The sequence below is a fragment of the Quercus robur genome, chromosome 7 (genome assembly GCF_932294415.1).
Source record: "Quercus robur chromosome 7, dhQueRobu3.1, whole genome shotgun sequence".
In the NCBI taxonomy this organism is placed as follows: domain Eukaryota; kingdom Viridiplantae; phylum Streptophyta; class Magnoliopsida; order Fagales; family Fagaceae; genus Quercus; species Quercus robur.
The window spans coordinates 32,166,236-32,238,324 of NC_065540.1; the positions used below are offsets into that span (position 1 = coordinate 32,166,236).

The window sequence follows — 72,089 nt, forward strand, 5'->3', positions numbered from 1 at the left end:
ATCAATCATTCTTATGAGACATATCTATATTGTGCTTTACTTGAGATTTAAAAACCATTTAAGAGAGATAGATAGAAAATCCTTGAAAATAAAATAAAGGGCAGAGGGATGGAGCAAGAAATTAAAGTGATGAAATAAAATAAAAGGGAAGGGATTACTTGAAAATAAAATGAATGGCATAAATGTAAAGGGAAGGGGATTACTTGAAAATAAAATGGTTGACATAAATGTAAAGCAAGAACAAAAGAAAACCCTATATGCCTAGATGGAATGAGATTTCTTCCCCTAAGGGTACTTCCCACATAGAGTATAGAAGATGGTCCAATACCCATCTAGGGAAACACAATACCATAAACAAGCAATAACAATATAAAGATGAAGAGATATATATACACAACAATATAGCAAGGAAAATATGTGGGCTTGTTCTTGTAGAAACTTCTTCTTTGTATGAACCCTAGTACGTGACTAACTCTTTTGCATGAATCCCTAACTTGTTTGCATGAATCCCACTACTTAGCTAACTCCACACCTACCATTTTGATTGTTGTAGTTGATTTGTAGTAGTTTCACACAAAACACCAATAAGATTTTTAATCGTTTGTGCTAGAGATTTTGCTTGGTACAAAACCCAAAGGCACACAAACGTCCCAGCAAGATCTCTTTCTTGTTTTTTTTGAACTCATAGGTTCAAAATGTGGAGGTTAGGGTTTCAATATGAAAACCTTATGAAGTATTAGGATTTTTTGTCTCTACCACCTCATTTAAATAGGAACTTAATATACCTTTTAAATAGACTCTCCTATTAGGTTACACAAACCGATAAACATATAGCCACTTAGAATAAAATGTTGTAGGCAATATCAGAAATCCCATATCTTGATAGATTGAGAGGTATTGAGACAAGTATCAAGTTTCATTAAATCTTGATAGATCGACTAGTATCAAGGAGGTACCGGGACCGGCAAATTCAACTTTTCTTTAGCAGTATCTTTAGTATTCTTCATGTCTTTAATAACTCCACTAGTAAAAATACTTTATGATATTCTTAAACACACTAAAACTTAGACCCAAATACAATTAAATTACGTTTTGTCATTAGATATACCAATTAAATAAAAATATGACCCTAACAAACATTACATTGATTTGCTTGAAACAAATCTCACTAAACAGTCATTTAATATATTTTCTGCCTTTATCAGACTTCCATTATTGGATTGGCCCAAGAGTAAACTTAAATATCTTTAGAAACTTTTTGATCAAGTGAGATACATAGTCATGACTCACAAGTGCATGTAAGATATATTTTAAAGTGACTTGAATTAGAGGGGGCTGCACCAACTACCCCAACACTTCACCACATCGAAAAAAATCCCAATATAACTCCAAGACTACTGCATCAAGCTAATGTTGTGGTGAATGATCTCCTACAATTAAGATCCTATGCATAGTCAACATCCACAAAACCCAAAATATCTTTAGCAACTTTTTGATCAAGTAAGATACCATAGTCATGACTCACGAGTGCGTGTAAGATATCTGTTAAAGTGGTTTGAATTAGAGGGAGCTGCACCAACTACACCAACATGCACTTTCACCACATTGGAAAAAAATCCCAATATAACTCCAAGACTACTACAGATTGGTATTCGTGCACCAAAGGAATTCAAAATAGAGTCTGACTAGGTTAGAGATGCGTGTAGTCACATGAGTGAGTTATTACTGTAGGTAGAAATATTAGGATCAGATATATTTTTGTATTGTAATAACTTCTATTCTACATTGTGAATTCTTGAAGTTGGTGCTAAAATTCAAACCACCTATTAGGTTTTTTAGGTCATGGTTTTCCCATCACAGCCATATCACTATATTAAATTTATTTTCCACTATACTTTAGTTTTGCAATATGGTTGTGCCCACTATAAACTGATTTACATCATTGCATAATTTGACAAATTAATCAATTTGGATAATTGGTAAAATATAATTGTTGTCTAAATTTTTCGTTGGATAATAAGATTTTTTTTTTCTCTCATTGTTTTAGTCTTTCCTAAATTTTATTCTTTATCTCTCTCCCTCTCTCTATCATCCCTCACAGTGGGCAGTGGATATCGACATGGATAGTGAGATCTCGGACACAGTGAATTGATGAGGACTCATGTGGAAGAACACGAGCTCGTGTAAAGGGATTATGGAGTGGTTGGTGGTTGTCGAGAGAAAGGAAGAAAAGGAGGGAGTGAGACCATACTCTATCCACTAGGACCACTACATATACAATTTTAGAGCCAATATCTGAGGTTCTCACTTTGCCACTGATACAGTTTTAGAGCCAAAATTTGAGGCTCTCACTTTAATAACTGTTATCAAAAGGAATTCCTAGGGTTGTTGAGATTTTTCTTGGAGATTGGGTTTGTTTTTTTATTTTTATTTTTTATTTAGAAGAGAAATTTTATTTTGGGATTATGTTAATTATTTTTGTACATGTGATTTAAAACAAATGGTGATGTAGGATTGAATCTAAAGCAAAAAAAGAAAAAAAGAAGAAGAAGAAGAAGAAGAAGAAGAGAAATAGAGATAAATTTTCTAAACAGATTATGTTCTTGTTACAATAACATATATTGTAAAAAATATTTTCACAAACCTGTTTTTAACAATTTTGAAAACATATTTTAAAATTGGTGAACTAATCAGGATTATAATATATTATATGTATGAATATTCTTTACTTGCAGGAGAAGCTGAATACGGGCCCCGTGTTTTTGTATATCTATTATAAAGTGAGGGGCCAGTGCGACGCTGAAATGACAAATAACCTAAGAGACAAATGAGCCTTGTCCTGACTCACGACAATATTGAGTTAATACGTCAAATGAGAATGTCAAATATTTATATGGGCCACCGCCCAAACCCTCAGTTGTCCCACTCCCACCCACCGATCTATGGCCCGTGGATTGGAAGCAAAACTAATTTATCAGTATGAGATTTTCAACCATGAATACTGCCAAACTTGCTCTGCTCCATCCTAATCGTATGGCTTTCACCTTGAAAGAGATAAGCAATATATAACTTAATTATTTCTTAAAGAATTACTTAAACCTAATCCCTCTTGATAAAAGAAAAAAAAAAGAAAAAAAGAAAAAACCTAACCCTCTTTGATCAAATATCTTGACTTCGACATACGAAATAGAAATGAAAAGACGTATAGGTAAATATTAGTATATCACAAATTTGAATCAATAATTCAGGAATAAAAGAAAATTTATATGTGTTATATTATTTCTGTATTATTACCATACAATTTAGTGTTGCCTGGTCTAGCTTAATTTTCACATTTTCAAAAATACAGTATTAGATTGTACTTAAAAAAAAAAAAACGGTGGCCTAAAAAAATGTACTTCTGAAATTTTCTGATTCTAAATCATGCTCCCAAATGAGCACTTAATTACCAGCAAACTTATGTCATTATAATAAAAAATCAACTAAGGATACTAATTAAGCCAATTGATATATTTAATATATTTTTAAATTTTGGCCGTGCTTTCAAGCTAAGTGACAAACTAAATTACTTATTTTCTAATATTATTATAGTTCAAATATCTGAATAGGACAAATTGCTATGTGAATATCCTTGCTTCAAAAAAAAGAAAAAAAAAGAAAAAAGAAAAATGAAAAAAGAATTAGGCTTGCGATCATTTCATATTTCTTGACTACTAAAGAATAAGTATTTTAACACAAATGCACATCACAATTTTACTCAAAAGTTATGGTAACTTTTAAGGGATGGTGTGACAAGTTATACTATATGCAACATACTCTCTTAGGCAATGTGAGACAATTACCCATTTCTCTCTCCCTTATGTGTGTGTGTTTGTTTCTCCAAAAAAGAAAAAAAAAAAAAAGAATAAGTATTGAACCACTATAGTGGTTGAGGTGCCAAGAAGTCCTCTCATATGGGGAGGGGAGAAAAATTTTTATTTCAGCAATAATGTTTTTTACAAAATGAGTTATTTTTCAAAAAACATTTTATTTTTTAATAAAATATCTCATTTTCCTATATTTGATTGTAATTTTAAATGAGTTGAAAAACAATCTCAAAACTTTCGTTATTTAGCTTCTTGTGAGATTAAGTTATTTTCCACCAAAAAAAAAAAAAAAAAAATGGAAAACAATATCTAAAAATAAGTCATACTTTTTATGTTGACAAATGATAGTTTTCATTTGACTTATTTATCTGATGCTACCAAACACTAGAAACCACGGAAAATTATCTTTACATAAGATTTTCTATCGAAACAAACGGAGTGTTAGAATAATTTAAAGTAAGTTTCTTTGAATTGTAATTTGGTATTTCTTCTAGAGTTGAAAGATGCCAAGTGTGTTAGTTCATCTATTTATTAAGTGAGAGAGCACCATTGGGTATATTAGCGGGTTGCGCTTAAGAGACTGTCAAGTTTGTAAGGCAATATACAATCAAAAGTTTGTAAGCCAGTACAATCAAAATTATTTTTGTTGTATTTGCATGTACATGATTTTTTATTTGTTAGAGGTTTTTAATTTGCTCATGTTTGTGAGAGTATATTAGTTCGTTTTAGAGGGGTTTGGTTGAATATGGTTGTATGATATTGTTAATAGTACATTTTGATTAGAGTTTGCCGTGGATGTAGGCATGAAGTTAGCAAAACTACATTAAATATATATATATATATATATATATATTTTCTGTGGATGTCCTTATTTCTTATTTGAGTGAATGTATCTTTTCTAGCTCCAAATTCGAATATATTTAACATAATAGTTTTATTATCGAAGACTCTTAATAGACAATTGAAAATTCAAGATTATAAATAAAAAAATAAATTATTGATGTTTAATAAAAGTAGTACTCAAATTTGTATTTAGGGTAAAAATTATGTTGGTAATCATAGTGCCATGTATAAAAACATAACTTGGTATAATAAGCAATTATAATGCTGGCAAGATTACTTACTTATATTGAATTATTTTCGTGTATAGATAGGATATAGAAAAATTTAGTACATCTTTTATATATATTTTTCTAAATATTATTGTGTAGTATAGCAAAGAAGATTTTTTTTTTTTTTTTTAATTTTAAAATTTTATAATATAGATGTGTGTACATGTATTCTACTGATCATGTCTCTATCTCATTACTACCGTGTTCTGGGATACATAGCTATTGATTCTCGGTAGATTTTATATATCAACTTCCTATTTAGTTCTTCTTAAGCCAAAAAAAAAAAAAAAAAAAACCCTGTGTAATTATATGCATATTTTACTTGTTTGGGCTCGTGTAAACATTTTATGGATTGTTTTTTGGATCTTATATCGATCATAGGACGTTTTTCTTTTTACAAAGATATGCCCATCGGGAATTCGTTGACTTAGAATAAAAGATTGAGAATTTACTGTTCTATCTGTAAAGATCGGAGGTGGCTAGCTAGCTACCGCTAATTATATAACCTAAAGGCTCAGATAGAGAAAATATGCGAGGACAAAAAAAGTGATATCATATAATGGAAGTCAATTTGTTTGTCCTATTGAACTGTTCATGCAGATTTTAAAATATAATGAAAACTGCAATTAGGAAATTTCGATATTAATATGGAATTAGAAGTTTTTAACAATCAAATAATGAAGATATTGGATGTCAAAAAGATAATAATAATAATGTTGAAGATTTCATAAAACTGAATAAAAGAGAATAAGTAACGACATTAATTCTAGAATACAATCGATTTAGTGTTGGAATAATAAGGAGGGAGCAGCACATTGGAAGCAATGCGTAAACGAGGAACATCTGTGCAGGAAAATTAGTGGAGAAAAATATGGGTTTCGTTTATTTCCAGTATTTTTTTAATTGATTTTTTTTAATGAGAAATTGTCACATCATTAATTAATTAAATAAAATGTGGAAATTAAAACTCAATGTTATTTATCATTGCATATTTAAAATAAAAAGACATATTCAATTAAAAAAGTACTAAAGATAAGTCAAATCGAAAAAATATATACACGATAGATTCTCACTTTTTATATATATATATATATTCAACTATACCAAATGCCACGTGTTAAACCTTCACTGAGTGCCTCAACGCTATCAGTGAAGGTTTAACTCGTGGCATATGGTATAGTTGAATATATATAAATACGAATGCATTAATTAATGTACATACAAATAAATTTGCGACAGTATCTTTGGAGAAAATGGCGTTAATTAGATATATGAAAAAAAAAAAAAAGAAGAAGAGAAAAAGAGATGATGAAGTTAGGCAAGTGGGAACTCACACAAATGGGTAAAAACAGGAAGTTGACTAATTGCACTAGTACTTCCATTCATATTCTATTTTCAAACCAATAATAAATTCTACTGCTACTCTATAAAAGCTATATATCCCACATGCCCTGTCTTGCCAGCCATCCACCAAAGTTTCAATTTGTGTTTGATAGCATGGCGCATAAAGCTTTTCTTACATTTTTTGTGCTCTTCTTCTCTTTCTCCTATGTTCTCTCCATTTCTGCTGATCCTACAACAAGTAAGGCTTTATTTATTTATTTATTTTTATATTAAATTTCTGGGTCTAGTAGTTAACCTTAACTGTCATAAATCTTTTTCATTTATTTGTAACGTTGAGTTGAGAGTTATTTTTTATTTTTTATTTTTAATTTCCTGGTTAAATAGGAAGCCTCAAGTCAAAGAAGGAAGACCAATCAGTTCAACATCTACTGGCTCAGGTCTCTCTCTCTCTCTCTCTCTCAGTCACTTGATTGTCATGTCTGAATTAAATTTCATGTCTTCTTCTTTTTTTTTTTTTGTTTTTTTTTTTTTTTTTTTTTTTTTACTTTAATGCATTTTAAGTGAATTTGAACCTAACATGTAATCATGATGTGTAATAATTTGCAGGAAGCAATGGATTTGAGGGATGGCGATGAAGTTTTTGATGTAGGGGAAAGATTTATAGAGGGGAGAATATTAATGGATTTTGAAACTTCGGACTACAGGGGCACAGGAGCAAATCCAGGTCATGACCCAAAACCTCCTGGGAAAGCTTAAAGTCCAGATTTTAGCCATTTGTGTGTGTAGATGTAGATCTAAACAAACATATTGCACTTTGGATCTTGAAATAGTTTGGCTTTTCCTGTTACTCATCAGTGTACTTCTTATCCATACTCTTGAGTTGTCCTTGTCTTCTCTTGTACACTGAATCTTGGAAAGTGTGTGTGACCTAACTTGTGTATGGTGTTTTTCTTCAAGAAATATATATTAATGTTATAGATGGTTTGGCTTTTAATTTCCTTTATTTTGTTATTATTATTATTATTATTACATTTTGGAATTTATTGTATGTTCAGCCAATCCTATCTAGCCAGCTCCAAAATAAAAAAATAAAAAAAATCCTAGTTTTACGAAGAGTATAAAAATTTATTTGGTTGAAGGCATAATCATCATCATCATTGGATTTCTGGAGAATGTTTTACATCTAAACAATATAATGATTTGTAGATCGTGACCTAATAATTATTTTCGTAAAAAGATATTGAAAATTATTTACTAAACCTATATCACCACACTAGTTTTATATAAATTTCAAAACATGTTGGATATTAGTAAATAATAATTTGCTATAGATTATATAGTTATTAAAGTTCAAAATATTCTTGCTTAGAAAGCCATATGAACGAGCCAGGCATTTGAAGAAATAATGAAAATAAACACAACTCTATGGATAGGCCAGGCACTGAAAATAAACACAACTGTTGGGCTCTTTGCGATCTACTTTGCTGATCTTTATGATGCGTGGATTTTTGAAATATATTTTCTTTACTTTATTATTATTTTTTTGAGAAAAATTTCTTTACTTTATTAATATTAAATAATATCTTATTTCTGTATAAACTAAATAAAAGTTGGAACCAACGTTCTTTAATAGTATTTTTTCTAGGATTTTATCTTATAAGTCGTTAAAAAAAAAAAAAAAATACTGACAGTACTAGGTAAGAAGTAGGTATAAATAAATAAAAATTAAAAAAAATGGGAGATCTTCACATTATAAAGAAAGACTGTGATCCTTATCTACTTGTTCTCTTTTACTTGAACTACGCAGACCTATTTTTATGATTATGAGAAAACTAGTATATTATTATATTTTAAAGTTAAATTCTCATTTTCTTTCATGCATGATCCAAAAGCTAAGATACACAGCCAAGGGATATTCCTCCCCTGACCGTAACTCTACAAACCAGTTGGGTTAGCGACACGATATTTTAGCCCATGTGGTACCGTATATTGCAAGTGTTGACAATCAAGCTTGGGCCGATATAGAAATGACGCCAAGCTAAGAGGTTGTAAATTACATTTTGCTTAATATTTTGTTATACAATACTAAAGATGTTATGCTTAATACTACAAAAAAAAAGGTTTTATGGCCACGTTTTTAAAATACGGCTATATGTCAAAAAAACGTGGCTATAGCCTATAGTTGCGTTTTTTTAGGCCGCATTTTTTCATGTGGCGTAAAACTTGTGACTATAGGATTGATGGGCCTATGGCCGCACTTTTTTAAACGCGGTCCAAGACCAGGCTTATAGCCCCGTTTAAAACGTGGCCTAAAGTGAAAGCTGTAGCCGCATTTAAAACGCGGCCTAAGACCAGAGCCTTAGGCCGCGTTTTAAACGTGGCTATAGCTTTCACCTTATGTCACGTTTTAATCGTGGCCATAGGTCCTGGTCTTGGGCTGCGTTTGAAAAGTGTGGCCATAGGACCCTTGTTGACAACTATAGGTGAAAGCTATAGCCGCATTTAAAACGTGGCTATAAGTGACAACTATAGTCGCATTTTTCAAATGTGGCTGTAGGACATATTTTAGCCGCATTTAAAAATGCAGCTATAGCCGCCCCCCCCCCCCCCCCCCCCCGCCTTTTTTTTTTTTTTTTTTCCCCTAGGCCAGATGGCTTAAAAAGGACCTCCACACCTGTTTTCATAATAGACTATTATGTGGAAAATCCATTATACTAGTACAATCACCACAAACCAAGCCCTCATTATACAATACTAGTTTTAATCTTGCATTAGTCTCACATTTACTATAAAAACTCTAAAAGTACATACATAGTAATATCTCTTGCAAAGATAAAATGCAAGAGAGGAGGGCAATTAACTCACAGTGCACTTTACATAAAATTTGTGGTGAGGACTATAAAATTTGACGTGCCAAGTTTCTTAATTCAAGTTTCTTCATTAGTATCTAATCCATCCTACATGGTAGGTACATACATAGTAATATCTCTTGCAAAGATAAAATGCAAGTGGAGGGCAAACTCACAGTGCACTTTAGATAAAATTTGTTGTGAGGACTATAAAATTTGACGTGCCAAGTTTCTTAATTCAAGTTTCTTGATTAGTATCTAATCCATCCTACATGGCAGATGTTAGGCATATATTTTGCTACAACATAGTGTACAAATGCATAATTAAGATTTTGGCAAATAGGTTGAAATAGGTTGAAGGGTATAGTTGTAGACTTAAACTTTTAATGAGAAATTGAGCATTACCTTCTAAAGACAGAATCCTCCCAATGTTTCTATTGACGTATCTACACCATTAAAACATATTATATGAAAAATTGAATCCAAGGTTAAAGAAAAAAAATTCTTGGTTATAAATAAAAAAAGGAAACAATAGACGGATAATTATAAGAATAGGGGCAACTAACCTTTGTCACATGCACAACAGCTAAGACAAAGATAAATATGTGAAGATGATGCAAATTCATCTATTCCTAGGCTGTAATGACAATGTGAGCTTTGTACACTGTAGGAGGTTTTCCCTTGGATTCATGCTGCATATTAGTGTCATTTGAGCCACAATCAACAGTTTTTGTTGGCTACTTCTAGGTTGAAATTTAAGATACAATCTGAACACCCCCCCCCCCCCCCCCAAAAAAAAGAAAAAGAAAAAGAAAGTATAAGCAAGAAGGCTCACTTGTATGGCAGAAAGAAGGCTCACAGTAACCATAAATCATTACTAAGACTAATACCCTTTTTTTTAGGATTCTTAAGTTACACAGTGGATCTAGAATTCATGATATCACCTTCCAACAAATTATTATGGGAGAAAGAAGTGCTAATTGGCAAGACTTACCAACCCATCCAGTCCATGATGCAACAAAGAAGCTACCAATTAGCTCCACCAAATACCTCCAACAATAGAGTAAACATGGAATATGTTATATTTAACGCAATACCAGCACTTTAATAAGTTATTAGAGACAAAAAACAAAAACAAAAACAAGAGGGGCATTAAGACACTAATTTACAATGAATGGGTTCTTTACTAATGAGAACATCATAGGTCCCTTTCAAAGATTTCACATGATCACGGATTCTATCATATTCTCCTACAGAGCTCTGGGCTATTAATCTTATATATCAACTAAGAATGATAGCGATGCTCTGGTGCAAGCTGACTTTCATAGTCTCCAAATAAAATTAAACTTAAACACACTTTTTGGATGGTTTTGAATTATAAAATAGCACTTACCCCACGATGGATTCGACTTAGAGTCTTGCTGATATCTAGATACCCTTCTGGAGTAAATGCAGCCTGCCATTTCCCCGTTTACCCTCTTGCACTTGCTCTTATGCTATCAATTTACGTCAAAATGATATGTGATATGTCTTGGCGTGTGGTGCTGATTAGGCGTGCGTGTGGTGCTGATGAAGCATGCATATTTGCATTTTTGAAAATCAAATTTGAGAGGTTTTATATATACCATCATTGAAGCAACCAAAGTCCAAAATAGCTTCCATATATACAAAAGACCAAATTAGAATAATTTCTTTATATAATTGTTGTTTTCTAAAAAAAACTATAATTTTGTTCAGTATAACTCAAGTTTCACTTTATTCCTTGAATATTAAAAGGAAAATGTCAAAATTACTACCAATTTTATTATGAAAAAACATTAAAAATTCACATGATAATAAATGTGATTGGTATCACATCAACAACACAATAAATAAAATTCTTAAAATATATTTTTGTATTATGTTTAAAAGTTTAAAAAATTAGTTTATAAGGCTTATATAGTAAAATTTGTAACATTCCCAGTTAAAATATGAATTTTTTAATGTGGTTCATTTGGATGTTAATCACATCATCAATTTATGTTAAGACTTTATTGCTCAAAATCAATATTATGAACAATCAAGTGCTTTGTCTTTTAATAACATTAATTTGTTTTTTTATGAAAAGAACCAAGATTCAAATCATTCTTTTATATTTTTAATATGAAAAAAAACTCAGTTTTTCCATTTTTATTAAAAAAAAAAAAAAAACTCTGGGGATGTAAACACGGCAATGTGAGAGAGAGAGAGATCACCAGCAATTTCTAGATTTTATTTGTATAATAGAATTAAAAAATAATGTATGGAATATTCCAAACGGAAAGATTTGACTCTTTGGTATATCATTTTGAATAGAAAATATACCTAAGAAAATAAGGAATGAAATTTTACCTAATCTTCCAGTGTTTGGTCGGAAAGTTAAAAAAAAAAAAAAGGAAGAAAAATATCTTTTAGTATATTTCAATTTGTATACCTAACTTCATTCCAAATCACAGCTATTTTGAGTAGTAAATTTGGTGAAATAGAGAAGAAAATAACTTTCCACACAATTTTTTTGTCAATTCTCAATCAAAGATGTAAGATGATTAAAATCCTTTGATCCTATTTTTATTATTTTATAGGGTAAATTCTATTAACATATCCTGAAGTTTGGGCTAATGCCAATTAGGTCTAAGACTTTTCAAAAATAGTTTTGGTCCCTAAAGCCAACTTAGTCCCTAAATAATTAGTTATTTTTTCTCATCTATTTTAAAGACTAAATTAGCTTTAGAGACCAAATTGGTTAGTTTTGAAAAGTCTTGAACTTGGTTAACATTAGCCCAAACTTCAAGGAGTGTGAATGAGATTTAACCTATTTTATATTATACACTATCAATCACAACTTGTCATATTTCATATTGTTTTCTTATAAAAAGATCAAAATTTGTAAAGTCCATTGGCAGAATTTTGAATAAAACATTTGGGTGGACTATTGAAGAAAAATATAGCCAATTGATACTTTTACTTTTTGGTCTATAAAATTGTTAAAAATTTACTTAAAGAGGAAGATTCTTTTTATGCAGAAAAAAAATGTTGTATCTAATTTATAATTTCTAAAAAAAGTCTTTCTCAAAAAAAAAAAATTGGGGCACTTCTTATCTTTCTTGCCAGTTGCGTAATAAAAGTTTCAGATCATCACAGACCATTACTAAAAGTCTCTCTACCCTAAAACTGAGGACATAATGCAATCTGCCCGAACGTGTGAAAACAATAAAGAAAAAGTGTTTGGAACGCATTTTGTGGAATTGTGGCTTGTGAGATATGGACTATTTTTATCATCTTATTTGAAACGCAAAAATTGTGGTTGTGCCTCACTTAAATGTATGGAAAAATCCTAGTGTTAGCAATAAATTCTCTTGTGAATGATTTTAGCCAATTGATACTTTTACTTTCTGGTCTATAAAATTGTTAAAAATTTACTTATAGAGTAAGATTCTTTTTATGCAGAAAAAAAAAAATGTTGTATCTAATTTATAATTTCTAAAAAAAGTCTTTCTCAAAAAAAAAAAAAAAAAAAAAAAAAAAAATTTGGGGCACTTCTTAGCTTTCTTGCCAGTTGCGTAATAAAAGTATCAGATCATCACAGACCATTCCTAAAAGTCTCTCTACCCTAAAACTGAGGACATAATGCAATCTGCCCGAACGTGTGAAAACAATAAAGAAAAAGTGTTTGGAACGCATTTTGTGGAATTGTGGCTTGTGAGATATGGGCTATTTTTATCATCTTATTTGGAAACCACTATAAATTGGACATGAACATTCAAATTTGTTAGTTGACAGACAAATAAAACTTAAAATTCTGCTTAAATCTTTATGCAAAAACAGCTAATTAAGTTAGGCACCTCACACTTGGCCGACAGGGAAGTTCTATTTGCATACACTAAGCTTTGATTATACGTTATTTGGAATATGATCTTTCTACAAAGCGAAAATCAGTCACGTCTAATTAGGAGTGACAATTTGTGTTTGCACGTCAAGTTTGTGTCGTGTCTACTCATGATTATTCGGCTATATGGGTAGTAAATGTGTCAAGAATTCTCAACCCTAACCTGACCTATTTATTAAATAAGTTTACTCGACCTGACATGACATGTTTAACCCATTTAAATTAATAAGTTATGTAAAGGTCAATACAAATGACCTGTTTAGCCTTAACCCATGACTTGTTTATAAACGATTTAGTCGTATCAAGTTTGCGAGTTGTGTCAAATTTTGCCACCCTTACTTTTAATCACTATGGATCCGTTTGGATTGAACTTATTGTTATTGAAACTGAAAATACTGTAGCAAAATAATTTTTAAATGTGTGAATAGTGCCGTGAGACCCATTTTTAATATTTTTTAATGCATGAATAGTGCTGCTACAGTTGTGAACAGTGTGTGAATAGTGATTTTTGTTTCTTGCACAATGAACCCATGTGATGTTACTGTTTACGCGCAGGGGAAAAAAAAAATCTGAAAACGGAAACCGAAAAAACGCAGACACCAACCCAAACGCTCACTATAACTATATTTATTTAGAAGATTCCCATAGCATCATTGTAGTTGCATCAATAATACTAGTTTATTACACATATTTGAAAAGTTATTCTTTCCAGCATTCACCAAACAAAAGCTTATGATTCCAACATAGTACAAGATTGTTTTTGATATGAGTGACAGTTTGCGAAACGCTTCCTCAGTGGGCTACAGTACCTGCTTCTGCTTCAAGTTGATGACACACTAAAGCTTGCTGGAAAACCCACCCACCAACCCCAGTGGTTACTTTTATGTTAATATATCAAGTTCAGATAGATCAGCACAAACTGTTTGTTTATTTCATTGCTTATAATTAAATGTACAATGGCCTTAATCTGCACTAATTATCGAAGCCTCAGAAGTTTATAAATTATCAATTGCCCCACGTTACCAAATTAACTAGTACATAGGCAGAAATAATTTTTAGCTTTTTAAATTTATTGATGGAATACTAAAGAACAGATTAGATAGCAGAAAGAATATTTATGGAAAAGGGTAAGACATAATGCTTCAAGAGTGATTGTGAATCAATTATGCAATACAGTAGGAAATTATTGTCAATGTCAAAAGATCGATAAATGTATAATCATAGGAAAATGGTTTTTGATATTCGCATGAGACTCAGCTCAAATCCCATGGTCTGTGACAATGGAGTACTTAAGAATTGGGTGAAATGATCTATCATTTATATAACCTACAACCCTAGTTATCAATTTATGTAAAATCTAACAAAGGTCATATATTTCCTGCCTTAATCATTCTTCTTTTTTTCATTTTTACTGTCTTTTTATTACCGTTTGAGCTATATAAGATGTACTATTATATTTTGGCATATTGCATGTGTGGATGGAGGGAAAGTTCAGCTATGGACCCCCAGTGGCGGAGCCAGAAAATTTCTTTAGGGGACCAAGTTAAATATATATAAAATTAAATCCAAAGAATAAGCTATATGTGTGGGTGTGTGTATACATAAAATATGTTTGTAACATGATTTAACATATGTTATTTTTTTACATTTAACAACGTATTTACATCAAGTATATATATATATATATATATATATATAACATTAATAAAAATTAAAGGATTCTTAACTCCTAATCATGATTCTCAAAAAAAAAAAAAAAAAAAACCATGAAATCCACAACAATGCTTTCTTCTAAAAGGGAAATTTTTTTTTTTCTATATTTCTAATTTTCTAATAACATTAAAATAAAATAAAGATGGTTTTTATTCAAAATATTTACTTATATATTTCTAGGATGTCTCCTAATTAAAAATTATTTGGTTTAATGAGCTATTATGGTATAAGATATTATGAGTGTCTAACACTTTCTCATTCTCACAATTATCTTTTATAATTTATACAAAGAGATTCATATCAATTTTAATGTACTTTTAAAAAACTCTAATGTTGGAATACTATCAAACAAAGTCACCTTTAGTTTGATATATATATATATATATATATATTTTTTTTTTTTCGTTGTAACGTTAAATATCTCCTATTAATCTATCCCTTTAGGTAATAAAATGAATTTAATATTTTTAAGTTTCAATCAAGTGTTACAAATAATTGCAAACTATAAAGAAAATTCATTACTCACAAGAAAGTAAAAAAAGATAGATTAATTGTTGAGTTTTTATTTTTATTTTTATTTTTTTTAATTATTAGGTTTAATAAAAAAAAGGGAGCAAAAGAAATTTCTATTTTTAAGGGGCCACCTAAGCCAATTATCTTTTAGGGACTACCAGGTTAGTGACTTAATATTAATTTTTAAGAAGTTAATGATTTAAGCATGGACAAAGTTTAGATATAAAATTGGTTGTAGCCTAAGGCTATAACTTTACTCGATATCTTTTTGTGGGGTTAGAGAATTTGTGGTCTCGACCCACTTTCCATTAGGGCCCAAGGCCCGCGCCGAGGAGAGTAGTTGCCGAGGACAAGTAGCGAAAGTTCAAATGGCCTAGAGATGCAGCCGAGGATGACCTTGTGCTCATGCTTCTGTCGCCTCATGAGGCTCTTCTCCCTCAGTCGACTTGCCCGAAACGACAATGAGCTGAGCAGCTTCTGACTGAGCAGCCTCAGCCTCCTGGGGAACGCTCATAGCCTCGGAGCTGGTGGAGGCAGTCTCACGGATGGCTGGAGGATAAAATACACTCTCCGCTTTCCACAAGTCTGACGAAGCCTCCACCTAGCTCGTTTGAGGGCCTCATCCCAAACCTGGGAGCAGTATAGCCTGCATACACTAGGGATTTGAGCCTTAAGGAGGGCCTAGGTTTCAGCCACCCCTGCTTTGTAAGCCTCCTCCTCGGCCTTGTCCTTGGCAGTTTCGGCCTCAGTCTTGGCAAACTCAGCCTTTGTCTTGGCCCTCACGGTTTTATCACTGGCCCATTCCGCCACGCCCTTAGCATTGTCTGCCTTGATCAGTTTCTTCTTTAAATCACTGATCTGCTCCTTAGCAATCTCCAATTGTTCCTCGGCAGCAAGTAGGCGTCTCGTCTGTTCCTCGGCTTGTTTTTGGGCACCAGTCAAACCTGCCTTAGCACTATCCCTGGCTCTGGTTGCCTCCTTTAAGTCCTCCCTGGCCTTCGCGAGGTCAGCCTCAGAAGTTTTGAGGGTTCGCGCAGCATCTATACGTTTATTGCGCTCAATCTCTACGGTCTTACTCTGCGCCTTAACTTCTTCCTCCATCCTATAGGTGGCCTGGATAGCCTGCCAATTGAGACAAACACATTATGAATGAGAATCTAGGAGCAAGAATTGATGGAGTCTTAGGTTTTAAGAGCCTTACCATACCCAGGTACCTCTTCACACTGAGGAAAACCTCTTACATCCTCATGTTCTTCAACTCTTCCATATCGGTAGGAAGCAACAGGGCCCTCTCTAACGCGTCGGCTACATAAGCGCCTTCGCCGTCCCCAAGGTTCCTCAGGGATGCATCTTCCATCAATGGCTCCCTGTGGAGCATTGGGGCAGGAAGCCAAGAACTCGGTGCGGGTTGGGCATCGATTCCTTTCCCCTGGCCTTGATGCCCAATCTTTAACTGTTTTTGAGCTCGCGGGGCTTCGTCCTCCTCTCGAGAGGATTGAGATTTCTCCCCATCCATAATGTTCCTTACCCTTGGGACTCCTCTTTCTCTTTGGGCTGGTGGGCTCAGGCCGAAGAGACAGAGCTGATTGGGGAGGAGCAGGAAGTTTGGGGCGAGGAGATTGTGGCTGCGACCTAGAAGGAGAAGACCTATTCTGGACAGGCTGGGGCTGGGGTGGGGGAGTTGGAACATTGGATTGTGACTTTCCTAGTGCACCCTTCCCCGGCTGACCCTCAATGAGGTCGAATAAGCTGGTCGGGGGCTTTCTCTTAAGACCCATCTCCGTCCGAGAGGATGTTCCCACTGACAACAGTTCCGCTTCGGACAAGTCAGGGTCACCCAGGTCACCGGAAGGATCCTCGGATGGGTCAGTTCGGTCAAATACCCCGAATCCCTCCTCGGATAGACCCAAATCACCTTTGTCCTCCGCTGCTTGGTGAGACGGGGAAGAGCCCACCAACGGGATGCCCTCCGGGACAGGAGATCTTTCAGAGATCAAAAACCCATTCTCAACTACAGTGATTTTCTGAAGCTGAGGATCGTTAACTCTGATCACGTGTTTTGGGGCGGCAAATGACTTCTGGATGGGATCGTACCCTAAGATTTTGTGAGCGGCTCTAACTTGACCATCCTCGTCATTTACAAAAACCGCCGCCGGGAGAACAGTTTCCAAATCCACCCGGTTGACCAGATGAAAGTGTCAGTGAAAGGCATGTGGATCTGTAAAATAAAAAAAAATAAAAAAAAAAACCATGTTCATAGTTATTAACCGAACTACACAAAATTAAGACGACGCAAAAAACTGGTTCCCTCCTACTCTCTACACCCTACCTGGTTCTCCCTTCACGATTGGGCAAGGAAGGCCATCGTGCTATTCCCCAGATACAATTAGAAAGTCCTTGTTCAACCATTTGTTGGACTCGGGGAGGCACTAGATTAGCCAAACCCTATCGTCTCTCGTCTTCATGTAGTAGGATTTGCCCCTCAAATTTTGGAGATTGTAGCACCAATTTACGTCATGATGGGTTAGTCTTAGCCCCATTTTTTCGTTTAAGGCATCCACACAACCCAGAATCCTAAACATATTAGCAGTACACTGGGTGGGAGCTAATCAGAAATACCTAAGGTAACTCCTCATTACCGGCCCTATGGGGATTCTCATACCCCTCTCTATGAAGGCGAGAAGGGGAATTACCACCTCGCCCGTCCTTCTCTTAAGATGCCACTCCCCCTCCTTGCAGTACCTCAAACTTACGTTGGGGGGTATCCTATAATTGGTGATGAACTTTTCCATCGCCTCTTCGGTCTCAACCAACCTTTTCAATTTGGCTATCTCTAGGAACTACTAAACAGACTCAGAGGGTGACGGGAGAAGGATAAGAACAAGAGAAAAATGAACCCAGAAGAGAAAAAACACGAGTTAGTGAGAGTAGAGAACTTACAGAAAGGAGGAAGGGTTCCTCGGACAGGTTTTTTATGTTGGAGATAGACTTGAATTTGGATGAAAGTTTAACTGAACCCAGGATATGTGCGCTAGAACTCTTAAGTGTGAAAGTGAAGAAACAAATCAGTTCTAAAAATTATTTATACCTCCCATCGAAAGTAACTGCATGAATTTTCCCGCCCATAAAGGTAAGGAAATCTCCACCATTAGATTATCATCGCGCCGTTGAACGTGGGAAGCACAGAGCCGCCTGCATTTAATGAAGACACGTTTCACCTTCCAAGGCTCCAAGAACATGTCTCGGGCAGACGAAGAGTCTCTGGAACTAATAGATGACAATGATTGACAAGCTATGACAGAGGCTTGATGTCATCAAAACCCTCCTCTCCGTCCGAGGATCCGGACAGCAGGATTTTGAGGGGCTATTGTGGGGCCAGAGAATTTGTGGTTCCGGCCCACTTTCCATTAGGGCCCAAGGCCCGCGCCGAGGAGAGTAGTTGCCGAGGATAAGTAGTGAAAGTCCAAATGGCCTAGAGATGCAGCCGAGGATGACCCTGTCCTCGGCATCCCAAGGCCTAAAAGGGAAGAACGACACGTCATCAAAGGTAGCCTCCAAAACGCTTCTAGAAGAAAAGGCGAGTAGAATGAGACTCGCATGGGGGTACAGTGTGGGAATGGTTCAAGGAAAAGTCGTCACCTCCACATTAAATGCGCCAACAAACGTCCTAGTCACATTGATGGGAAAATATCCCTGAATAGTATGGCTTTGGCTATTGCAACTAACAGAAAATGGGGGGAGACGGCTGATGGGACAAGCACTCGAGTAGTTACCTGCCTGATCAACAGATGGAATGTCAGGATTAACTGAGAAGGGCTATATAATGTAAGAACTCATGCGCCAAAAGGGGGGGTTGGGGGAATGGAAACAGAAAGTGAAAGGAATAATAAGAACATTAAGCTCATCAGACGAAGGCCAAGAACTAGAGCCTCCCAGGCCGTGCCAAGGAGAAAACCTTTTTGGGCAAGCACGGTTCACCCTTGTGCGATTACCATGAGCACCATGACTAACCACTGTCCGGTGACCAAGGCCTAGCCTTTTAGCCTACTCTCTACCAATTTATTGTTTGGGCCTTTATCGTTCGAACCCAATAAACCAATTTGGGGTCACTACAAATTGAGTCCTTACACTTTTTATTGGAGGTGAGTTTTGACAAATCCACCATTAGATCATATATTCCTCTTATATTTTCCATGTTTGCAAAATTTTTAGAAAATTAAAGATTAATAACTATGTTATTAATAAATTATTTAAATTGCAAGTTTTTGTAATTTAAAATTATGCATAAAATATAAACTTATAAATCATATAGTAAATAATATCCAATTGACAGAAAATTTAAAATGTGTATTAAAAACATAAAAAACATATAATTCAACAGTTAAATTTTCAAAATATACAGTAATATTTATTTTATTGAGTAAAGTTATAACATTAAGTTACAACTAGTTTTGTAGTTAAACATTTTCCTTTAAGCATTTGGTTCAAATTTCAAAATTTTGGGAGGTGCAAATCCACGCTTTGTTTTTGTATCAACATTTATTTATTTATTTATTTTTTTTTCAGAACTTTTATGCGGTCCCACAACAAGTACCTAAGCATGCATACTGTGACAACTTATACACTAATCGTGAGTTGACATTTACTTAAGGTGTGAATTTAGGTGTGGGAATGGGTTATGTACCATAGTATTATTCCTCTACAAATATACTTGAAACTGACCCTTCCGGGTGACTTTGCAATTATTTGTAGAGTGGGGGATTCTGTCTAACATGCCATAGCACGTTTGGCAAAGGATTTAACGGTTCCAAGCTTTTGGTTTGGTCAATTTTTCCCTGTAATTCAACACATTGTAATGACTGATCAATGAAAAAGATTATCTTTTCTCTATAAAAAAGAAAAAAGAAAAAAGAAAAAAGAAAAAAGAAAACAAAAACGAAACGAATAAACCTAGCTCTTATTTAAAATGATTTTTTGGTAAACAATATAAGTGACTTATGGAGGTAAAGTTTTTGTTCAAAAATTACTTTTTCATTCCATGCATAAATCATGTCAGAAAAATCTAGAATTGAGTTTCAAGTAAAAGAATATTACCATAGTCCATTACGATTTCTAGGGTTATGAATATTTTTGTTGAGACTATTAAAGAACCTCCAATTGATTAGTTAATATTAACTATTCACTCTTAGTATTATTATTCAATATGGGGACTTCAGTCACTGTGCATACTCACCACTTATAGCTCATAAGCTTAAGTTTTTTGTGTTTAGACTTAATTGTGTTATATTAAACACTCACACTTCTCATTATTATTTAATGTAGAGCTTCACTTACACATGCATACAACATACCCAACATTAACACTATAAACTGAAGAGCAAAAGCCGACAGTAAAATCAAAGCAGAATATAATATAGCAAACCGATTTTAGCATACAGCAGAAATATTCAAACTCTGAATTAAAACCACGCAATTCTGAGATCGTACAACAATGTTTACATTATGTACTAATAATGTGCTCTCTTCAGGATTAAAATGTTTTACTTTCTTGGTTTGAAGGTCCCTCATACATCTTGTATCGCTAGAACTGTAACAAAAAAAGAAGAATTAGGAGAGAATGATTAGGGAGTAGCAATATATTAACATAAAACTAACCATGGGCTCCCGAACACTGGGTGGGTGGGTGGGCATCCCAGCAAGCTTTAGTGTGTCATAAACTTGAAGCAGAAGCAGGTACTGTAGCCCACAGAGGAAGCATTTCAAAAATTGTCATTCATATAAAAAACAATCCCGTACCATGTTGGAATCATAAGGTTTTGTTTGGTGAATGCTGGAAGAATAACTTTTCAAATATATGTACGTACTTAACTAGTACTATTTATAACTACAATGATATGCTATGGGAATCTTCTAGATAAATGCAATTATAGTGATTACAAGTGACTAATTTTCTCTTTGTAGAAAGATGTATCATATTCCAAATACCGTATATCAAATCTTTGTGTTACGAATATGTCCTATATGTTTTAGTGGTTGCATTAAAATCAAACTTCCCTGTCTGTCAAGCAGCATTTTAAGTTGATTAGTTGTTGTTGCATAAAGATTTAAGCAGCATTTTAAGTTTTTATTTGGCTGGAAAACAAAAAATTTGAATGTTCATGTTCAATTTGTAGTGGTTTGCAAATTCCCAAGGGAAAGACACCTTTGTAATATATATACAAGTCCTAACTCAATGGTTTTTGGGAGAGATTGATTTGGACAACATTATGGTGAATGGTCTTTGTAATCGCATACAAGACACCTGTTGAACATAACTTTACTATTTGAGCTAACTGGAACCCACTTATTATAAAAGAGACTAGAAAATCATTGAATTGAAAGATTATGGGCATCTATACAATTCTTTAAATTAAAATGGGTTTTCTCAAGGTTAATTACACAATCCTTTGGAATCCTTTTATTTTAATTTTTTTTTTAATTTTGCAATAAAGGTTAACACTAAACACTAACTAAGATTAGTTAACTAGAAAAAAAAAAAGATAAAATAAACTAAGAATAGTTCGAATAATACATGCTTTAAAATAATCAAACTAGAGCTTAAGAACTAAACAATCGAAGACTCTTCAAAAATTACAAGAGTCTAAAGAAGATTACAACTCACTTTGTCAACATGTTTGTGTATTTATTGACTTCTTGGTGCGAGTGGTTAGCACTAAAAATAAAAATAAAAGAGAGACAGACTGGAAAAAAAAAAAAAAAGATTATCCAAGCACTCATCAAAAATTACTATTGAAGCAAAAAGAATACCACTCATTTTTGTCTGTTAGTGCATCTATTAGCTTCCCGGTATGAGTGGTTGGTTTGCACCGGAAACTATTCAACAAAGACCTAAAATCATTCATAAGAATTTAAGCTTATGCCATTTATTAAGTAAACGCAACCACAATTTTTACGTCTAACTCAATCTCCAAATTATAGTTTAGCATTACATCTTTTGGTATTGTATAAAAAATTTAAGCTAAAATGTAATTTACAGGTTCTGAGCTTGGCATCACTAGTAAAATAGTCCCTTGACATTTAAAATTTATGTTTCTAACCATTAATTATTACATTTTGCCGTTAACTCACTCACAAATAATATCATTTTTGAAGAAAATTGATATCGCTATAATAGTCAAGTGTGCAATTTGCAAGTTCTGTATGTCAAATGGTGGATTTAAAAGCGATATATTCCAAACTTAAGTGGTATAAAATGTATTTTAACCAATTCTTAATATCGAAACTTAGCTCCGACTGATTTGTGAAAGTTACGGTTAGGAGAGGACTATCCCTTGTTGTGTAGCCTAGCTTTAAAAGAAAATGAGAAATTAACTTTTAAAACATAATATCATACTGTGAAGATTTCCCATCATTTTTAATTATGAACATAGGTCTGCATAATTTCAAACTAAGAACAGGTATGGATCTTGACATTCTAAGGATAACATACATTTATTATAATGTGAAGATTTGCCATCATTTTTAATTTATAATTATAATTATATATATATATATATAGTACTGACAGTATCAAGAAGAAAAATTCATAAGATAAAATCCTAGAAAAAAAAAATGCTAAAGAACGTTGGTTCCAAGTTTCATTTAGTTTTATACAGAAATTAGATATTATTTTATAGGTACAGTAGAGAAATATATTTCAACAATCACATAATAAAGATCGGCATAGTACATTAGTACATCACAACGAGCCAAATGTTGTGTAATTTTCAGTGCTGCTGGAGGTTCTTCTAAGTTAACAGTTCGCCATCTAGATCTTTTCTCATATGCCTTGCTCATCCATAGGGTTGCAATCTTTCATTCTTTTTCTTTTTCCTTCTCAAGTATTTGGCATGCATTCTAGGCAAAGAATATTTTGAACTTTCCTTGTTTCTACACGTACTGTTTGTATTTTTCCTTGTTTTTTTACAGCTAGGAATTTTTTTTTTCTCTATTTTGATTTTGGGGCTGGCTAGCTAGGATTGGCTGAACATACAATAAATTCCAAAATATAAGGGGAAAAAAAAGAACAAAAAAGAAAATACAAACCAAACCATCCTTAACCATTTTATTTCTTGAAGGAAAACACTATACACAAGCTAGGTCACACAATATATATGCACAAACCTAAAACCACACACACTTTCCAAGATTCAGTAAACAAGAGAAGACAAACAACGCTCAAGATTATGGATAACAAGCATACTCAGTAGCAAGGAAATCCAACCCATTTCTAGATCCAAACCCTCGAAACTTCGATCTATACACAAAAATAACTAAAATTCGGACTTAAGGCTTTCCAGGAGTTTTTGGGTCGTGGCCTGGATTCGCTCTTGGGCCCTTGTAGTCTGCGGTTTCAAACTCCAATATTCTGCCCTCTACATCAAAAAGTTCCTCGCCATCCCTCAGATCCTGCAAATTATATATAGCACTTCGTGATTACATGTCAATTATATGGGATTTTTAATTAGGTTATCGACTTCTAGATCCACTGATACTTTTTAGTGGTTCCACCAAACTCGTTTAGGGTTTGGATCTACCGCCTTACTTAACTATCAAATGAGAAAGATAAACCTGAGCCTGTAGATCTTGAACTGCATGTGCAGATGGATCTTCCTTGTTTGTCTTTATGCTTCCTATTAACAAGGAAAATTAAACAAATTGCTCAACAAATAAATGAAAAAGATTACATCATAGTTAAGATTAGAGACCCCCCAAAAAAAGAGCCTTACGAGCAACAGTTGAGACAACGAAAGTGAAAGCCAAGAAGAGCACCAAAAACCTGAGAAATATTTTCAGCGTCATGTTATCAAACAAATTGAAATAGGTGAAGCAAACTTTGGTGATGGAACACAGGGCATGTGGCATAGCATTTAAATAGAGGAGCAGTGGAATTATTGGTTTGAACCCAGAAGGAATGGAATTAGTAGTCAAGTGCAATGAGTTAACTTCCTGTTTTTACTTTATTGTACTCATTTGTGTGAGTTCCCACTTGCCTAACTTGGTCATCTCTTTTGCTCATTTTCATATATCTAACGTAGTTTTTTTTTTTTTTTTTTTTTTTTTCAAGATACTGTCTCGTACTTATTTGTATCTACATTAAAGCATTCGTAGTTACATACAATAATAACACCAAATTACACGAGTTAAACTTTCACTGGGTGCATCAATTCTTTGGATATATATATATATATATATATATACACCACCTGGTGTAATTCTTATAAACTTATATATTTTTTACACCGTAGATTTCTAAGAGATCTAATGGTTAAAAAAAAGAGGGATGTTACGTCTACAACATTTTTACAACAAATTACAGGTAGTTAGTTATTATTGGTTCAAATTTGAACTTAATACTAAGATTACTTTTTTGCCCCAACAATAACAACTAGTAATAACCTGTCACTTAGGATTTGTTATAAAAATGTTGTAGACATATCATTTTTCTAAAAAAAATCATTAAATCCTATTGTTTTCCACCTTACTACCTAATTAATACTAGCACTCTCTCTCTCTCTCTCTCTCTCTCTCTCTCTCTCTCTCTCTCTCTCTCTCTCTCTCTCTCTCTCTCTCTCTCTCTCTCTCTCTCTCTCTCTCTCTCTCCTTATTTATTGCTTTCCACTATTATCATTATCTAATGGGCAATCCTTAATATATCTAATAAAAAAAAAACTACGATTTAAAATATTTAAATAATATTACTTTAGTTGTCATCCTACTGTAGTGTGCATATATACATACACACCTATTGACATCACTAATTAATCCCATAATGTTGATAACTTAGCTCTATCTTCTTATATGCACATAAGGTTCTCTTTCTTATACACACATATATTATCCAATTAGTGACATTAACTTTGATCTTTGGCACCTGATTTAGATTTCTAAAACTTGTCTCTACAAATGTACTTTAATTAGTTGGATAACATATTTAAGCATATTCAAGCATAAGAATGGAATTTAATTAGTTGGATAACATATTTAAGCATATTCAAGCATAAGCATGGAAGAAATATGAGCAAATTGGAAACTAGAAAGACAGACAAAATAGTTGCTCATAGTCTTGACACTCATATATATATATATATCTTTTTTTTTTTTTTCAAGCTATGTAACAATCCAAATATTAAAATTAGATAAAACTGATTTTGTAACTCACCTTTCCTATGAGTGTAATTCTTGCACAACTGGGGTTCTCAGGGTCTATCTTTCCGCAAGTTTCAAGAGGATACTCGCTGACAGTGAATGAAGACCTCTCATCTTTCATTGCATCTTTGGCAGATGGATCAAAAGTTGTCAAGTAGAAATACGGGATGCCACTACCTTTGTGAGGTAGTCCATCACTGAATGAAACCACATTCCTTCATTGTATTTGAACAATAATGCAAAATTAATATTCATCTCAAAGAGAACTAAGATCATTTTCATTCATTTGGAAGAATTAACATATTTCAGGCAATATTATATTATGCAAGTCCAAAGAAGTTAAGTTGATTTTTATAAGCCTGTAGATTGTTGAAAAAAGGAGAAAAAAATAAGTATCCTTAGCCTCGACAAAGTATATTGAATAATTATTTACAAACTATAAATAAGTTCCTTTATATATTTGTTTTAAGGAGCAAATTGAAAGTCATTTGACTCTTGTTATGGGTAGTTTTGTGAAATCAATGATTATGAGATTTAAATTTTTTTTTTGTTAGATTGTGTTGAAGAAAATATTATATAGTGGAAAACAATAAATAAGGGGAGAGAGAAAGAGAGAGAGAGAGAATGCTAGTATCAATTAGGTAGTAAGGTGGAAAACAATAGCATTTAATGATATTTTTTTAACCGTTAGATTTCTTAGAAATTTACAATGTAAAAAAGGTGTAAGTTTATAAGAGTTACACCAGATGTAATTTGAATCCATCTATATATATATATATATATATGAGAGGAGTTCAAATTACATCTGATGTAACTTTTGTAAAGTTACACATTTTTTATACCTTAGATTTATATATATATATATATATATAGATGAGTTCAAATTACATCTGGTATAACTTTTGTAAAGTTACACTTTTTTTATACCGTAGATTTCTATAAGATCTAACTGTTTAAAAAACCATTACTAAATGTTATTGCTTTTTACTTTATTATCTAATTAATACTAGCATTCTCTCTTTCCTTATTTACTATTGCTTTTCACTTGATCCAAAACTTCAAATTTGTGGCTATCATACGGTAAAGAAAAATATACCCCCCCAACCCCCCCTCTTTTTTTTTTTTTTGATTGCATGCTAAACTATTAGCATTTTAACTTTTAACAAAGACATATAAACAAAAAAACGATATATGAATAAAATATCAATACAGCTTTCCCAAAAAAAATTTATTTGATGGTAGAAGAAGCAATTCAAATCTAAAAAACATAAGTAAAGTTACACATTTTTATACCATAGATTTCTATGAGATCTAACTGTTAAAAAAAACATTATTAAATGTTATTGCTTTTTACTTTATTACCTAATTAATACTAGCATTCTTTCTTTCCTTATTTATTATTGCTTTCCACTTGATCCAAAACTTCAAATTTGTGGCTATCATACGCTAAAGCAAAATATCCCTTTTTTTTTTTTATTGCATGCTAAACTTAACTATCAGCGTTTTAACTTTTAACAAAGACATATAAACGAAAAAAAAAAAAATTTTGATATATGAATAAAATATCAATACAGCTTTCCCAAAATGTTTTTATTTGACGGTAGAAGAAGCAATTCAAATCTAAAAACATATGTTAAGCTTGAAATTTTACCATAAATTATAAATTATTCGAAATAATGTCTTCTATTAATCTTTGTTTATCCTTCATAAGAAAATATTTTTATATTATATGGAGGACCAAAGCATGATCAGGGATAATAATTTTTCACTATTGTTGCATTTGTAATGCGAAAACTTTTAAATTATCAGTTCTTCTTTCTTGTTGAAATAAAAAGCAATAGATTACTTTTAAATTTGATTGTGTATATATATATATATATATATATATTAATTTCAAATAATTTAATTTTATCATCAAATATCTATTTAATTTCTCTTTTAGGATGAATCATTTGAAAAGTAGGTTGTTGAAAATGGCAAATGCCCTTTAATCAAGTGAAAAACAATAAATAAGGAGAGAGACAAAGGTGGAAAGCAATAATATTTAATGATATTTTTTTTAACTGTTAGATCACTTAAAAATCTATAGTATATAAAAGGTGTAATTTTACAAGAGTTACACTAGGTGTAACTTAAACCCATCTCTCTCTCTCTCTTTCTATATATATATATATATTTTGGGAAAATGCTAAAGGTGTTAAAAGTTTTATAACTTTTATTATATAAAACTTACAAAATGATGTAACAATGAATATGATTGGTGAGTTTCAACAACCTCATAAATGAATGTATGAATTTACTCTTTGTGATTGATGACACATCAATTTGTAGGTCCATTGTAGTAAAATTTGTAGTATCCTTGCATAGCTTATTTATTTACTCTTTAGTAATTCACGCAATACACCACTGTTAGTTTCTTTAAAACCTTCTCTTCTCTCCTCTTGTGTGTGTGTGTTAAAATACTTAGTATTCTAAAAAAAAAAAAAAAAAAGTTTAACATAATATAATTTTTTTTCTATCATTTACACTTCTTAAATAAAAAATTTGATAATTATGGTTACTAATAACATATATTTAATATGATTGTGATTTTGTATGGAATTATATTCTAGCATTAGACATTTAATATGATGCATTAAGATTTTAATGAATGGTTTATATATGAGGTGGTTGAGTACATTAATCATATTCATTGTCACATTAGTTTGTAAGTTTTATGTAGTAAAACTTAATACCTTTAGCATTTTCTTACACACACAGAGACACAGATATATAGTATTATGATCTTCACCAATGTTTTCTTTTTGGATGAAATGACCTTCATTATTTACATCAACAGAAAAATTGGTGAGCATTTAAGAGGATTCATAGTTGTTAACAAAACTAGTTGCTAACCCGTGCGATGCACGGGAATAGCTACTGGATGAGTTTCAGGAAAACAAATTCCTAAAAAAGAAACGAAAATGCTAAATTACAACCATTTTCCATTTATGACTTGAATGAAACTTACAAAATACACACTGTATTTGAACATTATGTATGAAGATGTAAACAATTTTTTGTCTCTTCATCTTTGATTGTACATTAAGCTTCCAGTCTCAAAGTTTCCTATCCTTGACATGAAAAATTAAATTACATAATCAAAAATAGAAATCAAACTTAAATTAAAATTAAAATTAGGCTTCCTATCCTTAACATCATCAATTATCCATTAAATGTATGAAACACAAATTTAAAGAACTACTTAATCAATATTTCAAATAAATTGAAAGACAACTTTAAATTAATCTTTATATCTTCTTCCTTTGTTGCTTCATAGAAGTCACTGAACAACTCCTTTTGCTTTCCTTGATTACAAATGTTGGTGTGAGTTGTCCATTGCTTTCAACTTCAACTTTTTGAAGTTTTGTAGAATCACCACCTTCTTCACTTGATAAGTTGCTATTACAATATATACAAGTTAAATATCAAATTTGTACATAAAAATGAGTTTGAGATAACCAAGAAACTTAAATATGCAATCACATTCCAATTTCAAATTCTTTCTAGAAACATATTACCAATAAATATGCAAGAAACAATACAGAATAAAGGAGAAGACTGGTAAATACTTGACTGTTCTCATCTTGCAGTAGTATTAAGATTCTTACACAGATAAAGATCCGTAGTTCTAAATAACCTAGATAACAAAATGCCAAATCCTTACCTGCAAAACAATAAGTATCCAATTTCCAGCCAACATTCAAGAAACATGAATAACATTAATAGAAGAGAAATAGTGCAGTGCAGAAAGTTTGAAACAGTGCAATGTAGTGTAGATTTTGGTTGTAAAAAAGTTCATATTTTAGATGTAAAATGTAGATTTTATGCATAACAAATTCTATTCACTAAGAAATTTAAACAAACACAAAGAACAAAAACAAAGATAACCAACACAACAAAAGTCCTCAAGTAAAGCCTAAAGCCTCTTGGTTGGGGATTTCTAACAAAATGGAACAACCTCAATATGCATAAAAAAATTCAACACCTAAAATAACAAAGCAACCATTAGTCAACTCAAATAAGCCTTAATCATAATTGTAGTATGAATTCATAGATGTAAAGATTACATAAAAAATACAAATTCTTCAAACATATTGAGGTTCTACTGAAATTTTTACTCTTTATTATTATCATTATTATTAGTAAGGTTTAGACCCAAGTAAGGGGAAGGGGAGATTCAAATTTCTGACCTCACTTCAAGAGGGTTCCCAACATACTGTGGTATCCCTTGGGGTTTACTCATTATCAAAGATCTGATTATAAACTCATCAAATAATTACTTACTTGAAGGTGTTTACAATCACTACAATTATCTCAAACAATCAAAATCAGCATGAGAACAAAAGCATTCAAATTTTCAAACTGGGCTTTTATGTTAAAGTAGATTACAATTCTTAAATAGCCACAATTTTCATGAATCAAATATTTTCAAAAGCATAAATAGATAACAAACCAAATCCAGTTTATCAAATTGTTTGAAGCTGTAGGCAATAAGAATGCAGCCCTATAATTGTTAAGTTTTAGGTAAGAATCAATTCATGGACAACAAATATTTTGTCATTTGATGGGAGACTTCAACTAATCCAAACTTCCCGTAAATGTTGTATTTCTTTTTGGTATTCATGTCTATTGGACCAGCATTTTTGTTCTACCTACAAAGAAAATCAAGTCGATTGAGAGCTAGTTCAATAGGTTTCTATGAAAACGTACTGATTCCTCTGCTTCAGGTGTTAAGGTTGTTTTATTTTTTATATTTTTTATTGGTGGGGAATTGCCTAATTAGTTTAATCAATAATTTTACCAGGGTACATAAAAACAAATGATCCCCATTAGCCTTTACTGGCTGCCAAACAATCATTATTTCTCATAAAATATGATAGGGCTGCACAACAACAACAATGCATATATAGTAATATAGACATTAAAATTGTCTTTAATCTAAGTATTATACTGATGTCAAGATGGCCTACAATTACATATAATAGATAAAGGTCTTTTTAGAGTTATTTTATTCCAAAAACCATAGATGCTAACCTTGAGATCAACATAGACAACATATATTGAAAGAGACATATATTGAGGAATGGAACATCAATCTAAATGTAGAAAGAAGCATTATCAATTCGCCCACCAATTCCTTGCAATAGAAGTCTCATCTTCTAAACTTTGGTTGCTTCAAGAGGATTTATTTTGAAACTAAGCAGTGTGAGAGTTGTTGCCAACTATAATCAAACACATAGTAGGTAATCCATTAATAAACAATCAACACTCTTAGACGACTACTAGAGACTTTCTGTGGGTATTTTAATTTAACACTGTGGGCTTTTGGGGCTTAGTGGTCGAATCTCTAATACTCATACTATCTATTTCCTTGTATATTTTTTTTTCCTGGAACCTAAGCCACTGTGTTGGCTTGGATCATTCCCATGTTATACTTTTCATACTTTCTTTCTGGTAGTAATATAATTTCTGCCTTTTCAATCAAATAATAATAATAATAAACAATTGAAACTGAAACAAATCCATTATAAGAGAATTGAAGCTTTTACAATCAGATTTAACCCTAAATCTATTGCTACCTCAAGTAGTAACTTATTGACATGATCATGTGCAAGTTCCGAATCCACGGACTCATTTTCTCTTCTTAGACTTACAACAACATAAGCACCCATGCTTGTGACTTTGAGATCCCACTCAAAAGTTTCAAATCAGCTTCACTTGTTGATCTCTGTAGTGGCAACTAGGTTCTACCAATGCTTGATTGTAGATCTTGCTCCGGTAGATGTTTGCGAAGTTAGAAGGTACAATACCTCTCAAATCTCACAAAGATTAACACACAAGTTTTCTAAAGGTCTCCAAAATGTAGATAGAATTTCCTTTTATATGTGGACAAGTTAGATTGAAACCCTAAATGTTTTTGCGAGTTGTTTAAAAATTTTGCAGGATTTGATTTTTGCAATTCTCGATCAGTCGAATCTAATTTTCGATCGATCGAGCTTGGCAGATTCTAACTCTTCTTTTCTATAGTCAGCTTGAACTTGAACCTTGAAACATACACCTTTGAGCAATGCCTTACACGTAGACTAGACATGTTTTATTCTCGGTTTGCCAACACAAACAAAATAGAATTCTAAACATTTTGTTGGGTTAAAATGAATTGACCCCTTACAATTAATTAATTAATTAATTACCCAAGTTAATTAATTAGATCAAATTTCATGCAATAGTGTGGCAGCACAAACAAATCACAAAATTATCTAAATGCAGCGGAAAATAAATTTGATATAGGTGATTTGTTTATGAATGGGGAAAACCACCAAGGAAAAATCTCGCCAGGTGATTTTAAGGTCACCACTCCCAAGAATTAACTATTATCAATCACAAGCGGTTACAAGTATAAGGAATCTTACCAACCCTTTGGCCTATTCTGAAATACCAACCTACAGTTGAATCCTTACCCCAATACCTAATTAGACTTGTATTGTAGTGGCAATCTTTCCATTCAATGCACGAATCCTAGTACATGACTAACCAATGATGCATGGATCTCAATACGTGACTAACTCCTTTACACGAATCTCAGTATGTGATTTGCAATAGTTTCACATAGAAACACCAATAAAATCTTCAATGATGGTGTGAGAGACTTTGCTTGGTTACAGAACCCAAACGCGTACAAGAAATGCAGCAAGAACTCTTTCTTCTGTAGGAGGAGGCTAGGGTTTCAAAAAGAGAACCTTATGAAACTCTCTAGGATTACTTTTTTTTTTCTACCTCCTTGTTTAAATAGGAGCTCAATGGGCTCTCCTATTCCAAATAGGTATACACAAACCTTGGGCTTTCCTAGTCCAATAAGGATTATACAAACCCATAAACAAATAGCTTTTTAGAATAAAAACATTGCTAGCTATAGTTTGAATCTTGTAAGCTTAATAGATCGAAACATGTGTCGAGCTTTAATGAATCTTGACAGATCGAGCTTCTATCGAGGAGGTATCGAGACCTACAAATTGCACTTTTCTTGAGCAATTCTTGAGTAATCTTCATGTCTTCAATGTAATCACTTGTAATGATCATCTTGAACCTACTTAGATTTACCTAAATATAAGTAACGTGCGTTTTATCAAAGAATATGCCAATTACATATGTCCCTTACACATTTAATCCTAAATATTTAGAACCTAACAATGTATGTTTTCTTCTCTTCTCTTCTCTCTCTTTTTTTTTTTTTTTTTACATGTGTTGTTTCTTTTCTCACCTTTTACACATGTTTCTTGTTTAAATAACTTATCTATATTTCACACATGATGACACATAATGCCTTGATGGATCTTGTTTAGTGTTTCAGTTTAAGACAGGTTGCAAGTATTTCATAAACTGATCTTGCAAAGTTTTTCAAGAGCTTAAGTATTAGATAGACTTATCTTTCTGTGAAAATCATGAGTAGAATGTATTCTAGGATATCATTGTGTTCTCATAGTTTTGTCACGGATTGCCAAAGAGAGAGATTGTTAGCGTCATAGTTTTCATGTGTTGGCATATCCTTTGACAAAACGCACTTTACTTGTAATTAGGTAGTTCTAAGTGGTTTCTAGAATATTATAAAGTATGTTTGACAAACAAGACAAGTGGTGTTATTGAAGACATGAAGACTACACCAAGAAATAGGTGAAGAAAAATTGAAAAAATGAACTTCGACACTAGTCTTGATTCTAGCATCTATCTCGAATAAATGAAGAATCTCAATACTAGTTAATTTCAACACCTCTCGATCTATCAAGTTTCACAGATCTAGAAATCTCAATTCTATTTTTTGGTCCATGATAACTTGGATTATTGGGGTTTCATTTATTAAACCTTTGAGGGATATAAAAAACTTTATTTTAAAGTTGTCACAAGACACTGAGACTCAATTAGAGAACTCATACACTATTGGTGAAGCTATTGCGTTCTTATGCGCCTTAGGATTTTGTAACCAAGTGCTTCCAAATCTTCAAAGTGTATTGAAGTGAAGACTTTCGCATCCAACAACAAACATTAGTTGCTGGGAGTTAGTCACATATTAGGATCAACGCAAAGGAAGAAGTCCCTACAAGATCAAGTCTAATTGGGGATTGATGTAAAGGTTCAATGGTAAGTTAGTATTTTGGGATAGTCTAGGGTAGATGTAAGATTCATTATATTTGTAACCACTTAATTCTTGATTAATGATTCTTGGAAGTGGTGATCTAAAAATCACCCAGTAGAGTTTTTATCTTGTAAGAGGTTTTCCTCATTAGTCAACAAGTTACCGTATCAAATTTATTTTCCGTTGCACTTTAGTTTATTTGGTGATTTGTTTGTACCTCCATGATTTGCATGTAATTTGATCTAATTAATCAACTTGAGTAATTGAATTAATTAACTGGGTCAATCTATAACCCAACAAATGTAATTAAGGCACCTCACGCTTGACAGACAGGGAAGTTTGATTTTAATGCAATCGCTATGACATGCAGAACATATTTGTAACTAGAAGCTTTGATATACGGTATTTGGAATATGATATATCTTTGTACAAAGAGAAAATCAGTCACTTCTAATCGCTATAATTTTATTTATTTAGAAGATTCCCATAGCATCATTGTAGTTTTTATAAATAGTACTAGTTTAGTACGTACATATATTTGAAAAGTTATTCTTCTAGCATTCACCAAACAAAAAACCTTATGATTCCAACTTGGTACGGGATTGTTTTTGATATGAGTCACAGTGCCTGCTCCTGCTTCAAGTTTATGACACACTAGAGCGTGCTAGAAGCCCACCCACCAACCCACTGTTTGGGATGGAGCACAAGGAGAATGCTCTCGTACATGATTACTTTTATGTTAATATTTCGAGTTCAGCTAGATCAGTACAAACTGTTTGTTTATTTCATTCCCTATGATTGAATGTACAATTGAGCCTTAATCTACACTAATTATCTAAGCCTCTGATGTTTATAAATTATCAAGTGCCCCCACAGCACCAACTACCAAACCAATAACTAGTACATAGCAGAAAGTGTTTTTTATTTTTATTTTTTTATTTTTTATTTTTATTTATTTATTTTTTTAATTATTGATGGAAAACTAAAGAAGACTAGAAGAGACGAGATAACAGAAAGAATATTTCAGCAAAAGTAAAATGTAAAAAAAAGATAGCATAAAAATATTTATGTATTTCTCAACATCAGAAGATATGACATGTGCTTCAAAAGTGAATGTGAATCAATTATACAACACAGTAGGAAATTATCAATGTCAAAACATTTATATTTGGATAGTACTAGGAAAATGGCTCTTGGTATTGACAAGAGACTCAGGTCAAGTCCCAAGGTCTAAGAACTGGGTTTTATCTAACCTAAAAAAATGATTCGTAGTTGCTCTGTTGCTGCCCTAATCATTCTTCTTTCTTTCCTTATTGTTCTTTTTGGTTACCGTTCTAGCGATATACAAGATGTATGAATGAGCAACCAACCAAGTAAATTAATTTAATCCTAAAGAAAGGACATTATAAGTACATAAGAGGTAGACGTTGTAAGATCACTGTATGCATGGTTTAAAGAGTTTGAAATGTATCAGCACCACGATAAAATTAGTTTGCTATATTATATTCTGCTTTGATTTTATTGTCCGCTTTTGTTCTTTTTCTGCAAAAAAAAATTAATGTTTTCGTAACCTAGATGCCTAAATGGACGATGTTAAGTACTTGTTTTACTGAAAATTCAATTTTAAGGATTTAGACGTCATTTCCTAATCAAATCTATAAATAACTTTTTTTTTTAAAGAAACAAAATCTATATTATATTATATCATATACTATATAATAAAAGTTTAGTTTAAAAGCCATGGTTGCACTAAGTGGCTTCACCAAAATGCAGAATTTTTTTTTATTTTATATATTTTTAGAAAATAAATATAATTTTTTTTGTTCTTATCTTTTTCTTATATTCTAAGTTAATAAAATCTTAATTTGATTACAATCCAAATTCTTCATCTAATATTTTTCTTATTATAATTTATAAGTTGAGAAAAAAAATCAATTTGATTACAATCTAAAATCTTCAACTAATCCTTATTTTTTATTTAAATTATATTACTACACATAAAAAAAAAGTAACTTTGTACACGTTAAAAAAAAAAAAAAATTAATGTCCAAATGTTCCTATTCAAACCTAAGTGCAATGTGCTGCTTAACTTGGTTGGCTTGCATTACTGCATACATTGGCTTGGAGTGCCAGTATTTACTGCCTGGCCTTTCCATTCTTTTGGATTGTTTAATTTCTATATAATACTAATATGTTTATTTTTAGATATATGAAGATTTGGTAATTTAGAGAGAATTAAAAGTATTTAACTTTGTAATGAGAAAAAAAAAAGATTTCTTTTTATACAAAACACTAACGATGAGTTAATTCATTATTATTTATCAAACAAAATATATATTCTATAAGTTTATGATAAAGCCGTGCAATGCACCGGCCTTTATCTGGTCTATAAATATATATATATATATATATAATTGAAGTCTTTGAACCTCTCACAATTTTCCACATCAGCATAATATTTAAATAAAATTATCATTTTTAGTCCAAACTTAACAAGGAATGAAATTCTACCTCTATACCAAGTTCAACTTCAACTCAAACTCATTATTATCATTTTTTTAAAACAAAATTATTTTTGTTTAATTAAAACTTAATAAGGAGTGAAACTCTATCTCTATAATAAGTTCAACTTAAACTCAAACTCAAACATTGGTAATCTATATAAAAACGTAAATTTTGATAGGACAAAAAAAAAAAAAAAAAAAAAAAAAAAACCAATGAAAAAAAGAGACTCACATTGAAGATAGGACTCAAAAAAGAAAAGAAAAGAAAGACTTAGGAGTGTTTGAGTGGTATTTGATTACCAATTTGCCATGTCTGGGTTTTATATTTACTCTCTCTTCTTTGTATTTGGTACATGTCTCTATACTATTTTTTGCTTGTATTTTCATTCCTATTTTTTATTTGTAAGATCCTTCTCAAGTTTATAATTATTTTATAATTTGTAAAAGCCCTTCTGCACATAATGTAGAAATCATGTTCAAAGTTTAGCTCATTGAAAGAGAGGCGGCTCAGTGATGATTTCCCTCTTAAGTTTCTTCTTGGTTGGTTTTTTTTTTTTTTTTTTAGGTGATCTTTGCTATGCAGTCTTCTAACTCCAAATTTTAAAGCTATGAACTTTTAGTTGCTAATATTTTAATATTTTATACTCTATTGCCAGGATTGCATAAGTGGAAATTGTATGTTTTTAGATCCCTTAAAACACAAGTTGTTTGACCTAGTTATTTAGTTAAGTGATTACTTAGGTAAATTATTCAAATCTAGGTTAACACAAGTAAATCATATTAAGTAAACAATGCGGAAAATAAAGAACACAATGATATGGTTACCTAGGAAAACCAAACCGGTAAAAAACTTGGGGAGGATTTAATTTAACTATTCTCAAGATAAAACAGATCTACTATGAAATAATTGAAATTTTTACAATAGCAACTTAGACCACTAACATCCTATTGTTACCTTGAGTAGAAAATTTACTACCATGACCACGTGACAACTCAGAGTCCACGGACTACTTCTTTCCTTGGCCTTTGCAACACAAGCACCCACACTTGTGATAAAGAACACAATCTCTCCTGTTTGTGACTCCAAGACCACCCTTGAAGGTTTAGATCATCAGCACCTTTGATGACTAAAGAAGGCAGCAACTTCTATAACATCGGATCTTGAGATTCTTCAATGGATAACATTGGCAGAAGACATGAGAGAGCTTTTTGAGTACAAAACCCTAAATACAAAAAAGACACACTTTTCTCTCTTTGAAAAATCTTATAAAAACGTGCTTAGGGTTTCCTTTATATACTAGGAGAAGTAGATTTGAAACCTTAATCCTGAATGGGCTTAAACTGCTATTTGGGCTTAATTAAAATTCTGCAAATACTAATTTCGATCGGTCGAGCCTGTCTCTCGATCAGTCGAACCAGGCAGATTATGAAATCTTCTTCCTGCAGCTTGTATGTTTTTGAATCTTGACTTGAATTATCTTGAGTATTGTCTAATAATATCTATAGACTCTAGGATCTATATCTAGACAAGTTTGTGTTCACGACTTGCCAATTATTCTAAACTTTTAGAACCTTGTTACTTTGGCAATTCGTGACAAAACTTACATATAAAATGAAATTCTCAAATACAAGAACAACCCAATACAATTAAATGCCCAATTCCATTGTAAATCCCAATCTAAGACTCCCAACCTAGAAGTTACAAGAAGAGGTAGAAGGTCTTGATCAGAATGTACCTGTCTTTCCTGAAAACACTCAAAAGCACACATCACCGCATGTGTGGAAAGAAAGACATATAAACAATAAATAATCAAACTAAAGAAAATAAAAAAATATGCAAACTAACTCTCCCCCTAAGTTAGATACATCAAATTTTTTTATTTTCTTCCCCTTTCAAAAACAATTTCAACTCCCCCTGAACAAAACAAATAGGATTCCCACATTTCATCTATTTCTCCCCCTTTTTGTCACGCATTGACAAAGACAACTCAAACAAAGAGTAAATAGAAAACATACGCAACAAAAGTCAAGAGAAAATAGAGAATGAAGGGAACATAAAACAATTCAACTCTATAAAAAATAGAAACAACTCCCTCTATGAAGAGCAACAACTCCCCCTATTAGCAACAAAGGTTAAAAAAAATCTTTTTCCCCTATAAAAATAGGAAAAACAAAACAAGTTTTGGAGAAAATTTAGGAGGTGGAGAAAATAAAGACACACAAACCAAACTTAAAAATTATGTTGAGGATACACATGAACACAAATATTCTCTCTTTTAATAAATGCAAACTTGATACTATGTGACCCATGAACAGATGGTGTTTGAACTCAAATCAAGTAGAGAAAATATTTGCACATTAATTATCCATTATATCTCTTAAGAAAAATATTTTCTGTAATTCACACATAAAGATAGCATATACTAAAAAGTACATAATTCAAAAATTAATCAATCAATTTTTAAATCAAGTTGAGTACCCAATTTCGCAAAGTGTGTGCATGTTATGTGTGAAAACAATGAGAGATATGACTGTAAAGTTGCAAGATGGATATAGAAAACAATGCAATGCATGTGAATCCTAAATACAAATGATGCATAAAAAAAAAATTTGGTCAAAAACTGAGAAACTGAAAATTTTCCCGTTTCAATTGGTCAAGCATCGATTGAATATCAATTGAGCCAAGCAAAAAGTCATGATTAAAAATCAAGGGATTTTCGATCAGTCGAGAAACACATTTGATCAATTAAAATTCTGGAAATCTGAATTTTTTGAAAAACTGTAGAAGTTTATGCAGAAAAGACTCAACCCAAATAATTTTATGAATGAAATACATGAGAATGAGTTTAAAAGTTTTTCAAAAACATTTTTTTTTCAACCTAGAACTTCAAAAACAAGATTTTCAATCATCAAAGACACAATTTTTGCCAACCCTTAAACATATTTTGCATCAAACACCATAGAAAACATAATTTTGGATGGCCAAACGAGATTCACACACAATTCCATGTACAAAGCTTAGCAAAGAATAACTTGTGAAGTGTGTGCAACTAGTAAAAACATGAGATATATGTGAGGTGATTTGTAGATAGTAATCAATCACAATTTCTACATTATTCATTTTGAAAGTGACTATCACATAAAGAGTTACATCATATAACTCCCATATTTCCTAGAAAACAAGCTTGCAATCATGTAATTTTTTTTTTTTTTTTTTTAAATTTTGCCTCATAATGTATACACCAATTTTATTTATTTGTGTCATCTCTATTATAGCCCAACAATGTACACACCAATTTTATTATTAATCCGAGGCTACACCTTATGTTCTTTTTGTACATGTGCTACACTTTCTTGAGTACAAAATCTTACGATATGCACTAAGGTGTTCATGATTGGCTAGTAAATAGTGGTGATGATTATTTATGCCTTTCTCTTAGGATTTTTCAGTCCTTACAATCAAAAGCAGGTGAGTTCAAAATCAAGATCATGTAATAAAAAACTATAAACACTCCCACACAACATGCACTACATACCTAAAACTAGCAAAGTACATAAAAAAAAATATGCGCATTCAAGCTAAACAAGGTACACAGGCATGTTATGCAAAGATAATAGGCCAACCTCAATTACATATTCATGATGTGTAATACAAAACAAATAAAAATCTTTTTGGTTTTAAAAAAAAATTATGACCAAAACTAAAAGCACACATTATGCTTAATGAATAAAATGCAAAAACAATGCATGACAGTGGAAACTAAGTTATAGAGGGTACACAAACAAGAAAATCAATTTCTTAATTAACCCATGAGTACATGTACAAACTAGTACATACTCACACAAAATCAGAAATAGCTTAGCACTTATACAACACATACTATTCAAGTTTCTCCACAATGTCAAGCATATTCTAAATCAAGAGAGAGATATCATAATTCATGTAATCCTCAAGAAAAATAAAACAAGACTCAAAATAAAATATTTTTGTCTTTTTGAAAAATTTTCAATGTTTTTGGATTTTTTTTTTTTAAACAAAACAATCCTAAGAAAATAAAACAATCAAAAACTAAAAGAAAACATGTCCACAAATAATTGAAAGAATTAAATCAAGGACAAGTAAACAACACTTACATCAGAGAATCTTTTCTCACCCATATAGTACGAGTCTTTGGCTTTGTAGGTGGAAATCCATGAGAAGTAGAGTGTATTTAAGGGATTACACCAATCTTCTGAGAAAGATTGAAATCCTGCAAATTCCTTTCACAAGCCAACAAGCTTAAATTTTTCAAAAGAATATGAAACAATTTGTATGGACTTATGGTAGGAGAAATATCATCACACATCCTAGACTGAAATACAGAATGCTTAAATTTCAATTTATGACAATTAGGATGAATGTGACCGGAGACACCACAAAAGTGACAAACAGGAACAAATTTAGGAACATTAGTATTCCTAATAGCAAATCTAGTATCAAATTTCGGTTTTTGCCTCAACAAAGAACAATTTGGTCTAATATGACCAACAACACCACAAATGTGACAAGTAGGCACAAAAACAGATTTATTATGCTTTCTAATACTAGGTTCAGACTTAGATTTAGAAACTTCAGCGTCTACATTAGAACTTTTACCTTTGTCTAACCTAGCAAAATAAGTCTTTTCTTTATTATTCCTTTTGAAAGGAGGGATATAAACTTTCTTAATTTTAGGCTTAAGAGAAACATAAACACTTTTGTTATCAACAGCAGGCTTGGTACTAGTCAAATTTTCAATTCTAGCTTTAGATTCAACTAACTCTTGTTCCAAGCTTTTCATCTTCTCATCTTGAAAGGAAATTTGATTTCTCAAAAATTCATTCTTTTTATTAGATTCATCTAATCTGACAATCAATTCCTCTTTTTCAAGATTAGCCAATTTTAACTCTTCCTTGAATTTCTTAGCAATTTTCAACGATTTCAATAATTCCTTACAAAGAGTTTCACAAGCATCGATAAGATCAACAGAAACAACAGTGTCCTTTTTATTCAAATCATCACAATAAAAAATAGTAAGGCACTTAAAATTATCCATGATTCAACTCTAGGTATAATAACCTAAATCGAGAGTTAACATGCTCTGATACCACTTGTACGTTTTTAGACCCCTTAAAACACAAGTTGTTTAACCTAGTTATTTAGCCAAGTGATTACTTAGGTAAATTATTCAAATCTAGGTTAACACAAGTAAATCATATCAAGTAAAAAATGTGGAAAATAAAGAACACAACCATATGATAACCCAGGAAAACCAAACCTATGAAAAACCTAGGGATGATTTAACTTAGCTATCCTTAAGGTAAAACAGATCCATTATGAAATAATTGAAGTTTTTACAATAGCGACTTAAATCACTAACATCCTATTACTATCTCGAGTAGAAAACTTACTACCATGACCACGTGACAGGTCTGAGTCCACAGACTACTTCTTTCCTTAGCCTTTGCAATACAAGCACCCACACTTGTGATAAAAAATACAAACTCTCCTATTTATGAATCCAAGACCACCCTTGAAGGCTTAGATCATCAGCACTTTTGATGACTAGAGAAGGCAATAACTTCTACAATATCGGATCTTGAGATTCTTTAATGGATAACACCGGTAGAAGACATGAGAGAGCTTTTTGGATACAAAATCCTAGATACAAAAAAGGCACACTTTTCTCTCTTTGAAAAGCCTTATGAAAACATGCTTAGGGTTTCCTTTATATACTAGGAGAAGTAAATCTGAAACCCTAATCCTTAATGGGCTTGAACTGTTATTTGGGCTTAATTAAAATTCTGCAGATACGAATCTCGATCAGTCGAGCCTGTCTCTCAATCGGTTGAACTAGGTAGATCATGAAATCTTCTTCTTGCAGCTTGTATGTTCTTGAATCTTGACTTGAATTACCTTGAGCATTGTCTAATAATACCTATAGACTCTAGGATCTATATCTAGACAAGTTTATGTTCACGATTTGATAATTGTTCTAAACTTTTAGAACCTAAAAGAAATTCAATTTCATTCCAGCTAAGCTAAATAAGGTTGCTATAATGTTAGCTAATTTATGTCAAATTTTTTATATTGTTATTAATGAATTTTATCTTTTATGCCAAAATTTTTATTTGCTTTTATATGTACCTGAGATTTTCTTTTTCTTTTATTCTTTTGTTATACTTAGAATTGGTTTTCTTTTGAGTATTTGGATTAATCTCAATATTTATATTGACATTGTTTTCGTGCATTTAGTTTTTGGGTTGAAATTTCTACTAATTATTTTTTTATATTGTACATGGCAGATAAAGCATCTCTATTTTTTTTTTGGAGAAAAATCAAAGCTGCAACCTATGTCTTCCAGCCTAGGGAACGATAAATTTTTCTTTGGTATGTTATATATAAATTTGTTGAATTTGGTTTGGTTTTGAAGTAGAATTTGGGGATTCTATAAATTTTGAATTTTTAAGTCTCGGGGTTTGTGGTATTTGCATCTCAGTAGGTTGATCTTTGTAAGGTTGAATTTATTCAACCATCTAATTGGCTTTATTCCGTGCCAAATTTGCTTGTATTTCAGCATTTAGTAACTCTGTATTTAGGTGGGCTTGTTGTAAGGGTAGTGAGTGAGATAGAGTGAAGTTTGCTCAAGAGTGTGTAAGAAAACAGAGACTCGCGTCTTGGCCTCACGGGTGACTCACGGCTGCAAGCCGCCAGACGCAGCACACGTGCCAAGCATGCTAGAAGGTGAATAGTCATGCTAGCTGGAGCACTACAGGACAAAACAGGACAACTGGCCATACAGTTATCTCGCGACTGGATCTCGCGACTTAGTTAAGTCGCGAGGTCAAGCCGCGAGCCACCCCTGTTTTGTAAATCCTGACGTTTCACATTCCTCTCTCACTCCAGTATAAATACCCATTTTACCCATAAATGTAAGAGAGCTTCCAGAGAGAATTTTGAGAGAGAAACCCTAAAGAAAAACAAGATTGATTCACCCACAATCTATACATTAGAGTCTTTTCAAATTCCTAAACTCTCTTCCTCTCTATTGTCAAATCCTTGAGAGGCATTTTACCAAACCTTGTTCTCACCATATTCATCATTGTGAGAGGGCTGTTTGGATTTCTGGGAAGCAGTTAGAAAGGAACCAATCTTCATTGGTTGATGCTACGGTCTAGTAGCGGAATCAGGGAAGCTAGAAAAGAAAAAGGTTCGGCGCAACCTTGTTGGAGCAAGAAGCTTGAAGGGCTTAGGTGCACTGGGTAGATTAGGCTTGGAGGGTCTATTGCTGTCCATGTATCCCAACTATATTTTCTAGTGGATTATTTACCGCTTGGAGGGCGGCGGAGAGGTTTTACGCCGAGGGCTTCGGTTTCCTCTTCGATAACATATCGCGTGTTGTCTTTATGTTTGCATCTTCCTTTCTCTTTATTTTTGCCTTTTATTATCTGCTGTGGGTTGAGATTTTAATTTGGCTTAGTTAGTTTTTCCAATTCCATATTATAGCTCATGTTAAGTTTCCGCACACTAGTTGTTTGACATATTGCTTAAATTGGTTAAGTTGTAATTTGGGGGTCTAAATGTTCAAGGGTGTTTATACACATATTTGAACTTTCAATCTTAATTCTTCACCTTAAATGCTTTTTGTTTGGGTTCAGGTGATTTTTTGTTTTCTTATTAAAAACTATGATTTTTGGTTGATTAATTATTTGTCTGGATTAATTTCAATAAATTATTTTTTTGGATTCAACATAAAAGATAATGGAATTAGGTATTATAATTTTGATATTGTTCCATGTTTTGAATTGTCTATATTATTATTACTACAAGAAAGTCATATTGCTACTCAAATTTGAAACTTGGTGTGTCTTCCTCATATCATGGTCTTTGTTTATATATTTGCAGTTTATATTAGTTTTGAGTGTGTGTGTGTATATATAACTATTGGGAGTTTTGCTTTATTAATTTAAGAATTGTAAATTACTTTGTAGGTTTCGGTAACGATGCACTTGCAACTCAATAACATTCAATGTTAGACAACAATTCTAAACTATGGAAAAGTATAGAAGTTAAATATTTCTTCACTTTTTCAAAGTCAATAGTTTTTCTGTGCATCGCACAGGTTAACGACTAGTATACTATAAAATCGAAGTTTTTTATTGATCTCTTAAGAATCTGCCACATAAGCTTTAGAGCTCTCATAAATTTACAGGTCGCCGCTATTTTCTTTTTACTTTTTTGAAGTTCTATTTTTATAACTCAACCCTTCGATAATTCTTATGCTTTCATTCGATAACCTCCCCCCTCTTCATTTTTTCCGTGGTCAACCAAATTACAGAACTTGCTAGGACATATGTGATTTAATGTTAGGAACATATGTCAAATTAGAATTGGCTAATCCTTTGACAAAACACACTTTACTTGTAATTGGGTAGATCTAGGATGTGTTTAATGCTTCAAGGAACAAGGTTTCAAGATTAAGTGTTAAACCCATGCAAGTCTGTTTAAGAAACAAGTGAAGAAGTGTTTGATTTTAAAGCATGATAGCTGGCTCGACAACTAGTATCTATCGACGTTTAAAAAGCTACTGAAGCATAATGCTCAACAGCTAGCTCGATAGATAAGCTATCTATCGAGATTTATGAAATTTAGTTTTTCAGAGCTGATTTCAATCCAATCTGTGAATACATGTTTGGACTTTCTTTTCTCACAACTCTAAACATATATAAGGATTTTTTCAAGGGCCATCAAGGGTTGCGCGAGTGTGAAGCAAAGTTGTGTTTATGCAAATTGTGACCGGATACAGAATTTGCCCTAGTTCATCTTTCTCTTGAAGAAGCTGCTGTGTTTGTACACCGTAGGGTTTTGTAACCAATGAGCTCCATGAATTTCATCGTGTTGATGAATTGAAGAACTTTGCAGCCAACATCTTTCTTAAGTTGGTGAGTAAGCCATGTACTGGGATCCGTGCATCGAATTGGTTAGTCACGTATTGGGATCCGTACAATAAAAGGAGAAATTGTCATTATAGAATAAGTCCAAATGGGTATTGGGTTAAGGGTTCAATTGTAGGTTGGTATAAGGTACTGGGATTCCTTTACTTGTAATCGTTTGTTGTGATAATAGTAAATTATCGAGAGTGGTGACCTTAAAATCACCTGGTGGAGTTTTTGCCGTGTAGGTTTTCCCTATTCGTAAACAAATCACCGTGTCAATTTAATTTCCACTGCATTTAGTTACTTGGTAATTTGTTTGTGCTACCACGTGTATTGCATGCTAATTGAATTAATTAATTAACTTGGCTAATTAATTTATTAATTTATCACAAGGGGTCAACACATTCTTGGCCTATCAAGTGGTATCAGAGTAGACATACTCTAATTAGGTTTTAATCTTTACTGTGTGATCCATTGACCCCTATTGTCATGGCTGCAACTAGCTTGAAGAGATCTTTGTTTTCAAATACATCTTGTTTTTCTAATCTCTACTTGTTTGAGTGTAGCAAAAAATGCAAGTCTAAAAGTTATTTGAATTCTATCATGATGACTATTGGAAAAGATCTCAGCATGACAAAGAAGAAACTAGACTGTCTCAGAATGAAAATGTGCAAAGGAGTTTGTCTGAGAAGAGTGAAAGTCAAAGACTTTGTTCATAAAAAGCAAATGAGAGAAAACACCATTCCCACTGATCTGTCATCTAAGCATAAAGTATGCTTCATGATGAAGTCCGCATTTAAGGTTATGGATACGTATTTGTGGTACCTTGACAACGGCTGCTTAAGACACATGACTAGAGATTGATCTCTCTTCAAGGTTTTCGAGTCTAAAATAGGTGGTAATGTCATTTTTGGTGATGGGAGCAAATCACAGATTAAAGGAAAAGGAATCATCTCTCTACCTAGACTGCCAGACATTGCAAATGTTCTATATGTAAAAGGTCTACGAGTGAACCTGTTGAGCATAAGTTAGATATGTGATCAAGACTTCATGGTACTATTCTCAAAAGGGAAATGCCTTGTCATGGATGAGTCTGGGAAGAAACTTATAAGTGGTGTTCGTACTTTAGACAATTGTTATGGCTTGGTTCCTGATGTTGATATTTTGTGCAATAGCATTCGTTTACCTAATGAAGATCTATGGCACCAAAGGATAGGACATGTTAGTTACAAACACCTTTCAATTGTATCTAAGCATGAGTCAGTTTTGGGGGTATCAAAGCTCAGTAGCGTGAAAAATGTGGTGTGTGGACTATGTCAGCTTGGAAAACAAACAAAAGCTAAACATCTGGGCACTTAGACATCCGCTACATCCAGACCATTGGAGCTACTACATATGGATCTCATGGGTCCAACCAAAACCGAGTCTCTTGGTGGAAAGAGATACATCATGGTTATGGTAGATGACTTCACTAGGTACACTTGGGTCATACTCCTACGATCCAAGTTTGATGCTCCTAAGCACATTGAAGCCTTGTGCACAAGGTTGTAGAATGAGAAGAGCCTGAAGATTGATCGAATTTGAAGTGATCATGGTAGAGAATTCAAGAACTCATATATGGAGTCCTTTTGCATGAGATCAGGTATATCTCAAGAATTCCCTTCTCTTATTACTCCTCAGCAGAATGGTGTAGTAGAAAGAAAGAACAGGGTTATTCAAGAGATGGCTAGAGCCATGTTGCACAACAAGGATGTGACTAGAAACTTGTGGGAAGAAGCTGTTAACACTGCATGTCATATGGTTAATGGGTGTATTTTAGACCCAGTACCAAGAAGACTCCATAGGAGTTATGGAAGGAAAAGAAGCTAGATGTGAAGTATTTCAGAATTTTTGGAAGTACTTGTTTCATTCTCAAGGATAGAGAGAATGTGGGAAAACTTGACTCCCGAAGTGATGAAAGAATATTTCTGGGATACTTCTCTACAAGCAAGGCTTAACGAGTATACAACAAAAGAACCATGAAGGTAATGGAAACGGTGAATGTTGTTATCGATGAATCTTCAAAGTCTGGTTCTAAGAAATTTAGTGAGGAAATCCCCAAAGAGATTCTTCCTTCTGAGCCGAAGGAAGTTCAAGAAATTGTTGAACAAGAGCATGCATCTCCAAGTACTCTTGATACTTCAAGTGTTATAGAAGATTCAGCAGACATATCTACTTCACCTGATTCTGAATCCCATGAAGAGAAAGGACCTTCTTCTAGGATCAAATTGAATCGTCAACCTGAAGTTATTATGGGAAATATGAATGAAATTACACTAAGGAAGCATACAGTTGATAAATATGTTGCTAACTTTGTGTCTTATTTTTGTTACTTGTCACAGGTTGAACCCACTAAGTTAAGGAAGCTCTTCAGGATGAAACCTGGATTGAAGCTATGCATGATAAACTACTTCAGTTTCAGAGGAATGATGTCTGGACTCTAGTACCTAGATTGGAGTGTGAGCACATCATCGACACAAAGTGGATATTCCGCAATAAGACTGATGAGGAGGGTAATGTGATTCGCAACAAGGCTCATCTTGTAGCTCAAGGATACTCTCAAATGGAAGAAGTAGACTATGATAAGACATTTGCTCCAGTAGCTCGTATGGAGTCCATCAGAATTCTCCTAGCCCTAGCATGTCACTTGAAGTTCAAACTTTACCAAATGGACGTAAAAACTGCTTTCTTGAATGGATTTCTTAAAAAAGATGTCTATGTGGCTCAACCAAAAGGATTCATTGATCCACACTTTCTGGATCATGTGTTGTACCTCAAGAAGACACTTTATGGTTTAAAGCAAGCCCCTAGAGCTTGGTATGATCGGCTCACACAATACTTGGTGTTACATGGGTTCACAAGAGGAAAAGCTGATCAAACTCTCTTCATCAAAAGGGAAGATGGTCAGTTGATAGTTGCTGAAGTCTATGTTGATGATATCATCTTTGGGTTGACTAAGGATGAACTTGCTTATAGTTTCTCAAAACTCATGCAGGCCGAGTTTAAGATGAGCATGATTGGAGAGCTGACTTACTTCCTTGGCTTGCAGATTTGTCAACAAGATTCAGGTATATTCCTATCTCAATAAATATGCAAGAAATCTTGTGAAAAAGTTTGGTTTGGAATCTGCTAGTTTTGTTAGAACCCCTATGAGCCCAAATGTTAAACTCATTGTTGACTTGTTAGGTAAAAGTATAGATTAATCTCTTTATAGAAGCATGATAAGTAGTCTTCTTTACCTTACTGCTAGTAGACCTGACATTAGTTACAGTGTGGGAGTGTGTGTTAGATATCAGGAAAATCCCAAAGAATCTCATATGATTTCTTTGAAAAGAATCATAAAGTATGTCAAAACCACTACCGACTTTGGTGTGTGATACAACAAGGACACAAATGATATCTTAGCTGGGTATTCAAACATAGACTAGGCTGGGAATGCTGATGATAGAAAGAGTACCTTGGGAGGTTGTTTCTATGTGGGTAATAATATTGTCTCTTGGATGAGCAAAAGGTAGAATTCCATCTCATTATCCATTGCAGAAGTTGAGTACATCGTTGTTAGTAGCTATTGCACCCTATTTCTATGAATGCAAAAACTCCTCCATGATTACGGTATTTGTCAAGAATATCTTACCATCTACTGTGACAATACCAGTTCCATCAACATCTTTAAGAATCCGGTTCAACATTCTCGAACTAAACACATAGAGATTCGACATCACTTCATTTGGGAGCTTGTCGAAGATGGTACTCTCATTCACACTAATGATCAGAGGGCTGATTTGTTTACCAAACCTCTTGATAGCAAACAGTTTGAATTCATTCACCAAAACATTGATGTCATCTCCATGAATTGATCTCTCCTTCTTCTCTTTCTTCCTCATGCATTTGCATCTAGTTTTATGCATTGTTTTGTTTAACATATTTTTGTTTGTTTATTTTTTCAGTTTTTCTTTATTTTGTTTTTCATAAAAGAAAATTTAAAAGAAAAATTGAAAAATTAGAAAAATACAAAAATAGTGTGTGTTTCTATACATTAGTACTTGTGTACTTTGGATGGCTATTGAAACAAAATTTTCTAAACTTTGTATTTTTTGTAGCTTAGATGAGCATCTCTATGCATAACTAAGCAAGTGAGATTTGTGGCTCATGTTTGTGATGAGTAAGATTAAGTAATCTCTTGTACTTAACACTCGTATTACTCTTTTTTGACGGGAATGACTAGAAAATCCTAAGAGAAATGCATAAATAACCATCTCACCACTGTTGTCCGCCAATCATGAAATGACATTTGTATGCTTCGGCATAGCAAAAGTGGAATGTCAAATGCTTAACATCATTGGGTATTTCTTTTCTATCTCTTATATGCCCATGCATGGTTTGCTTAAAAGAAAAATATGCAAAGAATAATAAAAAGCAAAAAGAATCAAAATGCTTTATATATGATTGCAAGCATGTATTTTAGGAGATGTGAGAGTTATAGGATGTACCTCGAAGGTGATAGTCCCCATCAAATAGTTATGATTGTGTGTGAGTTAAAGTGATTTTCTCATATCTCAAATTGTCATAACATGAAGACACTTATGCAATCTTGCGATATTCTTCACACACAACACGTAATATTCTTCGCTACTTTTGATACATGTGTAGGTACAATGTGATTTGGCCATCACAAGGAATACTTGTGTTAATGTATGCTCACTAAATTGTCTTAACTTATTTTTGAAATATAAAATTGGTTAGATTTGTTTAGTGTGTGTGTGTGTGTCTTGGATCTATGTGCTTGACATTTTTCTTGTTGAGAGATGATTTTGAGAGCTTAACATGTTGTTTGGATCTTTGGTTGTATAGCATGCTTGATTGCATTCATATCTGTGTTTTGCTCTTCTTGAAAATCTATTTTTAAGCAATCTCAACTGCTGCTAGACACCTTTCGACAGCTAGGCTATCTATCGAGCCCTTTCAGCAAATTTTTATTGCATTCTCAATAGCTTCTCGATAACTGCTTGATCCATCGAGAAACTTTCTGGATGCTCGATAGCTTCTTGATCCATCTAGATCCTTTAGCTGTGGACACCTCTTGACTGATCCTGGATAGCTCTTCGACAGCTAATTCATGCGTTTTAAACCTCGATACCTCTCGACACCTCTTGATTTATCGAGAATTATGGATTTCTATATAAAGGGTTAGAGTGAATTCTTTCTTATTTCTCTCAATCTCTCTTGACTCCTTTTGTCTCCTCACCTTCCCTAAAACCTCTCAATCACTTTAAACCTCTTCCCTACTTAATCTTCGGTCTCAAGATAATTTTCTTCATCTGGTATGATGCTCTCTCACTCATTAATCATGCATTTCATATCTTTTGACCTAACTTTTGGGGTTTTTGAAATTTTTTGAGATTTTTCAAAATTATTGAGGTTTTTGCTAAAGTTTTGGGATGGGTTTTGTTTAAATGATCCTAAATGTTCATTCATTGCATCACATTTGCATTGTAACTATGATTCATGCATTTTTAGACGTGTGTTTACTTTGTTGCAATAATGTGTGCTAGTGGGTTTGGATTGGGGTGAGCTCATGATATTTTTAAGTTTGCATGTCACATGTTCATGCATTTTCATGCATACTTACCTTCAATTCTTTATATTCTTTTATATTGATTTGTTGGTGCTTTTCTGTTTGTCTCTGTCTCTCTCTCCCTCTTTTTGTTTCTTGCGTTAGTCTGCTCTATGGCACCCAAACACAAATCCACTCCATCCCAGAACCCTTTTCGTTCTGGGGCATCCACTTCTTCTGACCCTACTCCTTCTTACGTACGGTTCCGTGATGATAAAGCCCGAAAGGACTTTTCGGCAAACTTTTCTTGATGAGGCATTTATTCGAAACGCCAAATCATTCTATTTGATTTTTCCAATACTGAAATTCCGTCTGTCATCTATAGTCGGGGTTGGGGGTCACTGTGTGACATCCCGGTCACTTGTCCCTCCGTGATCATACAAGAGTTTTACTCCAATATGCACGGATTCGATATTTTTGTACCTCATTTTTTCTTTCGCGTTTGAGGTACGTGCATTGTAGTTACTCCGGATATTGTATCTGAGGTACTACACATTCCTAGGGTAGCGCATCCTGACTACCCTGGCTATGATCGTTTGAGGATTGTGTCTAAAGACAAACTCTCGTTTCTATTTTGTGAGACACCCTCATCTTGGGGTGACCGTCAAAACACCTCTTGCTCAAGTTTTGCAAAAGGTCCGAGATTCTTTAACATGGTGATGACATTAATTTTCGTCCTTTGTCTCTTTATAACTTTATTACAGAGTCTCGTGCTCAATTTTTGTTATCCTTCTTAGAGGATATTTCTATTGACTTCCCTTATCATTTTATTCTATCCCTTATAGATGTCTATAGAGATACGACGATCCGTGATAAGCTCATTTTTCCTTCCGCTATCATGAGGCTTCTTTGATATTTTTCTGTCTCCTTTCTCGAGTCTCCTTATTTCACGGTTATGAGTGCCATAGACGCTGCTACCATTTGACGGAGCGAGGCATAGCCTAGATTGAGGTGGCCTCGAACAAAAACGGTGACTCCTCCAGCTTCTACCGCTCCTTCGTCTTCTGTGGGTGGAGTGACTCTTAAGGCCATAATGGCACAGCTTGTGTGCATGGATGCTCGCTTTGACACACTCAGTGATGAGTTGTGTCAAGTGAACACCCAAGTTGTGTCAAGTGAACACCCATGTTGGTCGTATCACACGACGATAGGCTATCATGGGTGGTTTCACTGCTTATACCTCTCCATCTCCACCGGCTTAAGAGGATGAGAGTGATGATGGCTCCGGCAGTGATGATGCTGATGAGGACGAGGATGCTAGCTCGCCCAGTGATTATGAGATGTCTACTTGATGTACTTACCCTTTGTCACTCGTGACAAAAAATGGGGAGTAGTTTTGATATGAGAGTAGTCATATACATAGGGGGAGAGTTAGCATAGGAGATTTTTGTGATAAGGGGGGTGTCTATGAGGGATGTAGTGACGTTTTTATGTATCTTCTTTTCTTTCTTTTACATTTACCTCATGTATATTGGTCTTTGACCATTTGACATACATTGTACTTATATTTGGTTTATATCTACTAATGTATGTTATTCATCTATCTTTACATGTATTGTTTCTTTTCTCTCTTATGCACATGATTCTTATATATTGTATGCAATCCATTATTTTTGTTTCACACTAAGATGCCGTAATGAGTTTTATTTAAAATGTTTCAGAAATACAAGTTGTCAAAGTCTTCTTGCCATAAATTCTCATTTTGCAAAGTTTTTCAAGAGTTTGTGTTATGATAGATTTTATTGTATTCAACAAGTGAGTATGAGTTGAGTGATTTATGACTTATCTCATATGTTCATTTGTTTGTTGTGGTTTTGTCACGGATTGCCAAAGGGGGAGATTATTAGGACATATGTGATTTAATGTTAGGAACATATGTCAAATTAGAATTAGCTAATCATTTGACAAAATGCACTTTACTTGTAATTAGATAGATCTAGGATATGTTTAATGCTTCAAGGAACAAGGTTTTAAGATTTAGTGTTAAAACCATGCAAGTCTGTCCAAGAAACAAGTGAAGAAGTGTTGGATTTTAAAACTCAACAGCTGGCTCGACAACTAGTATCTATAGAGGTATAAAAGCTTGCTGAAGCATGATGCTCGACAGCTAGCTTGATAGATAAGCTATCTATCGAGGTTTATGAAATTTAGTTTTTTAAATCTGATTTCAACCCAATTCGTGAATACATGTTTGGACTTTATTTTCTTACAACCCTAAACATATATAAGGATTGTTTTAAGGGCCGTCAAGGGTTGTATGAGTGCGAAGCAAAGTTGTGTTCATGCAAATTATGACCGGAGACAGAATTGGCCTTAATTCATATTTCTCTTAAAGAAGCTGCTATGTTTGTACACCGTAGGGTTTTGTAATCAATGAGCTTCATGAACTTTATCGTGTTGATGAGCTGAAGAATTTTACAGCCAACATTTTTTTTAAGTTGGTGAGTAAGCCGCGTATTGGGATCCATGCATCAAATTGGTTAGTCACGTACTGGGAGCCCTGCAATAAAAGGAGAGATTGACACTACATAATAAGTCCAATTGGATATTGGGGTAAGGGTTCAACTGTAGGTTGGTATAAAGTACTAAGATTCATTTATTTGTAACCGCTTGTTGTGATAATAGTGAATTCTTGGGAGTGGTGACCTTAAAATCACCTAGTGGGGTTTTTGCCGTGTAGGTTTTCCCCATTCATAAACAAATCATCGTGTCAATTTAATTTTCACTTTATTTAGTTAATTGGTGATTTGTTTGTGCTATCATGCGTATTGCATACTAATTGAATTAATTAATTAACTTGGCTAATTAATTTGTTAATTCATCACAAGGGTTTAATACATTCTTGGCCTATCAGAACTACAATGCAGTTGATGGAGTTCTAGATGCCCTCTACCTCTATCATTTTTTTGTCTCTAACAACAGTTTCAAACAACTACCACACTCTGACTTGGACAATTAGATTCAAACTCCTTCTAGTCTGATTCAACTCAGCCAAAGTCACTGAAAATCCTTTTGTTATGACATGAGTGCACTGTTTACAATGACAATTGTGAATTGTAGGAGTTCCTCCATTCCCAATTACACCCTTATGACTTCAAAATGGTAGATAGGCTATGACAGCTGAAAAGAATGTAAATGTTTTCTTTATGTTTTTAGATTATAAACAACCATAATATAAATTCTAGGCTCTTGAATTATCATGATTTCACAATTGCACAAATTAATTATAAAGCTTACCTTGATCCATTGCTAAACTCTTCTTAAGATCAAGTCTTAGTATAAAAGGCACTTAATTCTTATAGGATTGGTTTCTCTCTCTTGTCCCTCTTTTCTCTTTAACTATTCAGTATATTTAATGGGGAGCTGAATGTCTCTTTTATAGGTAGAGAGAGGACCAAATTCCTTGTATCTATAACCTCCACTTGCCCATCAAAGTTGGAGTTACTTAGAAAACTTCTCCGTTAACCAACGTTTTAAGGACATGTAACATCTTATTAAACCATAACATATATGAAACTATCAAATGGATACATTATCAAATGGGAAAATTTATTCTTACATTCTCCCACTTGGCCCATATGATAACTTACGTTAAGGTTTAATAAGATTAACTATTAAGTGCACAATGGTACATATCCTCTTACTTTAAATTGGTCATCATAATACTATAATTAAACAACCCACTAATGCGAGTCATGGCAGTTCCATATCAATTATACGACATAGTTCCTTCCATGTATTACAACACTAGCAACCTGTTTAACATAGCCCATCAATGAGAAATGACTTAAAAGGTCTAACAATGATGTCTCTTTTGTTAGAGACTATTCCTGTTATTATTCATCCATGATCATATATGTATGTACATAAAATAAAATAGGAATAATCAGAAACATATTTAATGAGATCTCTAAGTGTCAAAAACATAAGGTAACATTAAAATAACAACCATCATGTTCTTGTAAATGGGGCTATAGCCGCATTTTTTGTAGTGTATTTTTCATTTTTCTTGTGTTTGCTCCAACACATCTTCAACGAGGGCTAGGTTAATTGGAAGCATAAGTGATTGGTTGAATAACTTTGAATCTTTAAAGATATAAATTCATTTTCTCAAAAAAAAGAAAAAAAAAAAAGAAAGATACGAATTCATAATAACATATAAGAATTACTCTTATATTTCACGAATCCCACCTATGAAAGAAAATCATGGTCTTTTGAGAAACTTCAAAAACTATTATTTGATAAATTCTACATGAAACTTTTTTTTCGAAACCTCAATCGATCGAGATTTATTCTTCGATTGGTGGAGCTTAATGACTTGATCGATCAATAAGCTATTGAGGCAGGTGTCGAAAGAATAAAAAGTCAGGCAATCAACCCACACATGCTTACAATCTAAATGCTAAATATTAATATTTAATTAACATGACATTTGGAGGAAGTGTTAAAGACAAAGAGATATGTGATCCAAGCTGATTTAGCCAGTATTTCTTAATATAAACATTACAGTCTTTTTCTCCATATACACACACAAAAAAAGAAAAAAAAGAAAAAAAAAAATAGAGAGAGATATGCAATCCACTAATTAATAACACCTGATGCAACTCTTGCGTAATGTTATAATTTTTTATTTAATATTTTGAAAATGACATTATTATATTTTGTATGAACTATATAAGTTTAGAGTACATAAATATGTGAACAATTTAATTTACTCAAAAATTTGTAGGTATTATTTTTACACTAATAATACTATTTCAACCATTCATTTTTATCAGCATCATCACCTTCAATTACTTAATCTACACGTCCCTCACAAAAATATTTAAAGCAGCATTATGGCTGGTAAGGAATTTTGCAATGCAAATATTGTTTCGTATTTTGATTTATTTAAGTCTCATCCCATACTTCTATACTATACAACATAAGTATACTTTTTGGAAAATATTTTTTTCATTCTTTTTTACATCCACTATTCATATACATATCCAAAATTAATTTGTGGGCCAAAATGGGCAAATGCCCTTTTTGCGCAAAATATACAGCGTTTTGCTTCCTTTCTCAAACTAATTAGGGAAATATCTTTTTTTTTAAACTTGATTTTTGGACAATCGAGTTATAACAAATTGAAAATTAAAAAAAAAAAAAATACTGGAACTCGAGCTCCATGAACTCAAGTTCCATGCAATTTTTTAAAGCCCTATAATGGCGTTTTAACATGTAAGTTTTTTTTAAGTCTAATTGCTCCATAGAAGTCCTATAGTGACGTTTTAAATACCTATAGTAGCGTTTTTATGGAACTCGAGCTACATGAACTTGAGTTCCATGCAATTTTTATTTATTTATTTTTTTAAGTTTTGCCTATAGTTGTATTTTATGGAGGCCTGTAGTGACGTTTTTTTATGGAACTTGAGTTCCATGCAATTGATTTATTTATTTAAGTTTGATCGCCTCATACTCGATTTTCTACAAACCGAGTTTTGCATTGAAACTCGATTTTGAGAAATTCGAGTTACAAAAAAGGAGCATTTCCCTACTTAATTTGGGAAAGGGAGCAGAATGCTGTATATTTTGCGCGAAAAGGACATTTGCCCATTTTGGCCTTAATTTGTGAATGACCACATTTTAAAAATATCAATATTTTAATATATAAAGTGTATATAAAAAAATATGTGAAATAATAAATGTGTGAGAGTCAAAACACTTTAGTGTTTTTTTTTTCCTTAAATAGGTAAATAATTGGGGAGGTGAGAAGTATGGTTCATAGCTATAGATAGATAAGATTTCATTAGGTTGATGGTTGACATCATTGCATAAGTAATTTTCTAATCTTGAAACCATGAAGCTGTCGCCCCTTTACTGGTCATGAATGCATATCCTATTGCGAGATGCCTTAATTGACTTTCATATAATGACATAAATAAGAGTTATTCTAAGATTATAACTTTTACCACATATTTTTTTTTTAATTATTCTGGATTGTGACTGATTTGCTTTTCAGTTTCACGTGAATCCATAGCGCTTTTTTTTTTTTTTTTTTTTTTTTTTTTTTTTTTTTTTTTTTTTTTTTTTTTTTTTTTTTTAACATCTAATCATAGTCAGCCATATATAATATTTGTGAAAAATGATGTGAAAAATGGTGTGTTCCTAAAATTTTTGCATAAATAATAAGAAAGTTGAAACATAATGCTTTCGGGGTTGAAATTATTAAGGAATGTACCTGGTCAGTGGCTAGTGCTACAACCCACTTTGCCGGGTGGGCTCACAAGCTTTTTCCATAACACCTTTTTTTTTTTTAATAAATCCTTTTCTGTACTGCTTTTCCTAGTTAAATTTCAAATTGTAATGTTCAATTTGTCTACTTGTATGTCATCTATATTTCATCATGTTTACACGTTAACAGTTAACTCCTAAAACCTGTCTATCATCAAATAACATCTATACACTCATTAAGACATACCACATATGTTCCAACCATTGATGATTAAAATATTTATTAGTTGCTAATTACATTCTTTTGTATACATTATCATTATCTTTTTCGAAAGGATTGTCGTTGTAGAGTGAGTCCAAATCTTCTGTCCCACTTTTCATACTCCACTCCATATTCTATCAATAAAAACTTGCCACATGTTCATCTAATTAATTAAATACTACCATTATTGACTTATTAGTATTGCCATTATTAATTAATGGTAGTATTTAATTAATTATACACATGGTAATTAGTAATTAGTGGAATATAGAGTGGTATACAAAAAATGATACAAAAGATTTGCATTCGTTAAGAACTATATGTCTACGCAGAAAATGATGGCGTTTATAATCAATTATTAATCTTGTTGGTCAAGCAGCACAGATGAATTTAACCTTTTATTGTATGGGTCCTGTTAACAGGTGCTGTGCAGCACCCATTAAGAAGGAATTTAATAATAATTTTTTTACATGTGGAGACTTTTATAGAGGAAAGAGAAGCCATTAAATTTGTTATTTATAAGACAAAAATACCCTTCTTCATCTTTTAACCCTCCTCACCTTTTATGCTCAAACCCAAGTTAATAGTCTCTCTCTTTTGCCCTCAAAAGAAAAAATTTCAAACCAAAACAAACAACAATATCAATAGTCTCAAAAAACAACAAAATCACACTCTTTTACAAAATAAGAACAGTTTGATATGAAATTAAAGAATTTTTGGGTGTGAATAAGGGAGGAAATAGACGGTATAAAATTGGACTCAGCGAAATGCCTAAGCGGTCAGCTCCGACGAGTTTGACTAGGCCGAAACGAAGCTCTCCACAAGCAAATCAACCTCATCTAGATTTCGACTACCAAAACTCCACCGTAAATTAAGTTCCATGGATGCGCCACTATGGCGAATGTGAGTGGGAAACTGGTGTGGTTCTCTTTGAACACAAGGGAAAAGGGAATAGAAATAAAATAAGACGGGAAAAAAACTGGAGATTATTTGGGGGAAATTTTAGGTCCCCAGATCCCACCAGAAGGAAAGAAACGGAAGACCCATTTTAGTAATAGCATGCAGACTTAACAAAGTACCAATGCAAACTTAATGGGTGCTGTATAGCACCCGTTAACAAAAGCCTTATTATATAGGTTCAAGAACTTATTAGTGTACGAATATTATAAAATATCTATGTTAAGTAATGATTGCAAGGTGAAAATTGTATCCTGCATTTCATGGGGGAAGATAATTGTAAAGGTGGGTCGTTTTGCCTAACCGAGACCCAAAACTTTACATATATTTCAAAATTAACTACTCTAAGAAGATACTTGTAAATGACATGAAAATGGAAATGGAAGTGGCTCTAGCTCTAGTGGTGGAGCCAGAAATTTTTTTTAAAGGGAGCCAAACTAAATAAAATTTAATTTTTACCTTAAAAAAATTGTGATTAAAAAATGTTTTTCATAAATTAACTTTCACCAAATAAAGTTGTCTTACATTCTTCCGTTGTATTAAAATCATTTATATAATTGGTTTTGATCTAAAATTTTAGTAATATATTTTTATATACTTACACAATCACTCAAAATCTCATGTCTCATATTGTATACGGTAATAGTCATATTGATCATCAAAATCATGATCATATTATAAGAAAACAATATTCATTTGCTTAGGTTCACATCTTTCAACCTTCTTAAAATACAAAATCTAAAGTTTTAACATTTAAGACAGAAGATTGAATGACAACTCTTGAATCTTGAACAATTTTCCTCTTAAAATTGGGATTACTCATGATAGGCCAAAAAAGTATTGACCCCTTATGATGAATTAACCAATTAATTATCCAAGTTAATTAATTAATTCAATTAGCATGCAATAAGCGTGGTAGCACAAACAAATCACCAACTAAGTTAATATGCAGTAGAAAATAAATTGACATGGTGATTTGTTTATGAATAGGGAAAACTTACACGACAAAAACCCTACCGGGTGATTTTGAGGTCACCAATCTCAAGAATCCACTAGTATCATAACAAGGGGTTACAAATAAAAGGAATCCTAGTACCTTATACCAACTTACATTTGAACCTTTACCCCAATACTCAATTGGACTTATTCAGTAGTGATAATCTCTCATTTCAATGCACGGCTCCCAATATGTGACTAACCAATTCAATGCGCAGATCTCAGTACGCGGCTTACACACCAACTTGAGAAGGATGTTGGTTGCGAAGTTCTTCAGTTCATCAACACGATGAAGATCATGAAACTCCTTTGTTACAAAACCTTACGACGTACAAATGCAGCAGTTTCTTCAAGAGAAAGATGAAATAGGGCATATGTCTCCGGTTCACAATATGATTGTGAAAAACTTTTGCATTGAGGTGCATCAACTGTGACAGCCCTTAAAACAATCCTTATATATATATTTAGTGTTGTGAGAAAAGAAAACCCAAACATCTATACATAGATTGGAGTGAAATTAGATCTGAAAAACTGATTTTCTTAAATCTCAATAGATAGAGTATCTATCGATCAGTTATTGAGCATCAGGCTAAACTGCCTTTTAAACCTTGATATATGCTATCTGTCGAGTTTTAAAATCCAACTTGGACTTGAAACCTTGTTCCTTAAAACATTAAACACATCCTAGATCTACCCAATTACAAGTAAATTGCGTTTTATCAAAAGATTAGCCAATTCTATATTGACATATGTTCCTAACATGATTAACATATGTCCTAACAACACACACTTTAGCTAGTTAATTTAAAAGAATGTATATATATCAACAATCAAGTATAAATTAATAATACAATAAGATAAACCCAAACAATATATAAAGAAAATCTCAAAACCAAATATAACTATATAAGTATATCAACTTACGCTAAACAACACGATTATATAGTATTTACTTTCAAGTTTCAATCATACTATTGTAGGGGGATGGTCTTCAAATTGTACTCCAGGGGCAGTGGACCACAAATATGTTGACGAATAGAACGATTTGAGGGAATGGACCTAACCATAGCCAACAAGAGAAAAAGCCTAGACCCAATAAATGAACCAAGGGCCAGTCCCAAAGTGTGGGCGCAAGCGCCCACGACGAGTGATTTCCTCTTGGGAAATACGTCTCGGCCTAGGATGAATTGGGCGGAGGATGTAAATGGAGTTGCAACCTAGATTATGTTTAGGAACCATGTATATAGCGCCCTTATGGAGGGATTGATCTTTACCAGAGCACGTGTCTAGAGTTTAGGCATGGAGATGGGAATGTGTTAAACACTCAACCCCACCTGACCCAGAAGTTGGTCTCCACTCATTGTGTTCCAAATCCTAGTCTCATCAAAGGGTCTTCTAATTTGTTATTCTAGATTCACACACACTCTAATATGAATCTAAAGCAATTAACATAGCATAACATCTCAAAACCTTAGCATTCATCTATCATGGCATTCAAACATATTATCCAAGGGCAACAAACAGTGGATGCAAATAATCATAGGGCAGTAGCATCATGTATCAACACATGCACATCGAGCAAGTGTACTCATCATATGCACCAAATAAATGTATCCATCATTTAAACCAAGTAAGCATGTTCATGTAATTATGCACAACTTACTTCACTGCATCACAGCACCTATGCATCAATGCATGTTCATGTTATTCAACAAAGCATAAACCCTTATCACTTATCGAATAATTAAACAAAGCAAAGCATTTTATCCTGTTGACTCTAAGACTTAAAAATGTGAAACTAAATTAAGCAGAAATTAAACATGTGAAAGAAAGCAAGTAGAACTCAAAGAAACTTGAATTTGAGCTTCTAGGCACAAGTATGCGTGCACATACATAGGGAGTGCGTACGCATCCAATGTGTACATGTACGCATACCACAAGTATGTGTACGCATGCATAAAGCATGTGCGTGCATACACGACCAGAAACTTAAACCTAGAAACACTGAAATAGATGAATCAAAGCAAAAAATCTAGCAACCTATCATACTTATAACTCAAACACTAAACAACCTAAGCTAAAGACAAAGGCAGTGAAGCAATCAAAATATAAAAACAAACAAATAACAAAAAAAAGAAAAGAAAAAAGAAAGAGACAAATTTAGACATTTACATCAAACACTAGAACTCTTTAGAGTTTTGATTTAACCGTTCCCCTTAGTCAGTCTAATCATGAAGGTTAGTAAGTTTAAAGCTCGAAGGTCAAGACCAAAACAGGTCCCAACTAAGTAAACTTTAACTTGAGGATGTTTTAGTATAAAAACTCCCTCTTTGATTCACAATTTTTTAGTGAATGTATATTCTCTATATTTTGTAAAAGAGTCTTTGGGGCTTTTTATAGTAATCATAGAGGGGTGGAGGGTGGCTCCCAAATGATGTGCGATTCACTTTACATGAATTTATATTCAAAATCTTTCTTTAAAGGTATTCCAAAACCCTAGATGCGTACACATTCTTGGGGCATGTGTGTGCATGCTCCATGTATGCGTACGCTTGCTTTAAGCATGCATGCGCATACATGTGTATGCGTAAGCATGCTTAGGGTTTTTCCTACACATTTTCTTTACCAAAATCATCCTTCATGTCAAGGTTTTACAAGATTAGGCCCTAAATCAACCTTGGGCTTTGGAGTGATGTTGTCATTGGGAAACGGGGGCTCGAGTCATAAGGGTATAAAATGAGGTGTTTATATCAAGAAATGGTATGCATCATTAGATTGACACCCAAGGGTATACAAACCCTTGGGTATCCTCGGCCGAGGAACTCAATGCCAATGAGGTAGCCAATGATGAACACAATCAAATAAGGGTGGTCGGCCAAGGTTCCCTGACAAATAGCCCTTGAATCAACAACACTTTCAATTAGGTCCACAACTGACACCATTTCTTATTGAAATAATACTATGGATACATCATTCTTTTTTTAACAATTATTTTCTAAATTGCTAATATAGTCTGTGATGACTAAATCAACAGCACTTTCAATTAGGTCCACGACCGACACCACCAATCAACAATTGTGAAAATATTATATTCTTACATGATTTTTAGGTATATATTACTGAAAAATATTATGTGCAAAATATTATTGCTAATATAGTTTGTGATGACTAAATCAACAACACTTTCAATTAGGTCCACAACCAACACCACCAATCAACAGTTGTGAAAAATATTATATTCTTACATGATTTTTAGGTATATATTATTGAAAAATATTATTGATGATTTTTAGGTATGTATTATAAGTTTCATAAATGATTTTTTGTTTTTGCTTTTGTTTTTCTAGGCACGTAAAAATATCATCTGTTCTTTAATTTCCGTTTAGAAATAAATTAACATAATATTAAAATTTGGTCAAATCATATAATATAATATATAATAAAAGTTGGGTTTAGAAATTATAGTTGGACCAATTGTTTTCACATAGGCTAATGAGTTTTTGTCATATAACTCATCTATATATTTAACTGGAGTAGAACTTTTTAGTGTCCACTTTTCTATACTTTCAAAAATAACTCCATTGTCTAACTGACAAAGATTAATAATATGATAAATTAAAGTTATGAAGATAAATTTAAAATTTTAATTCCATGAGATTACGACACATATTTTATACCTAAAATAACTACTTGTTGATACAATTTAAAAATAAATTCAAATTCAAATTCCATAAAATTGGGACACGCGTTTTATACTTAGAACAGAACTACTTGCAATCAAAACTTGAAAATGTTAAATTTTTTTATTTAAAAAAAGGAAGAGCCCTTGAAGACATGCATAGCCTATGCAAAGAGACTATTTAATTATTAAAATATTTTTACTTTAAATTAAATTCTATTACCAATATATCAAAGGACTTATTAGTTGTTAAGATAGTTTATTCTATGTTAAAATATATTAAGTAAATTTTAAGAAATTTAAAATACTTAATGTAAAATTTATTCCCATAAAATAAAAATAAAAATTCATTTTAATTAATTTGATTATTTATTAAATATTTACATCATGCTTGCACCAAAAAACTCAACAAATGTTTTACATGAGGTAACATTAATTTTCCTTTTCCATATAACTTATTATCTTAATTTAACATCATGCTCAGACCAAACCACTCAACAATTGTTTTTCATGAAGTAAAATTGATTTTTTTGTCATAAACCTCATAATTATTACTTTAAAAAATTATTTTAGGTAAAACTATATAAAAGAGGTTCAAAATTATTAAGATGGTTTGAATAATATTAATAAAATATTTTATTCAATTTATGAAGAATTTATAATTAATTCAAGCATTGCATTAACATACTATTAAAGTGCTTATGCCATATTTAGTGCCTATTTGTTTTAGCTTTTAGGGGCTGAAACACATGTTTTGAAGAAAGCTGGACATAAATGCACGTTTGGTTCAACATAAACGCAACTTTTGGGTAAAAGTTGCATTTTGGGCCAAAGCATAAAACGCGCAAGCCAATTATGGAGCTCTAGAGGTCCATAAACAAAAAGTCCATGCGCGTTCTGAAGCTATCCGTTGGGCTCTTCTGACAATTACCAAATTACCCTTGATTAAATCATTAGTTCTCACGCTAACCCTCATTCCTCTCATCTCATCTCTCTGCTCTGCCCTCTCAATAACAAATTTCCAAATCCAAACACAAAAAAAATCTATAACAAATTCCCAAATCGGCTAAGGAAAAAAAAAAAATCAATCCCTTGCATGGGTGTTACAGACGATGTGCTAAGAGAAAAGGGGAAAAAAAAAAAGAGTGGAAGAAGGACTAAAGGAGAGCTCTGTGAGTCTGTGGAACGTTCTGGGAAAAACAAAGAGCAGAAAAGAGTAAAGGAAAAAAAGAGGAAAGAAGGAAAAAAAGAAAAGAAAAGAGTAAGGGTATACTTTTAGTAAAGGGAGAAAGGAAGTGCTAAGAAAAAAGAAAAAAAAAGAAAAAAAAAAAGAGGAAGAAGGAGAGCTGGAACGTTTGGAGTTTGGAGGAAGTGGTAGGTTACAATAGAGGAAAGAAGTAAAAAAAGAAAAGTGTAAGGGTACGTGTGTGGAGGAGAAAAAAAGGGGAAAAAAGGAAAATAAAGAAAAAGAAAAAAGAAATGCAGTATGTGTGTGGAGGATAAAAAAAGAGGGAAAAAAAGAAGAGGAGGAAATAGTATTACAATATTTTCACAATACTTTCACAATAAATTTTAAATGGTAGGTTATTATTAGCTAATATTGGTAAGAAAAAAATAATTTTTTTAGAAAGAGAAAAAAATAATTTTAATAGTACGTTCAAATTAAAATCAGTATCAATTTTTATCATAATATTTTCACAATACTTTCACAATAGATCTTAAGTGGTAGGTTATTATTAGCTAATATTGGTGAGAAAAAATAATTTTTTAGAAAGAGAAAAAAATAATTTTAATAGCACGTTAAAATTAAAATCAGTATCAATTTTTATCACAATATATTCACAATACTTTCACAATAAATCTTAAGTGGTAGGTTATTATTAGCTAATATTAGTGAAAAAAAAAATTAATTTTTTTAGAACGAGAAAAACATAATTTTAATAGCACGTTAAAATTAAAATCAGTATCAATTTTTATCACAATATTTTCACAATACTTTCGTAATAAATCTTAAGTGGTAGGTTATTATTAGCTAATATTGGTGAGAAAAAAATAATTTTTTTAGAAAGAGAAAAATTGATTTAAATATGATGAAGTAGTTGATTTAAGTATGAACCAAACTCACATCCAAAAAAAAAAAAAAAAAAGTATGAAATAAACTCCCTTATATATACATTGTCCTTTTTGGTAATTTATCCCTCAAACTGTCACTTTTATTAATGCTAGTCAAACACTCAGTTTTTTCAAAAAATATTTTTTAACAGCTTTTACCAAACACTCAACTTTTTGAAAATGCACTTTTTCATTATGCACTTTTTGAAAACTCAACTTTTTCATTATGCACTTTTACAAAAAGCTAAACTAAACTCACCCTTAAACCAAGTTGGTGTTATGCCACATCTCCATCATAAAACTTATTAGGCAATTTCAGTGCTTATACAACCCACATAAGGATGTAAATCTCGCTTGTATGGTCCAAACCCATGTCGTTCTAGGGATTCTATTGGGAGTAGTGGTTTGGATGGTACAAGTATATTGTATAGCTGAGAGAGTAGAAGCCCACTTTAGTAACCATATAATATTAAATGTGTAAGCTTGGGACAATTTTCATAATCATATTTTTATATTTATTTATTCCATATATCATAAAAATGGGAGAAATTTTTTTATAACTTCATGAAATTATAGGTTATTATACATTGATATAAGTTGAGAAGGAAAATATTTTCTACACTACAAGGCATTTTTTTTTTTTTTGTTTAATTAAATTGAATAAGACATTAGAAAATAGAATTCATAATGTGGCATTTTAATAAATAAGTTCATTCAAAATTAGCTAGTTCTCATTTTCGCTCTTGCATGATGCATATATATTTTTTTTTCTTGAATTTTCCCCTTTCCTTCACCTGTGGCCAACACATTCACTTAGCCATTCTCTCCTAGACCGATCCCTTGGTGATTAGATGAAGAATCAAGAGGAAAAACGCCCTGCATGGGTGAGGAAATCAACTACGTTACTGTAGCTATATAGAACCACATATATCGATCATACGTTACTTGTATAATAGATAGGATTTCGTGGATGCCCTTACTATAGATAGGTGCTGGCAGTTTAATGGAAAAGTTAGTTTTGATATCAAATAAATTTGGTAGTAGATTCTTGTGATGACTTTTGAACTTTAGTGATCGAATGGGTTATAAATTGGGTAAGTTGGGCTTCATTTTCAGCCTAAATATAAGTTTTAATTTCCTTAAATGGTTAATTGGTTCAGTTACTATTATTATTATTGTGTAGACATTTTGGGGTCTTGTAATATGGATAACCAATATAAGCTTGATGGCAGTTTGTGTAGACTAGTGTATCTTTGGTGGTTGGAATATGTAACGTTGAAGGTAGAACAATAAGAAAATACGAGCTGGAACCTAGTGGAAAACAATTAAAATATAGAAAATTGGAGAAAAATAATTGTATCATTGACATTTTCTTCTACGAACATTGTTTTTAAGTCACACATACCCTCATTATAACTAGCCTTATTAGTAACATTAGAAAATGAGCAAAAGATATGATCAAGTTAGGCAAGTGGGAACTCACACAAATGAGTATAATAAAGTTAAAAAAAAAAAAAAAAAAAAAAAAAAAAAAAGTTGACTCTTTGTACTTGACTACTTCCATTCCTTGTGTGTTCAAACCAATTAATAATTCCACTGCTCCTCTATTTAAATGTTATGCCATATGCCCTGTATTTCCATCATCAAAGTTTGCTTCTCCTATTTCAATTTGTTTGATAACATGGCGCAGAAAACTCTTCTCAGCTTTTTGGTGCTCCTCTTATGTTTCACTTTCGTTGTCTCAGCTGTAGCTGGTAAGTCTTTTTTTTGGGTCTCTAATCTTAACTATGATGTAATCTTTTTCATTTCTTTGTAACATTGAGCAATTTGTTTAATTTTCCTCGTTAATAGGAAGCCTAAAGAAAAACGAGGAAGATCCATCAGCAATAGCAGTTCAAGATCCACAGGCTCAGGTTTGTCTCTCTCATTTGATACTTAAGTAAGGAGGTAGATCCAAACCCTAAACGTGTTTGGTGGAACCACTAGAAAGTATCGGTCGATCTGGAAGTCGATAACCTAATTAAAAACCCCATATAATTGACATGTAATCATGAAGTTCTATATATAATTTGCAGGATCTGAGGGATGGCGATGAACTTTTTGATGTTGAGGGCAGAATATTGGAGTTTGAAACCACAGACTACAAGGGTCCAGGAGCGAATCCAGGCCACGACCCAAAAACTCCTGGAAAGCCCTAAGTCCAAATTTTAGATATTTTTGTGTATAGATCGAAGTTTAAAGGGTTCGAGGGTCTGGATCTCGAAATGGATTGGCTTTTCTTGCTACTGAGTGTGCTTGTTATCCATAATCTTGAGTGGTGTTTCTCTTTTCTTGTCTACTGAAACATGGAAAGTGTGGTTTCAGGTTTGTGCATTGTGTGTGACCTAGCTTGTGTACAATGCAACCGTACGGATGAGCCAGGGATAGGAGGTAAGATGTAGATGTTAATTTTGTAGAACCTCTTACAGCACTCAAAATACCACAACTTCTGGCTCGTTGTGATGTGTGATTGTTGTAATAACACAACCGTATGCATAGTGTGTGACCTAGCTTGTGTGTGAGTGTTTTTCTTCAAGAAATAATAATGTTATGGATGGTTTGGTCTGTATTTTCTTTTTGTCTTTTGCTCTTTTTTTTTCCTTAGAGTTTGGAATTTTTTGTATGTTCAGCCAATCCTAGCTACCCAGCGCGCGCCCCCCCCGCCAAAAAAAAAAAAAAAAGAACAAGGAAAAGTACAAAGAGAGTATAGAAATTTATTTGGCTTGAGGCATACACCTCATCTGGTTTCTGGAGAAGTTTTTACATCTAAACAATATAATGATTTGTAGTTCGTGACCTAATAATTTTGCATAAAATTTACTGAAAATTATGTACTAAGCCAATATCACCACACTGGTTTTATATAAATTTCTAATCTGTCAGAAATATAATTTGCTACAGATGGTAGTTATTAAAATTAAGGGAAAGTTCAAAATATTCTTGCTTAGAATGCCATATACTTGACAAGGGAAAAGAACAAGAATGAAAGAATGCAACCCTATAGATGAGCAAGGCATATGAAGAAAGAATCTGAAAGATCTAGATGGGTGAACTGTTAATTTAGAATAACCTCCTGCAGCACTAAAAATAACACAACTTTTGGCTCATTCTGATGTATTGTGCCGATCATCATGATGTGTGATTGTTGAAATATGATTTCTATTGTACCTATTAAGTAATATCTTATTTCTGCATAAACTAAATGAAACGTGGAACCAACGTTCTTTAGTATTGTTTTTTCTAGGATTTCGTCTTATAAATCTTTTTTTCTTAATACTGTCAGTACTAGGAATAAGTATAAATTATACATAATGGGAAATCTTCACAGTATAATACAAGTTTGTGATCCTTGGTATGTCTCAGTCCATACCAGTTCTCTTTATTTGAAATTATGCAGGCATATTTTCATAAGTTTAAGAAAACTAGTATATTATTATTATTATTATTATTATTATTATTATCTTAAATACTCATTTTCTTTTAAAGCTAATCTACACAACAAGGGACAGTCCTCCCCTAACCGTAACTCTCACAAATCAGTTGGAACTAAGTTTCAATATTAAGTTTTGGTTAAAATACATTTATACCTAAGTTTAAAATCACTATTACAGCATTATCAATTTTTTGTCCAAAATGATGTCGTTTTCGAGTGAGCTAACAGCAAGATGTAATAGTTGATGGTATGAATTCCAAGTTTTGAAAGTCGAGGGACCATTTTAGAAGTGACGCCAAGCTTAGAGCCGGTAAATTGCATTTTAGCTTAAGTTTTTGATACAATACAAAAGGATGTAATACTAAACTATAATTTTGTTATTGGAAGAATAACACAAATTTCACTTTATTCTTGAATATTAAAAGGAAAATGTTAAAATTATTACCAATTTTGCTATGGAAATATTACAAAAAAATGTGATAGTAAGTGTGATTGGTGTCACATCTACAACACAATAAATAAAATTCCTAAGCTTTTGTTTTTTAATGTGCTGTGTTTGTAAGTTAACACATTAGTTTGTAAAGTTTATGGAACAAAATTTGTAGTATCTTTAACATTTCTCTAAATGAAATTATTCAATTTCATTGTTAAAATTTCAATCCTAAGAAGTTTTTGATGAGGTTCACTTTAATGTCATCAATATCGATTGTCAATTTATTCAAAGACTATATTTCTTAAAATGTGACTCAGTCCGAGCTAAGTTTCAATATTAAGTTTTGGTTAATATGCATTTATAGCTAAGTTTAAAATCACTATTACAGCATTATTAATTTTTTGTCCAAAATTATGTTGTTTTAAAGTGAGCTAACAGCAAGATGTAGTAGTTGATAGTATAAATTCCAATTTTTGAATGCTGAAGGATCGTTAGAAGTGTCGCCAAGCTTAGAGCTAGTAAATTGGATTTTGGCTTAAGCTTTTCATACAATACAAAAAGATGTAATACTAAACTATAATTTTGTTCTGTAGGGTTAAGGGGCCCAAAAGTATATATATTGGGTCTTGGGTCTTAGCTGAGGATGTTGAGTGGTCCGAGGACATATAAATAGCATTGAAGATGTGAGACTTAGAGCCCCATGAATAAGCTACAAATGAGAGAGTTGGGAAAGGTATGCCGAGAAGGAATATCCCCTCGGCTAAACGAGGTGAAGATCAAAATGTATGTCTTATCATCTAGGGTGACGTTACAGGAAGTTCTATTGATAAAGACATGCATTATGAACGTACAGAAGAGATGGGAGCTAAGAAATATCTAAAAGAAAGCTATCACCACTACATTGAATACTCTGTAGCTAACTTTTTAGCTACATTAATGAGAAAGTGATATCTGAACAGTGTTTTTCAGTCTTACAGCTATCCCCAAAGATTTCAGAAGGGTGCTAATGGGATAAAGATCAACACAAGCAATCTACTATCCACGTGGAGGGTGGAGATGAGAAGGGAGAAATACTATAAATTAGGAGGAAGGCTCTAAGAGAAGGGGATCGGAGAATTAAGAAAGAAACATTTTAGCAATTAGAACTGTATTTGTAACCAACTTCAAGTAATATATACAAGAATTAATCTCCTCGTACTGGACCGAGGATAATTTTTCTTAGATAAAACCAGTCTACTTTTACTTTATTGTCATCTGGATCCATTATAATTGTTACCCAACTCATTATAACCTAGTTTTCCAACCCACTCTTTACAAATTCATTGTATTGGGCTCATTGGGCCTAGATCTAGTTACTTTTTAGGCTTAGAATCCAAACCGCGTCCTTACATGTTCTTTGGATGAATAACACAAATTTCACTTTATTCTTGAATATTAAAAGGAAAATGTTAAAATGTTATCAATTTTGCTATGGAAATGTTTCAAACAAATTTGATTGGTATCACATCTAAAACACAATAAAAAAAATTCTAAATTTTTAATGTGTTATGTTTGTAAGTTAACACATTAGTTTGTAAAACTAATAGACTAAAATTTGTTATATCTCTAACATTACTCTAAATGAAACTATTCAATTTCATCATTAAAATTTCAATCCTAAGATTTTTTTTTTTTTTTTAAGTGGTTCATTTTAATATTATCAACATCGACAGTTTATTCAAAGACTATATGGCTTAAAATGACTAAAAATATTTTATCTCACTTTTAGTGCTCTATTTTATCCTCTAACAATTGTAATGTGACACATGCATTTTATTTTCTCACATAGTAATCAAAGTTTGTGAAGTTTATTATATGCAAAATTTTGAATAAAAAATTTTGGTGGGTTAAAGAAGAAAAGCCTAGTAAATTTTTACTTTATTATTATTTGGATAATTCAATAGTCCGCTGCATGGTAAAAGTATATCATCACGGACCATGCCTGAAAGTATATTATAATGCAACCATATTTAGGCATTTTGTGGAGTTGAGGGTTGTGAGGTATATATGGAATAATGTTATATTAAGATGAGGTAAGGGATCTTCCCTCTCCTTTAATTGTAATAGTTGAAATAAAATAAAGACAAAATTTAGTTGCAAAATTGATTGCAACCTCAAACTACAACCTTACTTAATATATTTCTATTGGAGATGAATTTTGACAAATTCACCATTAGATTACGTCTTATTCTTATATTCTCCATACTTGCAAAATTTCAAGGAAATTAAAGATTAATAGCTAGTCATCAATAAATTATTTAAATTGCAAGTTTTTGTAATTTAAAATTATGCATAAAATATAAGCTTATAAATTAAATAGTAAATAATATCTGATTAATACAAAATTTGACATATGTATTAAGAGCATAAAAAACATGCAATTCAACGGTTAGATTTTTAAAATATATAGTAATATTTATTTTATTGAATAAAGTTGTAACCTTAAGTTACAACTAATTTTGTAACTAAACTTTGTTTATAAAATAAAAGTATACTAAGACGATGCACTTCTATTTATAGAAGGTATTTTTTTTTCATAAAATAAATTATATATGTGTTTTTTATACGATTACAAATGTTTTTCTACCAAAATGGGATAGATTGTAGGTTGGAATCTCTCCAAAATGACTGTGTTCTGACCTTTATATATATAACATAGGTGTCTCTCCCTTCGGGGAAATTTCAAACCACTACTACTTCAACGACTAATTAAGTCAGGCACCTACGCTTGACAGTCTGGGAAGTTTGATTTTTAAGCAATTACCAAAACATGCAGGACATATTTGTAACACGAAGCTTTGATATACGGTATTTGGAATATGATATATCTTTTTTCTTTTTCTTTTTTATATACAAAATAGAAATTTTACTTTAACTTCGTCTAAGTATATACGTGTATGAAATTCTTTCTTAGAGACTTGAACTCCGAATTTTACCTTCCACACCCGATTAATACTTATATTTATAAAATGATCATTACACCAAAAATGTACGATGCTTATGATATATCTTTTTTGTACAAAGAGAAAATCAGTCACTTTTAATCACTGTAATTGTATTTATTTAGATAGAAGATTCCCATAGAATATCATTGAATTATATCAATAGTACGTACATATATTTGAAAAGTTATTCTTCTATCGAGTATTCACCAA

The 72,089-nt window shown here is 32.5% G+C and overlaps 4 protein-coding genes across 4 annotated transcripts; 2 read left to right on the plus strand and 2 right to left on the minus strand.

Annotated features, from left to right (window-relative positions):
• Positions 1 to 6,393: 6,393 nt before the first annotated feature.
• Positions 6,394 to 7,316, plus strand: LOC126693127 (uncharacterized). The gene is made up of 3 exons (XM_050389005.1): positions 6,394 to 6,560; positions 6,707 to 6,759; positions 6,929 to 7,316. The coding sequence occupies exons 1-3, from the start codon at positions 6,425 to 6,427 to the stop codon at positions 7,076 to 7,078; spliced, it is 339 nt and encodes a 112-aa protein (XP_050244962.1). The 5' UTR covers positions 6,394 to 6,424; the 3' UTR covers positions 7,079 to 7,316.
• Positions 7,317 to 15,982: 8,666 nt separating this feature from the next.
• LOC126691274 (pre-mRNA-splicing ATP-dependent RNA helicase prp28-like) lies at positions 15,983 to 17,079 on the minus strand. The gene is made up of 2 exons (XM_050386330.1): positions 16,516 to 17,079; positions 15,983 to 16,423 (listed from the first exon to the last, which is right to left on the minus strand). Exons 1-2 carry the CDS (start codon positions 17,077 to 17,079, stop codon positions 15,983 to 15,985), a joined length of 1,005 nt encoding a protein of 334 aa, XP_050242287.1.
• Positions 17,080 to 23,379: 6,300 nt separating this feature from the next.
• On the minus strand, positions 23,380 to 24,222 carry LOC126690894 (uncharacterized). Its single transcript, XM_050386009.1, has 3 exons — positions 24,070 to 24,222; positions 23,912 to 23,973; positions 23,380 to 23,749 (listed from the first exon to the last, which is right to left on the minus strand). The coding sequence occupies exons 1-3, from the start codon at positions 24,203 to 24,205 to the stop codon at positions 23,627 to 23,629; spliced, it is 321 nt and encodes a 106-aa protein (XP_050241966.1). The 5' UTR covers positions 24,206 to 24,222; the 3' UTR covers positions 23,380 to 23,626.
• A 42,356-nt stretch (positions 24,223 to 66,578) lies between these two features.
• Positions 66,579 to 67,598, plus strand: LOC126693128 (uncharacterized). Its single transcript, XM_050389006.1, has 3 exons — positions 66,579 to 66,744; positions 66,842 to 66,903; positions 67,066 to 67,598. Exons 1-3 carry the CDS (start codon positions 66,603 to 66,605, stop codon positions 67,186 to 67,188), a joined length of 327 nt encoding a protein of 108 aa, XP_050244963.1. The 5' UTR covers positions 66,579 to 66,602; the 3' UTR covers positions 67,189 to 67,598.
• Positions 67,599 to 72,089: the final 4,491 nt, after the last annotated feature.

What these genes read in the sequence shown, in the direction of transcription:
- LOC126693127 (XM_050389005.1), top strand. Translation starts at nt 6,425, where the DNA reads ATGCCCTGTCTTGCCAGCCATCCACCAAAGTTTCAATTTGTGTTTGAT. An exon ending in TTCTGCTGATCCTACAACAA is followed by an intron (nt 6,561 to 6,706) that starts GTAAGGCTTTAT and finishes CTGGTTAAATAG; the next exon opens with GAAGCCTCAAGTCAAAGAAG. An exon ending in TTCAACATCTACTGGCTCAG is followed by an intron (nt 6,760 to 6,928) that starts GTCTCTCTCTCT and finishes AATAATTTGCAG; the next exon opens with GAAGCAATGGATTTGAGGGA.
- LOC126691274 (XM_050386330.1), bottom strand. Translation starts at nt 17,079, where the DNA reads ATGGGTCTTAAGAGAAAGCCCCCGACCAGCTTATTCGACCTCATTGAG. An exon ending in GTTTTCCTCAGTGTGAAGAG is followed by an intron (nt 16,424 to 16,515) that starts GTACCTGGGTAT and finishes CTCAATTGGCAG; the next exon opens with GCTATCCAGGCCACCTATAG.
- LOC126690894 (XM_050386009.1), bottom strand. Translation starts at nt 24,205, where the DNA reads ATGCCACATGCCCTGTGTTCCATCACCAAAGTTTGCTTCACCTATTTC. An exon ending in CGTTGTCTCAACTGTTGCTC is followed by an intron (nt 23,974 to 24,069) that starts GTAAGGCTCTTT and finishes CCTTGTTAATAG; the next exon opens with GAAGCATAAAGACAAACAAG. An exon ending in TTCAAGATCTACAGGCTCAG is followed by an intron (nt 23,750 to 23,911) that starts GTTTATCTTTCT and finishes TATAATTTGCAG; the next exon opens with GATCTGAGGGATGGCGAGGA.
- LOC126693128 (XM_050389006.1), top strand. Translation starts at nt 66,603, where the DNA reads ATGTTATGCCATATGCCCTGTATTTCCATCATCAAAGTTTGCTTCTCC. An exon ending in CGTTGTCTCAGCTGTAGCTG is followed by an intron (nt 66,745 to 66,841) that starts GTAAGTCTTTTT and finishes CCTCGTTAATAG; the next exon opens with GAAGCCTAAAGAAAAACGAG. An exon ending in TTCAAGATCCACAGGCTCAG is followed by an intron (nt 66,904 to 67,065) that starts GTTTGTCTCTCT and finishes TATAATTTGCAG; the next exon opens with GATCTGAGGGATGGCGATGA.